Here is a 71,020-nt window from a genome sequence, read left to right on the forward strand (position 1 = left end):
TGTTAATGTTACTTCCATAGTAAAAAAAAACTTCTTTTTTTAAAATTAAAAAAAAAAAAAATCTCGTTTAAAACATGTTCCGTACCTCTAAAGATTAAAATAATAAAAAAAAAATAAATAAATATATATATATATATATAGATTAGGATCCGTATACACATAAAGCTACAACATGTTTTGTCTTATATGGGCAAAAATATTTGGAATGGGCTGATTTTTTGTGAGGATGATCTCTATGGTGAGGAGATCATCCTTGCCAAAAATCAGCCTATCATGAAACTTCTAGCCCATGTTTACAAGTTGAAAACTTTTAGACCGTCCAATTTTTGTAAATCAGTTTTGATGGGGTTAGAAGTTTTGGAATGGGATGATTTTTTGCAAGGATGATCCCCTCACCATAGCGATCATTCTCACAAAACATCAGCCTATTCTGAATCTTTTTAACCATATAAGACAAAAACGTTGTAGCTTTATGAGTAGTTTTATGTGTCTACGGAACCCGACCCTATATATATAGGTATGGAATATGTTTTAAACAAGATGATCAATTTTAAACATGTTTTTTTTTTTTTTTTTAACAAAATAAAAATAACGCATTTTTTGCAGATCTATGATCAATTTCTATGGCCTTACGATAGTTTGTCTTTGGTTAATTGTTTATACATTGATGGGTATACATTATTTATTTTTTTATTTTTTTATTTTTTATTATTATTATTTTTTTTAATCTTTTACTATTTTTGTTAGATAATAATTTTATTCTGATAAACCCTTTCGTAATGGGACTTTTGCTAATTCACACATTAGATTAAACTGGCCTATATAATATTTGGGATCATGGGTGATCACCTCCTCATTTTTCTCAGCTAATGTACTTTAATGATCATCAAAAGCCCATGTACTTGTATATTGATTATAACTTTTGGAATAATCTTGATGACCTATATGTCGAGGGCCTAGATGGTTGGTTCATTTTACTAATTAGGCCGCCAAGAGACCAACTTGGATGATGAGTGGGTGTATCATTGATCTTGTCATCCATCCATTCATTCTTCAATAATAATGACAAAATGATCTTGAGGTGACATGTGTATGGTCGGAGATAATCATATTTACGTTCACTATAGGTGTCATTATGTATTTTTTCAATAAACTCGGGTTATATTAGTCAATCTCTATCATAAGAACCAGGACATTTATTTCTGATTAACCTTTCTTTCTCGCCTTATCGAAAAGTGGATTACTAGTTTAAAAAATCCCCAAGGTGTGTCCACCACTTATTAGTGTGCTAAAAAAAAGTGGGCACCTCCACGTGCTACTTCGACATGAAGAGTTGTATCTACCTCAGACGTACTCTAGCCGTCCAGTACTATTAGGATATGTTCCTATAAGCTTACACGTGGCATTTTCTATGTGATGCCACGTGTAATCTCTCAATTATGCTCGATCCCTCTTAAATGGTTTTAATGTGGAACTTACAATAAGTAAAATAACATAGGTTTACATCACATGAAGTGAAGTGTGTGTTAACGTTTCCCATGTTTCAGTTAAGTCTTGAAGCTCTCCCAACCGTAAAATAAATATGCCATTTGAGTTGGATAAGGCATGCACAGTGTTTAGATAAGTATACTGATGTCCAGACTCGAAAAAAGACACTCAAAATCCATTCAACTGCACATAATCATAGATATTGTATCCCGAGAAAGAAAATCTATGGTTCTGTGCATGTATCATGTCAGTTGAGTGAATTTTGAGCATCTTTTTTTTCGATGGCTCTTTAAATAAAGATAAGGACACAAAATTTTACTTATTTCAATCGTGAGAAGTGGTTTCTAATAAAAATTTATTTTTTCCTCTTATCCCAAGTTTGATGGAGTGCCCCAAGTTTTATGGGTGAGAATTTATTTCAGAGAACTTCTATTAGCACCCCAACTTTTAATTAATACACCCCAATTTCTTAAATTATTTATCACCCCCCCCCAATTAAAGATTAAATCACACTTTTCAAACATTACAAAGGTTTGGCTTAAATTATAATCCTAACATTATAACACTTGTTCAAATAATTTCAGTAGTTGTTTACAATTATAGAAATATAGAAGGGAAAACAAATGTGCGATCTTCTATTAGCACCCCAACTTTTACTTATTCTCATCCATTCACTTATTCTTTTTATTTTTAATTGGTGTGTTTAATAAGTAAAAGATAGAGTGTCAATAACAACTCTCTTTTAGTCGAGGAAGTGAGATTGTGAGATTTTAATCCTTATTTTGATGGATATAGTTAAAAGATCTAAATTGTACACAATAATCTTGTTGAATCATATAATACCAATGTCGTTTTATTTATTTATTTGTGTTTTTCATTGATTTTTCTCACGCCAACTTACTACAGTAACACATAAGATCAATGAGACATGCCACCTACAAATAAAAAAAAAGAGTCGTGATAATCCAACTCCCCCGCTTGGCATACTCAATTGACTCCTTTGATGTGAGGCATGCTAGAATCAAAGATTTTCTTTAATTGGGACACAACTGCACAGATTTGTGGAGATGTGTGGTTTGTATCCTGAGGCATGAAGTCTATGGTTTTGGCACGCCCCACATCAGCAGAGTCGATTGAGTATGCCACGTGGGAGAGTCACATTATCACCAATCTAAAAAAAGATGAGAATGAGAGAGAGAGAGAGAATTCGATTATCAAACATTGACAAGTATGGGCCCGAATGGAGATTGGAGAAAACGTGATGAAAATGCCACTAGCACAAGGACTCAATTCATTTATATTGTGTACAAAATGGTGATGTGTTGTTAGTGTTGTCCACACAATTTTCTTTTGTACGAGGGAGAAGTCTACACAATCTTCCCAGTAGTCTATACATTTGGTAGAGAAAATTGCACCACATCAAACAAATTTCCTTTGGTTTGCGTAAAGCAATATCTTTGATCCAAACTAAACGACGTAATCAGTAGGGCCGATCACATGCTACCCATCAGTCGACAGCTCCATGTGTCGATAGATGTAATAGATCCAACCACTAAACACCATTCGATCCCATCATTGTCAATGTCCTTGTTCATTGAGAATCAAGTTTAGTCGTTATACACCGTTGGATCGCAATCGAGCTTTTTTTAATGTTGTGGGGTCAATCACATATGGGCAGCTTGAAAATCCAAATATTTGTTCTAACTTCTTAATGTTATGAACTTTCAATCCATATTTCTCATGTTTACCTCTTATTCTATCTGATCATCACTCTCCCACTTTTAATTCTTGTGTGTGACCTCAAAATTGTACCTCATATCGAGAGTCGATTTGGTTCCTCCCTCATTTCCAATGAGTTGCAGTTTCCCTTTCCATTGCACACACGAGATAGAGACGAGGGGCTAAATTGACTACCTATCAGATTTTGCCCTCTTGACCTTTTAATTTTTTTTGTTGCACATGATTCACTCATGTGCATTATCATACTGACAGTTACCAAAATAGGTAAATGTGTTAATGTTACTAGATTGAATTTACTTGTATACCTTTTCCCCATTGTTGAAAAAACAAGGTCTTTTGTTTGAGATTTCATAAAAAGGGTATAAAAGTACAATCAAGAATGTGATTTTATAGCTGTACATTTCCTTTAAAGATAAACAGATATTAAAATGGATAAATATATTGATACTTAGTTAAAAAAATGATAGTAATTTCAATAAAATATTTATCTTTTTTGAGTAAAATACCTTACTAAATCACTAAGTGTTATTGAGATGGTTAAGATCATGTCTTAGGAAGCAAGTGCCAAATGCCCTTTCAAAAATGACATTAGTTTTGGAATATATCTCAAAATTTGTAAAATATTTTTGGGTTAGAAAAAAATTTATTTTGGATTACTTTTTTTACTAAATTATCATTCAAAACATACCAATAACATTTGTGAGATGAAACATTGGAGAGATGCATGTCAAATACAATATTTTTCAACTTCATAAGAATTAGAGTTGGACCTGGACTAAAATGACCCTTGAACCCTCTAAGGTAAGTTTTCAATTCGATTTGGTTCTTAGGTTGCCAATTAATATCTTGTAAATATACTTCCAAACAACATATATTTTATTTAAAAACAAGAATTAAATTTTCATTTTACTTAAGTTTTAAGCGATTGGATTTTAAAGACAATAACAATTGGGATTTCGTATATGAAATCCAGGTATAAAAATGGGTACATATAATATTTATACATAATACATTTAATGTATAATGATTTAATTTTAAGGGGGTCGATAGTCAATTTGGTTCGGTTCTATACCATCCTTGAACTGAGAATCGAACTGAATTGGTTTCTTCTGCATTTTCCTAACCCCGAACTGAATCCAAACTTGTACTACTGGACTGGTTTGGTTTGGTTTGGTTTGGTTTGACTCCCAATTTGAACCAGACCAAGTTGCACCCCATACTTGAAGGATATCTTCACACCAAACAAATCTCAAAGACCATCTTGGTCTGGAATGAAACCCAGTATTGTTTCTATTGCTGTAAACAGACTCCAACAAACTTCTATCCAATTGTACCCAAAACACACACACAGCACTCATTGCTAAAGTCATCTTCCCTTTTACCTCTCCTCCCACTAAATTATAACAAAACAAACTGAAAAGATATCACATCGTACCGTGGATCTAATTTGTGGGCCCCTTTAATCATAAACATGAACGGCTGATGTCCCACGTCCATCCCCAAAAAAAGGAGAGAAAAAAAAAAAAAAAAAAGCAAAAGAAAAATCTTTATAAACCAAAGGTCAAGATTCTCATGCAACTTTGTTTCCCTTGTGCGTGTCTGTTCATGTAACTGACCTAGCTTTCCGTCTTGTCATGATGAAAAATGATGGATGGGGTGGCCCACTTCAGTTTTACTACCTCTATTGGATTTCCGCACAATTTTCTGTAGTAGAGTAATTAAGTTGCTTACTGGTGCACAGTTTCCAATTACTCTACTCACCCTTTCGGCATTTCCTCTCCTTGTGGGACCTACTCTTCTACTGTGATCTGATCGGTGATTTTATATCTATCAGTCCTTTAGGATTGGTTACAAAGGAGTTAAAATCAAGTGGGCCCAAGAAACAAGGCATCTAGAATCATCGTTTCTTTTGCTAAGTAAGTAATTCGTTCTTCATCATGAGAAGATTAATCCTGTGTGTATAACAGTAGATTGGCTGCTGTACTGTCTCTGATGTACACGTGTTTAACTATCTGAGGGGTGCTGTTCATGGGCTTGGGTTGTCTATTCAGACGGTTAAATTCACTCTTGTGTATAATAAGGCAATCTTATTCGTATAGTTTTTTTATGAATCGGGCTTGAAATGGGTGGGACCAGGTTCGTGTAAATTTATAACTTTAATGGGTTGATGTGAATGCAAAACTAAATCCATTTATCTAGGGCCTTTTTACCAATACGTTATTAGATTTTCAAAATATTTATCAAAATAACTTTTTAATAATGCTTTAAATGGATATTAATACCTAGATTCAAAAAAAATTTATTTGGATCCGGATGTGTTTCTCGATCCAAACTCAAAATTTTTTTATTAGTTAAAATCATATTTGAACCATTGTGCTTTCACTAAATTTGGATCCTACCCGAACGAATTACTTGATTCAGGTCAGTCAAGTCAAATAGTTTGGTAGATCCACATTTTCTTCTTATACTATATTATTCTATTTTATTATAATAATTCTTCTATTTTATAAGATATATTAAAGTTGTAAAAAAAATTATTTTGAAAAATACAAAATATAATTTTCAAAACAATATATCATTTGGATCTAAGTGGATATAGGTATGAATTCGTATCCAACTCAAATCAAGAGACATCAACCTATATCCGAACTATATTTTTAAATGGGTATACTCTAAGGGTCCAAACCCTTGAAATTGGGATTTGGATTACTTAGATGTCAATCTGACCCATTTATGCCTTACTTTTTAACCACTTTGACGACCAACTTATTTTTCTATTATGATAGTTTTGTTAAATTTTTATAAATAATTTTACTTTAGTCGAAAAAACATAAGAGATTGTTAGAGAGTGAACATCACTCAAAAAAGATTATCTAAAAAGGCTTTTGATATTGATAAATTTGAGGGTCAAACTAAAAATCAATTGACAATGAGTGGAGAGACCTAAGAACTTACAAGGAGAGAGACAAGGCAATGAGTGTCCGATGTGGCTCTAAACTCAATACTAAATCAAGAAGAGACCAGTACACTTATCAGTTAAGGACAAATAAAAATTGTTTATGAAAATAGTTAAAAATCGATTTTGAAATATTTTATTTATCTAAATCCATACCATTGTCAACATCGTCATAAATTCATCTCTGGATCATATATATTGTCACATCGGGTCGTCAACAAATAAGTTGTCATATAATAGACCCAAACCCAATATTTCTGACCATCCAAACGACCTCTATCCTTATGGAATCCATGCTTAAATGAAAATCAGCAAATAAGAATCCAAACCCAATATTTCTTGTTTGGAATGGGTCGGATCTTCCCCTGTGATGTCTACGCACCTGGACTTAGAAACCCAAACCCATGACTCTAAATTGGCCCAGCCAAAAATAACTTATCAAGGACATTCGGTCTAGATGATTTTGATCAAATCAAAAGCTCTCTAAATCAAATCAGACAAGATTGAATTTCTATAAACAAATAGATGTAACAAAGCTACAGTTAAACTTTTCTTCAATAAAACTTTAATTGCAAAAGTTACCTACAGACTATAATTTTTACAGGAAATTATTATTTTTAATTAAAAAAAGGTGAAAGAAAGCAAAGTAGATCTAGAGAAGGTTGTGTTGGATAGACTAAATCCAGGATAAGATTTATTTGTTGTCTGAATTGCCTCAAAATAAGGTTGGATAAGCACTATCTCTTGAAATAATTTCTTCCCTTTTTGGTGAAAGTGCTTCTTATTCATCATCATCAACTCCCTGACATATATATATCCAAACACCCCTCAAATATCTGTGAATTACTGGTGTATACCATGGTGCAGTACATCTTTTTTTCATTCTTTCACCTCTCTTGACTTGGAAGTAGGAACCACACAAACATTTATTTGTAACAAATTCCAACAAATTTTGTCAATAAATCATGAAATGTTATGTTGGCTAAGCTGGTGCTTGTTACAACACAATTCAATTTTTTTTTTTTTTTTTCAAAAGGAATTTTTTTACAAAATGAAATAAAAATCTAAACTATTATTCTAATCTCTCTAAGTTAAGTTAGGTTGTAGAACTCATTTGAACTGTTATATATGTTAGCTCAATGTGTCTCTAATGATAAAATAAACTCAAAATTGAAATAAAGAAATCTAATGCTGCATTTCCTTCAAACATCCAACAATTTATTTCCTTCCAAATACCCTAACACACTGCAAAGAGAGTTAAAGTTTCTTCAAAACAACATACCAAAATAGTCATAACTCGTAAAAGGACTAACAATGCTAAACAATAACAAAAAGTGATTCCAAATTTGAGATAACAAAGGAACAATGGGATAGATAAAAGAATTTTAACTTCTCAAACATTTCAAACAAAGACAGATGTAACAACTTCTATGAGTTGCCAACTCTTTATTTTCAACAAGATTCGTATTCAATAAGCATCATTAATCTCCTATATCATTATCTTTAAAAGAAGAATAATGTCGAAATGACCTCATTTCGCACTTTGTTGACATGAAGGTGTGTAAGAATCATAGATGCTTTTCATCATCGAGATACTAGTGAAAAGTATTTATGATTTTGTGCACACCTCCACATTAAAAAAGTGCATAACAAGGTCAATCTTGAGTCACTCCAATATGAATAGAAACAAATATAAAGAAAATAGCTGTTACACTAAGCATTTTATAAGTTGACCATAAAATATTAATCAATTTTTTGGTTGAATGAGATCAAATTCAAAATAAACCCACCAATCAAAAACCCTCATCATTGATCCTCAATGAATTCCCAAAACTCCCAACACCCACTAATCCACCTAACACAAAAAAAAAAAAAAAAAAATACTAAAAAATAAAAACACAACAGAAGAAGAAGAACCATCACAACCACCCAAAAAATAAAAAATAAAAAATCAGTAGTTTAAACTAAAGGTGAGGACAATACCTGGCATGTCAGTCAAACGAAAGTGGTACCACACCATATAAAAACTCCCCACAACAATGCAAGAAAAGAATAGAAACACAGAGCAAAACATATACACTATAGCGTAGAACAAAAATTTACTTACTTTTACCAAAACTAATATGGTTATCCTGTAAATTTATCAAAAAACAAGGCCAACTAAGAATCACGTCAGCACGACAGTGACCCCCCACTAACGCATAACTCAGATTGGTTTTGAACAAGTGACTCCCCCCGGAAACAACACAAACAAGCCCTAAATGCCAAAACAGCCAAAACCGACAAAAATCAATGGTATTACCGTAATTTACTCAAACATTATGTCTTAAAGTAGAAAATGGAGAATTTCTTGTGATTAATAGGGCGCATTTAGGACACTAGCATCTGAGAGAATCACAAAAGCCGAAGAGAGAAGCAGTGAAGACGACTGCAGCGACACATAATAAACACACAGATAGAGAAAGAATTTGGAGATCGAAGGTGTTCTGCTTTTTTGTATTTTTTTTTTTTTTTTTTAAATTCGTATTTTTCATTATCGATCTTCATGGAGAAAATCATGGCGACTTACCTGATCCGAGCTTGCGGAATAGTGTAGGTTCATTGAACCTATTCTGTAACTTCTAGTGTTTCTTCTCTCTCTCTCTCTCTCTCTATTTGTTTCTCTCTCTTCGGCACTCTCGCCTGATAATGGGTTGCCGAAAGATGATCGCCGGAAATCTGGAACCAGCGAGGAAGAGGAGTGGAGGTTTGAGGACGAAACAAGCAGGAAGAGGTTCGTGCCGTGGTAGTTAGACCGGAATCCGGCAGCCGGAAACTGTACGGTATCCGGCACAGAAGTTTCTTGATTTGTTCTGTTTTGTGTCTTCGTCTGCAATCTACTTGCTTTTTCGTCACTCAGAACGATGAGTTTTTTGCTGAAAGAAGCTCTGAAGCATCTCTGTGGAGAGTATATGTGGTCTTATGCGGTTTTCTGGAAGATCGGATACCGGAATCCAACGTGAGTTCAGCTACATTTACTCGAATTTTTGTTTCAAGTTCTTTTAATTAATTTGTTTTATTTTTAATTTGGTGAGTTAGTGTTTTTGCGAATCTAATTTGTTTTACTTTATATTCTGAGAACTGAGATCGATTCATTTCTCCTTGCTTTATTGATTACTGTTTATCTTTATCCTGCTTTTTTTTTTCCTGCTTTTTTTTTTCCTGCTTTGGAAATCTGTTGTCTTTTTCCTCTTTTGGAATGTTATATTTGTTTTGTTTTGTCTTTAAGATTCTAAGTTAAAAAAAAAAGGGTAGATTTTGATTGCTCTGATAAATCACACCTCACAAACTGATTTTGATTTTAGAAGATTATTTGATTTAGATAATTGGATTACTAAAACTGAGTATATTCTTTCAAGTTTTCATTAATCCAGCTTATAACTTTGATTTTTTATGTTAAAGGACGAAGCTTTACAAGCCTAACTTTCACTTTGATTTTAATTTCGATTTTTCCCTTTATCTTCGACTTAGAATCTGAGGTTATTTACACTTTATGGGAAAATCCCACTTAAGATGATATGATACTCATATTTTCGTTACTTCTCATTGGATTATACGATGATTTGTATAAATCACTCAATTTTGTGGCATTTTTATTCTCATTTTTGAGTTTGGGGAACTGATTAGAATCTTTCAGGCTTTTGGTTTGGGAAGAATATCATTATGAACCTTCCCGGGATTCTGCTATTCGAGGCATTGCTCAAAGTCAATTTCCTCAGGTTGGCTATCAGGCTGAGGACGTTGTTTGTTCGCTCATCAACAAGATGATGATAAATAACGGGGTGCATGTTGTCGGAGAAGGGTATGTATGAGTCCCCTTTTCCATTTCTTCGCGGTTTTTAATTTATCTTTCTCTTGCTTTCAAGACTACTATGACTAGAAATAATCCTAAAAATGGGTACTTATACGTATTTCATTGTTGTGTTTCAGGATAGTTGGACGTGCTGCTTTCACTGGAGATCATCAATGGATTCTTCAAGAGAACAGCACGAGGGAAGGGTATCCATTAGAGGTATATATGCTTTACAGCTTCTAAGTTTGCCTATCATAAATATGTTCGATTTCAAAAGCAACAGAACTGCCCCAGCCAAGCATTGAACATAAGTTGGGCACACAACATTACACACATAAATGCATAAACTATTCGTAGATTAGTTGGTGGCCCACATTTATGTAGGTGAGGTTCATTGAAGGGGTTGAACCTCAAGTTCATCATATGTTTTCTCGTTGTATAGGGGATTATTTTCCTGTATCAAGTTCATTTCTTATGTGGTTCATCGAGGATGTATTGTTGGATCCCAATTCCATTTTTCTTTCAAAAATTATATTTCCTCTGTTCTCCTTTTATTGGTAAGTTGTTGAGCTTTGAATCTTTTATAAAAGCTACTATTACTGAATTTGGTGTCCTTTAACTGAATTTAATGACAAAAATTTCATTAATCCCTTTGTTTTTCTTGGCTCTCTTAGATTCTGGATGAGTTGCGCTACCAATTTTCAGCTGGCATGCAGGTATTAGAGCTTAGCTTCCTTTTTTTTTTTTTTTTTTTTTCTTGGAGTTTTATATTCTGTATTGGGTTTTGTTACTGAGGAAAACCTGTTCGCAGACGATTGCGGTTATTCCAGTGCTTCCGCATGGAGTCGTTCAACTTGGTTCCACACTTGCAGTAAGTTTCTCTGTTGATATTGAATGAACTTCTACCTTGCTGTTATGTATGTTTTATAAAGTTTTTTTTTTTTTTTTTTTACTATGCAGCAGTTATTTTGATTTCACTATCATATTTGTTTTAAAATTTTAACGAGTGTTCGTCACTATACCCGATCTTCCATCCAATCAGTGGGATGTCTCATTGATCCATCTTGACTGTTCAATCATTCAATAATTTCTTGTGTTTGTTGTAGGTTCCTGTTCTTATTGGGTGATCTTATCTATCTATTGATCACATTCTTTTGCATGAAATTATGGAAGCTGACAAAAAGAAATAGTGAAAATTTTCTTTTAGGAACCATCCAAAAGGTGCATTTTATCTGATGGTGTTAGGATCATGTGGTTGATGTGTTACTAGCAACTTTATTCATAATGAACAAGAAGTAGACACCATCCTATAACACATACATAACAGCTGCAACCACATTCTGCTGCGTTTTTTGTTTGTTCATAATGCACAAGATATCCCTTAGTTTACTGCTTCCAAGGCACTCAGAAATTCACTAGGTTGTTCCTGTTTCATCAGATTGCCGAGAATATGGGGTTTTTGCAAGACGTAAAGAGTTTATTTGCACAACTAGGAGGTGTGCCTGGTGCTCTTTTATCCGACAATTACACTAACAACGGTTCCGTCCAGAAGATTGGGGCACCCACCTCACTTGGAGTATCCATCTCCACTGACCCATTCAGTGCAACCTGCAACCAAGAAATTTCCATTTCTCAGGCTTCAGGATGTGTGAGTCAATCATCTTATTCTATGATTATGCAGACTCGGGAGAACATGCAAACTAATGCTTTAGCATTGCAAACAACCCCCAGCCTGTCCACAACTACAGCAAAATCTCTTAGTGACCTCCAGATAAAGGCTCTTCCAGCAGTTAATCCAAACCTTCCTTTCAGAGGACAACTAGAAACTGGCGCAGTTGTAGACCAATTGAGTATGTCCAGTCCAGATCCATGGTTAAACCAGTGGGCTTCTCCATTTAGTTCAAGTTCTAGGTTCAATGAACAACTTGTCCAATCAGGTTCTTCTTGTAACCGCCTGTTATTCATGGAACAACAGATCCTGTCTGGTTCTGGGTTGCAGGAGTCTGTTAATAACGGTTTACCTGCATCAAATTGCACTAATACATCCCAACTAAGATCCAATGGAGGAAAAATCCATAATTCTGTCAAAGATTCTGCTATATTTTCACTGCTCGGTGGAAGTGAATCAACTGATGCACGAAATGATCTTCAAATGCTAACTTCAAATCAATGTGGATCAGCCGTGAGTAGTACATCGTTCCATCCTCTGGAGGGGTTTCAGTTAACTCAATCTAATATGAGTGCAGTTCCTGTATCTGACCATGGCAGTCTGTCAAATAACAACTATGTGCTTCCTGGGGTGCCCCATCGAAGCCATCCCTCCACCGATGACAATCATACCCAAATCAAATGTACTATGGGGCAACAGGTGATACAGAATGATTTATTTCAAGCCCTTAACATCCCATCAGCCCATTCAGATGAGTATATTTCTTCTAGGTGCCATCCCAAGCGTGATTTTCGTAGTGATTGCTGGGTGAATAGTATGAAGCACGATAAAGGAGGTCCAAGGTCCCAAAATGTCATCTGTGACGATGCACATGCGGGACCTCCTTCAGGAGATGACTTGTTTCGTATCTTGGGTTTAGATTATAGAAGCAGACAGCTTTGTGACAGTTGGAAGGATTTGCATATTCATGGGGCAGATGCCAACACGCAGATTGCCAGTACGGATGTTTCTGCATGCATAACTCAGATTGACACAGGTCTTGATTGTTATCCAATGAATGGTGGGATCTCAGGGAGTGGGATTTTCTCTGAAACTGGGTCTGGCCATCTGTTGGATGCAGTGGTTTCAAAGGTTTACACTGGCACTAAGCAGAACTCTGATGATAACGTGTCTTGCAAGACAACGTTAACAAAGATAAGTGACTCAGTTCTTTCTGATTCTCCCACGTTTGGTGCACTGGATCAGAAGCAAGAAAAGTTGTTTGCTCTTCCTTCACCTCTTGCAAAGGCAACGACAACGGGACTCAGCTCTTTTAAATCTGCCTGTACCAAGGATGATGCTGGAGAGTGCTCTCAAATTAATTCCATATATGGCTCTCAAATCAGTTCATTGGGTGAAGATGGTCAGAATATGAATCGTGATAATAGTATTTCAACTGCAAATTCTAGAAGGCCTCATGAAACAGGGAAAACAAATCGCAAAAGGCTTAAACCTGGAGAGAGCCCTAGACCTAGGCCTAAAGATCGACAAATGATCCAAGACCGTGTGAAGGAGTTACGTGAAATTGTACCCAATGGGGCAAAGGTGATAACATTTTTGTTTAGTATTATCCATCTGTTCTTTTTTCTTTTTTCTGAACTTCAAGATTTGCCATTTTCTAATTCTATTATCTTATATCATAACTTGGTTTAACAGTGTAGCATTGATACATTGCTGGAACGGACCATTAAGCACATGCTTTTCTTGCAAAGTGTGACAAAGCATGCAGACATGCTAAAACAAACTGGGGAATCAAAGGTATACTATGCACAATATTTTACATCCATTTCTTTTATTTGGATACGTTTGGTTCATGGAGAATCTTTTTTATATACTTATCAAAAAATATAACATTTTTATATAGAACAAGGCCTCAGAATATAATGAGCTCGCATAGTAAATGTTCCATTACGCATACAACAGCATATAATTTGCACAATTGCGTTAACTTCCTGCATGAAAAATATGATAGACACAAAACAGAACTACCACACACACACACACACACTTAGAACTGGCATGCATATTTTGGATGCCAATTGAGTATGTCCAGTCCAGATCCATGGTTAAACCAGTGGGCTTCTCCATTTAGTTCAAGTTCTAGGTTCAATGAACAACTTGTCCAATCAGGTTCTTCTTGTAACCGCCTGTTATTCATGGAACAACAGATCCTGTCTGGTTCTGGGTTGCAGGAGTCTGTTAATAACGGTTTACCTGCATCAAATTGCACTAATACATCCCAACTAAGATCCAATGGAGGAAAAATCCATAATTCTGTCAAAGATTCTGCTATATTTTCACTGCTCGGTGGAAGTGAATCAACTGATGCACGAAATGATCTTCAAATGCTAACTTCAAATCAATGTGGATCAGCCGTGAGTAGTACATCGTTCCATCCTCTGGAGGGGTTTCAGTTAACTCAATCTAATATGAGTGCAGTTCCTGTATCTGACCATGGCAGTCTGTCAAATAACAACTATGTGCTTCCTGGGGTGCCCCATCGAAGCCATCCCTCCACCGATGACAATCATACCCAAATCAAATGTACTATGGGGCAACAGGTGATACAGAATGATTTTTTCAAGCCCTTAACATCCCATCAGCCCATTCAGATGAGTATATTTCTTCTAGGTGCCATCCCAAGCGTGATTTTCGTAGTGATTGCTGGGTGAATAGTATGAAGCACGATAAAGGAGGTCCAAGGTCCCAAAATGTCATCTGTGACGATGCACATGCGGGACCTCCTTCAGGAGATGACTTGTTTCGTATCTTGGGTTTAGATTATAGAAGCAGACAGCTTTGTGACAGTTGGAAGGATTTGCATATTCATGGGGCAGATGCCAACACGCAGATTGCCAGTACGGATGTTTCTGCATGCATAACTCAGATTGACACAGGTCTTGATTGTTATCCAATGAATGGTGGGATCTCAGGGAGTGGGATTTTCTCTGAAACTGGGTCTGGCCATCTGTTGGATGCAGTGGTTTCAAAGGTTTACACTGGCACTAAGCAGAACTCTGATGATAACGTGTCTTGCAAGACAACGTTAACAAAGATAAGTGACTCAGTTCTTTCTGATTCTCCCACGTTTGGTGCACTGGATCAGAAGCAAGAAAAGTTGTTTGCTCTTCCTTCACCTCTTGCAAAGGCAACGACAACGGGACTCAGCTCTTTTAAATCTGCCTGTACCAAGGATGATGCTGGAGAGTGCTCTCAAATTAATTCCATATATGGCTCTCAAATCAGTTCATTGGGTGAAGATGGTCAGAATATGAATCGTGATAATAGTATTTCAACTGCAAATTCTAGAAGGCCTCATGAAACAGGGAAAACAAATCGCAAAAGGCTTAAACCTGGAGAGAGCCCTAGACCTAGGCCTAAAGATCGACAAATGATCCAAGACCGTGTGAAGGAGTTACGTGAAATTGTACCCAATGGGGCAAAGGTGATAACATTTTTGTTTAGTATTATCCATCTGTTCTTTTTTCTTTTTTCTGAACTTCAAGATTTGCCATTTTCTAATTCTATTATCTTATATCATAACTTGGTTTAACAGTGTAGCATTGATACATTGCTGGAACGGACCATTAAGCACATGCTTTTCTTGCAAAGTGTGACAAAGCATGCAGACATGCTAAAACAAACTGGGGAATCAAAGGTATACTATGCACAATATTTTACATCCATTTCTTTTATTTGGATACGTTTGGTTCATGGAGAATCTTTTTTATATACTTATCAAAAAATATAACATTTTTATATAGAACAAGGCCTCAGAATATAATGAGCTCGCATAGTAAATGTTCCATTACGCATACAACAGCATATAATTTGCACAATTGCGTTAACTTCCTGCATGAAAAATATGATAGACACAAAACAGAACTACCACACACACACACACACACTTAGAACTGGCATGCATATTTTGGTATTATTTAAAGGACTAAGATGACCTTCTAAGATGGCATGTTTTGGTCTTGCATGAACGGATAGATTGTTAATAAGGAGTCTGGCTTGCTATTGAAAGATAATTTTGAGGGTGGGGCTACATGGGCATTTGAAGTAGGTTCTCAAACCATGGTCTGCCCAATCATTGTTGAGGATCTGAATCCCCCTCGTCAAATGCTTGTGGAGGTAATGATTGCTATCCTCCTGTCACTTTGTTTCTGAAGCTCTGTTACTTTTGTCTTAATGGGATTTGAATTCAGTAGATCTTTCTTTTTTGGTTGTCTCTTTCTTTCTTTAGATGCTTTGTGAAGAGCGAGGTTTTTTTCTAGAGATAGCTGATATGGTTAGAGGATTGGGATTGACCATCTTGAAGGGGGAGATGGAAGCTCGTAATGACAAGGTTTGGGTGCGCTTCACAGTGGAGGTAAGACCATTAAATTGTAGCCTTGATCACACTTTATGATTGTATTCTCTTAATTTGGTTCTTTCTCTCAATTCAAAATTGAATTTTCCATTAAGCTCAAAGTTACCCACAAATATTATTGTGTTTTTTACAGGCAAACAGAGACGTGACAAGGATGGAAATATTTTTGTCACTTGTTCACTTGTTAGAACAAGCAGGGAAGAGCAACACAGTAGCATCCAAGAGCATTGATAGTGCCAATATGATAGTGCATAACACTTTCCATCAAGCCTCTGTACCTGTGACTGGTGCATCCAATAGCTTGCGGTGAGCCATCCATCTCTAGTTCTCTTTATCCTGGACATGTTGCGAGTGGGCTTGGTGTTTTTGCCTGCCATGACTAGCATGGATTCCGGTCTCTTGTGTCTTTTTAACTCCGACTAGCATAGATGAACCTGACTGACTGACTGACCCAATTAAGATTTTGATAGTTATGTTTAGTTAGTGCAAAGCTCCTCAAAACTGTGGAATGGGACCTTCATCTACTGTTCCCTAGAAAATTTAGACATTCTTTCAGATGAGCAAGAAGAACAAAAAGGTTTCCAGTCTGGGATTGTTATTATTTTTTTCCATTGTTTTTAGGGGATAAGGTGTAGTGGTAGGGGTGTGGCTTTGTTATTGAACTGTTTGTATTTTAGTGGGGATAAACTTGTGGTGTTACGAATAGTGGTTTGTGTGTTTCATTACTGTCGAAAGTAATGTATGAGAATGAAGGGATGGATGTATAATATTTATGTAGCCCATCTTCACATATGGAATGCTGGATTTTCTGGGAATTTGTGTTTTTTTTTAGTAAGTTTAAAATTCATTAAAAAGAAGATAATACAACGATAGGTTAAGGTGACCAACCAAACAAAAAGATCAACGATCACCCAAGGAGTTCCAACGATAAACGAACTCTTCAAAGAAAACCCTTTTGAAATTGGGATAAAGTTTACATAAAAAAAAAAAAAAAAAAAAATAGCAGTCCTAAAACATTCAACAGTGTCTCTAATAGAAGAATAAGTACCTTTGAATAGCCTCTTCTATCTAACCAAAGTCCCCAGGTCTTACAAAAGGAAGTAAATTTCAAAGGATTTTCTTTTTCCCTGAAAACAAGGTAGAATCCCAACCAGGAAACATAGACAATGATGAGCAACTTTGGGTTGACCTAATACACTCTCTCTCATTTCCAAACAGTTTTTAGCTTCTATGATAAGACGCTTCCTCGGATTCATCCGAAGTTTTATATCACTTGGATGGGCAGTCTTTCCCATGTACTTATTTTTTGACATGGATACAGCTCTAGGTTTTAAGAAACATTTATAACAATGTCTGTCTTGGTCTTTATACTCCACCAAACAATGACATTCACTGGCACTGAACCATTGTCTCTGGCAACACATCTAATGATTTCGTGTTGGGCGGCACTGAATTGAAAGTGTTCATCTCCAAGCTAATGTGTTGTAAGACTTGGAAGCCATTTTAAGCTCCCTTGCTCTAATATCAATTCAGCATTTCGTCTGTGTAATAGTGCAATTAACCACTTTGGAATACATCCATGGAAACAATCAGGAGTTTTCACTATGATATCTAAACATAGTACGATAGTATGTATGACTAATGTCTATTCAAGTTAAATATCAATTTAATCTCTAAGTATGTCATTGGAGTTCCACTTCAACTTTTAAGGGACTTCCACTTACTTGGGAGAACACACACCCCCACATGTCCCCCACTCCCCCCTCTCAACAAAAAAAAAAAAAATTCAAAGACTCAGAATTGGGTTGATTTGGGCACCCATACAACTTATGAAGGCATTTTCATAATTAAAAATGAGTGCTTTGCCTAAGGATGCCATATATATTCCAAGTTCAAAAACTCTAAAAGTTGTATTGTATTTTTGCAATTTTCATTAATAAAGAATTATCATCGCCGCTCGTGGACGTAGGCAATTTTACCGAACAACGTAAATCTCTTTGTATTCTCTGTTTTTTCTGTTTTAATCTTGGTAGTTTATCAATCTTTATCAGTGGAAGTGAGCTTTTCTGCAATAACAAGATTGGTCTTGTTATTATATAAATTCACTAAAAAACTCTACAATTTCCTACAATTCTAGTAACTTGTATTAAATGTCCATAAAGAGAATTTTTTGACTTGTATATAGATGGAAAAATACTAATGTCCAAAATCTCATAGGGATATGACCAACCTTCACAACTTTGAATTTTCAAAAGGAAAATCCTAAAGGAACTTTGTATATCACTACGTTTCACATTGCATTGATATGGTAGTCATAGATATGTTTCCTCTAGATATGAATGAGACACCTTAAAAATGCTGATTTGTCGTTATTCTTTCTTTTAGTCTAAGAAAGCAAGTTCATTTTGGCACTAATGGAAGGGCTTTGTTAACAGGTGCCCAAAAGGCACGTGTTAAGGTGCATTAAATACTCCTTGGATTTTGAGGGTATTTTTGATTTTTTTTTTTTTTAAATGAACTTGCTAGGGCATTTTGATAGGACATTTAAATTTTCAAGGTTTGTTTAATACACTTTAACGTGTACCCTTTGGGCATATGTTAACAAAATCCCTAATAGAATTTTGTGTTTGTTAATACCAAAATTTTCAATGATATATTGATTCTTGTAACCTAATTCTTTTTTCAAGGATGTCATTAAAAATTTTATATTTATTTTAAAAAACAAATCATTTGACAAGTACATTATCATACTACAAGTATCAAAAAATAATTCTTTGGCAATCAAGATTAAGCTAATATAAACACATTTTATTAAAGCTAATATAGATGTAAAAGTATCATTTTTTTTATAATTGGATTTCCCTGAAGTCCTAGGGCACGTGCAATGCCCAGTCTATAAACCATGGTCTTATCCAAGGACTATTCACGTTATTGCACAGTCTATAAACCATGGTCTTATCCAAGGACTATTCACGTTTTTTTATAACTGGGTATCCTTGTAGACAGTGGACCAGGCTTATATCTGGGTTTTGCCCAGTCTATAGACCATGGTTTTGTCCAATGACTAGTCCCGGGGCACACGCAATATCCGCACATCACACACACATCAAGTAAGTGAGGGTGCACCCTCACAGGTGGCCCCTAAGGAATTAATGCTCATACTAGGTATCGAACTCACAACCTACGAGTATTAATTACTTATTAATCCGAAATTGCCATTGAGCCAACCCCTAGGGGTTAGTGCGAAAACATCATTGTTTGAATATCTGGCTTAATCTTTCCGTTACTTTAAACCAAGTCACAATGTTAGGACTGCTTCTCTTACAGCTGTTTCATTTCCTTAACAACCTTTTGAACACAAAACAAAACAAATCAAATGTTTTGAAGGGAATATAGTTTAAAAGAGGAAGAAAAAAGGGGGAAGTGCGTGCAAGTTTCTCCAATCTTATACCATATGACCTTTGAGACTAAGACTACACAAAACCTAAAGCAAGGAATGTTTTGCTAATGGATGTCTTAATCAAATGTAGGGCCCAAAAAATTTAAAAAGTAATTGAGTCTAGTGGCCTAACCAGTTAAGAAACTCTTGACTCAACTCGAGAGTTCAGCAGAACGAGTTAACTTGATGAATCGTGAGTCTACTATATTGGACAAGTCATCGAAATTTTAATTAAGCTATTATTAGACATAAAAATTGTATAGCACTAACAGCGGGCTCTCTCCCATTGTCTGATTAGTATTTCTTCTAATTATCATGAATTGGTAAAAGGAATTTGGGCATACATCATTTTGTAATATTGACCAAGTACTATTTTAAGGACTTGTTTGGAAGGAGAGAGTTGGAAGTGAAATTTTGTAACTCACGGAAGTTGCCATATACGTGCGTGCTTGGACCGCTGAACTTCAAAAAATTATGACTCTCCTCTTGTGAAAATACAAAGGAGAAAAAAGAGAACTACAATCACACACGAAAAACACAAGGAATTACGTGATTCGACAGTGTGCCTATGTTCATGGATCATAACCATTCTTCTTTACTAAGAAATCAAATGAGAACAATACAATGAAATCACTTCTAAGGTTTTAATCCCAAACCTAAGCCTTGAAACTCTTGTAAACCCCTCCCTTTCTCTCTGAAATCCTAAAAGAATAAAATCCCTTGTTATTTTTACAACCTTAGAGATCTATATTTCTAAATCGGGGTTACTAAAACATGTTTATCTCTATAAAAATAGAAAAAATCACTTAAGAAAATATTTTATAATACATTTTTAGTAATGCTAAATGATTTGTAATTTTGAAGGAAAATTACATGAACACCACTAAATATATATATATATATATTATATTTTCGTAAGTGTTTTCTCATGGCCATACATTAATAGTGCCACTCCTTGCATGCCATGATCAAACGAAAAATATTTAGAACTGTTACCAAATCAAAACTATAAAATCCCTACATATTGAATTTGAAAACCCAAATGTTTATATGTAATAAATGGAGTTTTGGGAAATAACGTATAAGTTATATTATTATTATTATTATTATTATTATTATTATGTTACTAGTATTACTCTTGTTTGATACACTTGCAAATCATGAGAATTCACAATGTTTTGAGTTGTGTTAACGGACAGGTAAAGTTTGTGTGAGAATAGAGATATTTCTCAAGACCATTCGTGGGGGTGTGCAAAAAATAGTAGCTACTTGTGGTACAAAGGATGGGTATCAATGCATACCATGGTTCTAAATCTCGTCCGAGATCGAGATGACTCTTCCAATACATCTCAGTATCATCCACCAACAAGATGGATAGACAAGTCAATGTATTGGATAAGATTTTAAAACCCAGGTTCATTTTCCTCATTGTTGAACGAGACGTCTTAAACGTATCGGAAAACTCATCTGAGACAACTCGGTCTCGTTCACGGACGAGACGAGACATCAAAACAAGTTTTAAATCAAGTTTTAAAATCATGATGCGTACTCAATTGCCTATGAATCCGAAATCTATATTAGTCAATTTTTAGTCAGGCATCATGGACCCGACCATTTTTTGGTTTGGTTCTGGGTAGCATTTTTTAAGAGCTGATAGTGGATTTGCTTTACTTGTAAAATAAGGACATTAAATAGTCTAATCAAATATTAATCAATGAGTAGTTAGAAGTAAATGTATTTTAGTTAAAATTAAAATTTAAAGAGAAAGGGGAGTTTTTTTTTTATTTTATACCTTCTCTTTACACAGACGTCCATTTATATATTTTCTGTCTTCTAAATCTCAGTTACAAACAAAGACTTTAGATCTTAATTTTCTAAGGTTTTCCTATCAAAATTTTGATTTGCTTGAAGAATTCATTTTTGGTATAAAGTATAAACTATCAAATGATGAGGAAGTACATGTTAGTTTTTTTTCCATTAAAAAACAAATTGTCCGCCTTATCAGATGCCCCGTGCCCGAGGGCTAACGAGTATTTGTAGTATCAATTATGGTACCAAGGATTTTAAACCGGAAATCAAAACTGATAAGAATTTGGAATCAATGCCTTATTTAGTTTTGGTTTTGTATAAATATAAAACCAAAACGAAACCAAACAAGTTACGCTTGTAGTAGAATTGGAATCGATTGTTTATCCAATTCTATTCGGTCGCATCTATTCATTGTTTCACGCGGCGTCATTTTGTGACACTATTTTTTGTGATTTTATGCTGTAATTTGCAGGCATATATAGTACTGAAGCATCCTATTCTGGACCTCTATTTGAATTTGAGAGAGTGAGGTAATGAAATATGAAAATGAATTGGTACACGAGAACATATTCAACCCAAATGTATATATTCTAAGTGTCTAAACAATCTTTAGAATTTCTTCTTCACTCTAAGAAAATTAAGCACACATTGATTGGTATGTACTATGTAGAGTTTTCACTCTGCAGAGCAGTGTCATCCCAATACCCCATTCATTGGATGATCCTCTAGATTTGTTAGTTGAGAATCCCGAGGAACATATACATATTCCTACTATTGAGAGGAGGGGTGGTATGTAGTACTTTGAATGTGGAAGGCTTTTGGATTTGGACCATAGATATATGAAGTGAAGTGCAGTGCTGCTGCAGAGATGTACAGTTGAAGATGCTAGCTAGCACTATGAAGGTGGGTTTTGGACCATTAAATGTATAAGTGTTGGAAACACAGAAAGAAGAAATGAAGAGTAGATAAGGTTCGGATGAGAGTGGAGGATATGAAAATGTAGAAAGGGAGAGACACCAAGAACTTGCATGTTTTGCTTTGCTTTGCTGTCCATCCACACAGACTATACACTTGTGCAACTAGGCATAATCAGTATGCAAAATTTTGCAAAAAAATGAGTGCTAGTATGGTTGGCATTTCAGAGTACGGAAAAACATTGGTACCAAAATAGAGTGGCTTTAGTTTGGATTCAAAATTTAATGATTAGATCAAATTTTTGGCAAAAAAAAAAATTCTTCAATTTCTTCTGTTTGCCTAATTATTTATTTATGTACAAATGGATGTTTTATAAACTTTAAATTCAATAATAGAGAAGTGTATCTCGATTTGATTAATATCAACCACATATAGGATTGGATTTGTTGGATTGTCCTCAATTTCGTGCTTGGACATTATAGAAATTAGTCTTTATAAACCCTTAATTAGGTTAAGCTAAATCATCCGAATTAAGTCAATGAACTTGTTTCCAACATTCAGATGGCAGAAGAATAAAATTATATTGGTACTTTGGATAGAATATTGTCTGAGCCAAACGTCACATATATCTGGTAATTTGCTATAATAAGTTAGAGAAGAGTTAGAATTATAGACCAATATAGACAAAACGGAGGATTAAATTTACATTTTTTTTTCTATTAAGAATTTTCCTATTCAATGAGAAAAGTGGAAAAAGAAAGTAGATAGAAATTATCCATTCTAATAGTATGGATGAGTCATCATGCCAACTTTCTTCCTTTTCCATGGTGGAAGGAGTTAAGTCATCAACTTGTCACAATATTCCAGTGTAAAGTTAATTTACTTTTAAGATGATAAAATCTCTGTGATCTTGAGAGAGACCTCTATGATCTAATCATTAATGGGGGATTAGTGTCCTTTGCAATATATAGTGATGTAGCAACACTACATTGATTTGGAAACTCAGTCCTTCAGATTTTCAACAAACTCTGCGAGTCATTGAAAAGCTCACATGTTTTATGGTCTTGTAGTCAGTCTTAATTCTTATAAATTTGAATTCCAACTCAGCACATTTAATCATTCTAAGTGAGTTGGCTCGGTCAAGCACTTGCTCAATAACGATTTACTTGAACAATGGGGTGTACATGCATGCCTATCTACAAGATGTATCATTTCTCACTTGTCGTTTTGTTAGATACACATCGCTGTCATCACCAGCTCACAAGGTTTTTTTTTTTTTTTCCTTTAGTGCCAAGTAGACATTGGCTTTAATCGTTAATACGCAACCCATACCCTAATCTAGAAAGTCATCCTCTCTTTCTTGTGCTTAAGTAGATCGAGCTAGTTTGGACATGTAAATTCTTGTGCTTCTCGCATTTATAGAAAAGAATATAGTCATGCATGTATTTTAAGTAATTATGGAATTGATAGTACTTCGCTCGCTGTACGAAATCATTTCTCTTTGTACCTTTCCGTCGAGGGGCTTCTTTTTTTAAAAAATAAAATCAATTGAGACAAATTTGGAATAAAGGAAAATGATTATGTTAGATTCACGATGGATCTAAAAAAATTTACCATCTCCTAACATGAATTATATTTGTACATTTAATCCCAAATTTATGATATAAGGCTTCCATGATGATGATGATGATGGCCTAACGAGTCAACCCATCCATGGGTGAATCAACTCAGTTGAGCACCAAGTGGTACCATGAAGCTTCAAATAGTGGAATACAGATCATTTTTGACACTTTACAGAATTTACTTAGCTAGATATCAGCATCATGAGTTGGGGAATTTTGCCCCATAGTGATAGAAAGCTTTCTTTTAGAGAGAGACCATTAATACTACTGTTCCAAAAAGCTTAAGTAGCTCTTCTATCTTTATTTTTATTTTTTTCTAAATCGTGTGGGAGCCGTTTGTAGGTATATATACAATCAACTGGATCCAAGTAACAGTGGTGCTGTCAGCCACATTGCAACCCTTCATTTCAAAGAAAATCTTTGTATTCTCATATAGTACAAATTAAAAGAGCACCACACATGTTTTGAATAAAATATTATTTTTAGGTCTTCCTACCTACTTATAAATTCAGGTCCATCAGTAGTCCCACCACTACATCCATTTCACTCCCAACCATCTCTTCCATCCTTTCTTCTCTCTCCTTCTATGACATCTTCTCTCAATAATATTGTTTAGAAATAAAAGAGAGAAGCACCTGAACCTCCTCCTCCTCTCTCTCTCTCTCTCTCTCTCTCACACACACACACGCACGCACACCAACTGTTGCCTTGTAGGTTGTCTTTTACATCATTCACAAAAGTCGTCTTTTAAGACATTTGCCCCATCACTGTTGCCTTCGGAGCATTTATGTGGTTGTTTATTACTTTGTATGTGTGTGTGGATTCCGTTGACTTACTTAAGGGGTCATTACTATCAAGTACCGTACGGTTAGCACAGCATGCAAAGAACACGACCACGACAAGTGACTAATTCTTTTTAAGCTTGGTTTCTTTGATACCCTTTTATCTGGACTATTAGTTCAAGTAAGATTGCTTTAATTCATTAATTACCTCTCCAAGTAATGGACATTGAGTCAGAAAGCCATGAGAAGGTTGGATTTTTCACTAAAGGGTGGCAGTGGGTTAAGTCCTTGTTTGAAGGATTGAAGAATAAAGTTGTAGGTGTTACCAACAAGACGATAAAGCTTGCACAAGATGACCCAAGGAGGGTTATTCATTCTATCAAGATGGGATTAGCTCTCTCCTTGGTTTCTCTTGTCTACTACTTCAGACCCCTCTATGATGGTTTTGGTGTCTCAACTATGTGGGCTGTGTTAACTGTGGTTGTCGTCTTGGAATTCACTGTTGGTAAGCTATATATCTTATATATATATGATGCAACTAATCGCTAATGAAATATATAACTTCACATGTTTGTAACTTGTAAGGCTCATACATTAGCTTGTTTTTCAAATAATTTTTTTCTGTCAAACTTAAGGAAATTTTAGGATCACCCCTCTGAGAAATAAGATTAATTAGCAAAACCCCAAACTCTTTGGCTATCAATAAAAAAGACCAATATTCCCTCCCAAAAAAATTTATGGCATAAGATATATACTGCCTAAAATGCAATCCTTTTAGAGTGAAATGAGTCGACAAAGTTGACTAATAGTCAAAGGGGTAATTGGCTCTTTCCTTCCCAAGGTCTAATAAGTAGTAATTTGAATGCACTAAAATTCAAAGAGTAATAAGCATAACTTACTTAAATGTGTTTTTTTCTTCTTCAGGGGCAACCTTGGGTAAAGGTTTAAATAGAGCAATTGCAACATTTATAGCTGGTGCTCTAGGTGTTGGAGCTCATCACTTGGCAAATCTTGCTGGACAGACAGGAGAACCCATGCTCTTAGGTTTCTTTGTTTTCCTAATAGGTAAATTGATTTTATATTTATATATAATAAAAAATAAAAAACTCTTCAATTAGCTACAACTTTAAGTTTATTTTTATTTATTTTTTTCTTAACTATTAATTTTTTTTACTTATATGTTCAAATTTGTTGGGTGGGTGTATTGCAGCGGCAGCAGCATCGTTCTCCCGATTCTTTCCTGGGATCAAAGCAAGATACGATTATGGGGTGTTAATATTCATATTAACTTTTTGTTTGGTTTCTGTATCGGGTTATCGAGTCGAAAAGATATTAGAGCTGGCTCACCAGAGACTATTAACGATTATAATTGGTAGTTCTGCATGTGTGTTTATTTCTATTTTCATCTGCCCTGTATGGGCTGGTGAGGAACTCCACAAGCTTGTTGCACTCAACATGGAAAATCTTGCAGACTTCTTGGAAGGTACATTCCTCTTTCTATAATAAGAAGTACACACCAACAACAACATAAATCAACGAACTTATCTTTCCTTTCTAATTGTATTTCTTGCATGTAAGCCTTAAGACTTACTAAGAACACTATTCTTACAGGATTTGGAGGAGCATATTTTGAAAATGAGGAGAGTGATTTAGTTTCTAAGGATGACAAGTCATTTCTTCAACGATATAAAAGTGTTCTCAATTCAAAGACAACTGAAGAATTATTGGTGAGCAAAAGCTAGCTCAGTCTCTCTCTCTCTGACTCTCTCTCTCACACACACACGCACACACTCATATATATGGGTCCCGTTCGCCACCCTTAGTTTTACCACACACTTTAACAAACGCGTTTTGTCTTACATGGGTTAGAAGTTTCAGAATGAGCTGATTTTTGGTGAGGATGATCTCTATGGTGAGGAGATCATCCTCACCAAAAATCAGCTCATTCCAAAACTTCTAACCCCATCAAAATTGATTTACAAAAAATGGACGGTCCACGATTTTTCAACGTGTAAACATGGGGCTAAACATTTCGGAATGGGCTGATTTTTGGGGAGGATGATCTTCTAATCATAGAGATCATCCTCACCAAAAATCAACTCATTCCAAAACTTCTAACCCATGTAGGACAAAAAACGTTTGTTAAAGTGTGTGGTAAAACTTAGGGTGCTGAACATTTCCCCATATATATATATATATATATATATATATATATATAGATAGATAGATAGAAAATTAACACTTATAATGGGTGACAAGATCACTATCTTTGTACAAAAAATTACATGAAGACCACTGATTTGTTTTACTCGCAAAAGTAGAGAAAATCATAAAAATACATTTGATTCGGTACTAAAAATATATTTTATGAACTAGGGGCCTCATGATAACTCTTAAAAATGGAAGAAAATCACCAACTCTTAAACTAATTTTATGGATCCGAAATCCATATAATAACAGTTTTAAAACTGTTATTTTCTTCCCTTTTTTTATGAATGAGAATTGAGAAGTAGTTCCATTAATTATCAATGTAAACGCAAAATTACTTATTATAAATAAAATAAAAAATTGGGAAAAGTTACTCAAATTTTACAAAATTAATACCCAATGCAATTATTCATGTTTATTTACGTGATGTTTTATTACATTGCAGTTTAATTTTGCGAAATGGGAACCATGTCACGGCCCTTTCAGGTTCCATCATCCATGGAAACAATATCTGAAAATTGGAGGATTAACGCGACAATGTGCATATCAACTTGAAACTCTCAACGGCTACATCAACTCTGAGATCCAGGTATGCATTGAGTCACTTTTCTCATCCTCCATTAACCGTAACCTTATAATATCTCTTACACATATTGAATTTGAATCGAGGAACATGGAACAAATTGGTTTTTGTATTTTAATATAATCTAATCCAACTCGGTACATTTACGAGTTGATCCATCGAGTTCTGATTCAAATCCTGGCTCTTTAATTGCCTACCCAACCTGACCAACTTATGTTAGTTATTATGCAGGCACCCCCAGAGTTCAAAAAGAAAATTCAAGGGACATGCACAAAGATGAGCTCAGAATCCGGCAAGGCCTTAAGGGAATTAGCCTCAGGAATCAGAACAATGACACATCCATCTGATGCTGACATCCACTTGTCGAACTTAAAAACCGCTGCCAACGACTTGAAAACCACTCTGAAAACCGCCTTACCGATAAATACTGACCTATTAAATGTCATACAAGTTGCCACAGTTGCTTCTACACTAATAGAGATGATTGCACTCATAGAGAAAATTGTGGAATCCGTTAACGAGCTTGCCCAGCAATTGAAATTCAAAAGCCTAGATACGATTGTAATACCAGAGACACCAAAACTGGTACATCGAGTAACCATAAAACCGGGATCTGATGCTGATGTTCCTCATGTGGTTATTACAGTATTTGGAGCAGCTAAAGCCCTTAATGGAGATGTGATGAATTCTCAATAAGCAAAGAGAAGGATTGGGAGTGTGAGCATTTGTTAAGACTAACTTGTAACAATATATAAACAAATACTCATCTTGCTTTGTTAAGTGTTGGGCAATAAGAGCTTAATCTGACCATGTTGTGATCAGAAGATTTGAAGCATTATTTTTCTTTGAAAAACAATAAAAATAATGAAATCTCATTTGCTTGCTTTGTGTAATAAAGCAGCTTGTCTTCTGTCACATTGAACAGTTTCCTCCATTTAGTTCACTTTTATCAGCTTTAAGGACTCTTGAGAGAGAGAGAGTTTGTACTTGTGCACCACATTCCCAAAGCGAGAGAGAGAGAGATTGTTTGTACTTAATGCACCACATTCCCAAAGCAGCATTTACCTGTTTGGTAAAGTACCGATTGATCATGGTTTTTAAACTCGTCCGAGACCGAGACGTATCGTCCGAGTTAACTCGGTATCGCAGCCTAACGATACCAACTCACAATGAATCATGAGACAACCGCGTATCGTGAGATATGCGAGTCGTCTCGGACGATATTTTCGCAAAATTCGTCCGAGACGAACGAGATATCCGAGATATTATAGATTTTACATTAACTCGCGAGACAAACGAGTTGTATCGGACGAGATTTTCAAAATCTCGTCCGAGTTAACTGAGACAACCGAGTTTTGCGAAAAAAAAGTTAAAAATGAAATTTTCTATTTTATTTTTACAAGCAATAGCTATTGAGTGATATTATTACTTTCTTGTGATAAATACTTAAATGTATTTTTGATAATTTGTTTTATTTTTTTCTTTAGAAGCTTTTTGATGAAAATTTCATTAGAAATTTATACTAATCTTTAGGAAACATGTGTTTTATTTAATGGGTAACGTTCAATGACTAACTTTTTGGCAAAACATTTTTCAAAACATAAGTTAGAAGTTTTGGAATGGGCTGATTTTTGGTGAGGATGATCTCTATGGTGAGGAGATCATCCTCACAAAAAATCAGCCCATTCTAAAACTTCTAACCCATGTTTACAAGTTGAAAAATCGTGGACCGTCTATTTTTGTAAACTATTTTTTATGGGGTTAGAAGTTTTGGAATGGGCTTTTTTTTGGTGATGATAATCTCCTCACCGTATAGATCATCTTCACCAAAAATCAGCCCATTCCAAAACTTCTAACTCATGTTTTGAAAAATGTTTTGCCAAAAAGTTAGTCATTGAACAGGACCCTTATTTAATTACCTTGAATTTGATTGATAGGTATATTATGAATTTTTTTTTAATTTTATATTTTTTGGGGGGTTCATTTTTTAATAGGAATCAATTCTGAATTTTTCCTGAATTTTTCAGATTTTTTAAATGGTTAAAAACCATTGTTTTAATGTTGAACGAGACGACTCGACGAGACGAGACGCATCATCCGAGTCAAATCGGTATCAGAGGTGAACGAGACGAGACCAAATACCGAGTTTAAAAACCATGCGATTGATTGGATGTATATATTTACTTATTTGAAACAAAAACGCATTTCCTTTCTAACAGTACTAACGGTCTTTAAGTTCAAATCGACTAGTACAATAGCAATCCGACACCAGTAAAGATTAATAAAAACAAGGCCGGCTAAGATGACCAATCAAGCGAGAACCAATACACAAGAACCTATTCAATAGCAATTCGACACATCCTATCCCAATTAATTATCAACAAAATCCTTAAAGAAAATCCCTCTAAACTCCTTGAACTCTTTGGACCAACAAAATACAAGAGTACTCAAAATATCCAAAGTCGTTTCCTCACAATTCTTTCCTCTTCCACTGAAGGTGCAGTTATTGCATTTTTTCCATTTTTCCCAATAAATTGGAAATGGAGTGATGCTCTACAGCAACCTCTTCACCCTCTAGAATTATGGAAAACTCATATCCAAAAAACAAAATTCAAAAACAATTTTTTTGAGCTTATCAAAGTTTTGGAAATGGACAACTATCCAACTTGAACTCCCAAATATAAAGTTAAAATTTAACAATGAAAAATAATTATTTTTTTCAAAGTTCAAAGAATTTTTTCCTCTACAAATCCTTTAGCATTCGATCATGTTTTTTTATGCCACAAGGTAAGCTCAACAACCCTTAGTAAGAGTTGAAATCTTACTAAGTTAGTAAGGTTAGTTGGACTCTATTTGAAATCCTAATTCCTCTATTTGGTGTCACCATCTCGAAATCCTCAAATGAGTTACAATAATACATAGAAAAACACTTTGGTGACCAAGTTAATTAGTCTCCAATGAGATTTCTTTTGCTCATAGGAAAGAGATTTCAAAGACCAATCGCATGATGCCTAGTTTTGTAAATCGGGGATGCCTTCAATTCACGTGGGTTCATATCATTGGTCGACCTAAAATTTGACCAAAATTTTTTTTCACTAAAGTTCCATGATTGCCTATTTACTTGGTAACACAAGAAAAAAACATGATTGGATACCACACGATTCATGGAATTTGAAAAAACTTAAAAAGAAAAACAAAACGACATCGTTGGATTTGCATCTTTAATTTGGAAGTTCAATGACCATCTATTTTGGATTGATGAGGTTTTAAAAAGAAAAAAAAAATTGAGCTGTAAATTTGCCAATATGGAAATTATGTGGTCCTAAAAAGTCTTAGTAAGGTTATGAGTTCATTCCATCTTCGTAAATATGGTGTGATGGCTGAAATGGAATCTAATCAACTTGAAAATGCGGAACACCTCAGCAACGTTTGAACTTTTCGCATTTGGGGACTTAAATTTTGGAGTGACTGAGACTTTCCCTTCTTTTAACTCACTCTAGTCATGAGTAGGTATCCATCTTCGTGGAAATTAAATCCCTCTCTCATTTCCTTTTGATATACCACGCGGAACCTACAATGGTACACCAACATCATTATTATTTGGTTGGATCGAACTATATCGACTGACATGTATTAGTGTTGGCTGAGACTGATATGAAATATAACCTCAAAATATTAATATTTCAGAAAGTATGCATGAGAATATTTCGGAATGTTTCAGTCCATTGGTATGGATTTTCTCATGATTGAAACAAGATTTTAGACCTTAATCGATCACAAACACCTTACCTGTTTGAACAATCCCATCATCTCTTAGTGCGGAGAATCCCTGTATCATTGAATTTTCATAGAACCACCAACCATCATGATTCTAATCAGTCTTTGGTTCGCTCTTCACCATAAGGTTCTATAGAATATAGTGGTCACTTAGGAATATTGTTACAAAATTTAAAAATAATAATAATAAGAAGAAGAAAATATGGAAGATGACTTGTTCAACAAACCTCTTGTGTCAATTTGAGATGGAAAATGTCCTAAATCGAAATGACTCTATTTCTCATTATCTCAAGATTAAAATACAAGTATCATATATAGAGTAATTTTATAAACAATAAATCCTAGTTCAACTCCAATCCAAATTCATCATAATTCAATCATAATATCATCAATTAATCTTACTACTATATATTGTGAGCTATCATATATATTATTATACTTCCTTCTATTGGTTTATGATCAAATTTTATTATTTATTGTGCAGGTAGCAAGCTACATGTAGGACTTAAAATTGGATGGATTTTCTATGAAATCCAGCAAGTGCACCGAATCCGAATTAGCGGGTTTGGTCCCATCAAGTATATCCGAATTAAAAAATAGTTCGGATATGGGTTGATGTCCCTTGATCCGAGTTGAATTCGGGTATGATACGGTTACATTCCTATATCCATCAAGATTCGAATGATATATTATTTTGTAAGTTGTATTTTTATATATTTCAAGTTATTTTCTATCAACCAACAATAGTTAGGTATAATGATTAAGACTTCTTTTCAAAATGAAGTCGTCTTGAGTTCAAGTTGCTATTTAACCATATTTTAGCAATTTTATTTGAAATAACCTTGAATGATTTGACATTATCCGACCCAATTCAAATCAATTGATTTGATCGGATCTGGATATAAATTTGATGAAAATAAAATGGTTTAGACATGATTTTAGCTATTAGGATCTGAGTTGGATCCAAAACCTGATATGAATCTAAATAAAAAATTCAGATATGAGTATGGACATACTCATATCTAAACCGTTTACTACCTATTTTAAGCCATAACTACATCCCACTCATGTTTTTTAATCAATTTTCTCTCTCTCTCTAAAAAAAAATTATTTAAAGAGTCGTGATGAATGCACATGGTCTTGGTACGTTGTTGGGTACGTGGCTGACATGGTGAGGGCATAAAACCATAGATAGTTTTCATCGGGATACACAAGAAAATGATATGCGGTTCTATGCCTTTGCCACATCAGCCACATACCAAGGCCGTGTGCATTCATCATTATTCTTATTTAAATCTGAAGTGAGGGACTGCTTTGATTAGAATCAGTAGAATACACCCATAACCATACTTCAAAAGTTTTGTTTGACTTGAAAAAGCTTATTCCCTACCTTCCATATATACAAACAAATACACATTTAAGCTAGTTGGGTACCTTTGACTCCAAATAGAAACTTGGCTGTAAGTTAGATTTCAAGGAATAATATATCCATTCTCTATCAATGTTGACATTTTATATTTCTTTCCCTATTTTAATTATAGAAACATTAGGGAACCGATTTTATATTGGAGATGGGGGCATCATCAAAAATTAGAAATTAACTATTTTATTATTAGAAATTAAAAAAACGAATATCCTAGTACTAATGGGACCTCAAAATCCTTGACCAAGACTGACCCGCCTAATGGTCGGTCTGGGATGGACCCAATAAGAAACACCTGCGTCCAAGTAAGTCTGGCCCGTAAATTTTCTTATATGTTATAAATATAAAGATTAAAATATCATAAGTAAGATTATAATATAGATTATCGTGCAGGGTCAAGTCAGCGACAAACCCATATCCCAAGCTCGAACATGGGCCTATACATTGGCCTAGTACCACTACCTAAACCCGACCATTATGGGCCAAAACCCAGCCCATATTGTCTTGTTCACTAAAGATACCAAGATGACCCAGGTGAGTCATCGAGATCTTGGACCATTTTTTAAACCATGGATGCATATTAGAATTCCTTGGAGTGAAGTCATCCTAGGTCCAAACAGTTGGAATTGTGACGCACATTCCTAAGGACTAGATCTAAAGGCTTATAATTTGGGGAATTAGAAAGAAAGAAAAAAATCAGTTTTTGAGGTTTGTTAAAATATGATTCCTTATTTTGGATATTTTTGTTAACCCCTTATTTAAATGATGCAATTAGTGAAACAAACAATATTCTATTAGTTTATTAGCATTATCCCTTTGACGTGTTAAAAGTTAATCAAACGTCCCAAAACTCCTCATTCTTTTCTCGACAATTTGTTAAAATCAAGAGATAAGTGCTGATTTTTTAACTCAATTTGGCAGGGGATTCAAAATTCACCCACGTGGCATGGGCAAAGAATCGTAAATTCCGTCTCTCGAGATATACAACCACCTGCCATCTGCAATTGAGTATCCTGAGCGAAAGAATCTACTAATCTTTGCACATGACACGTCTCAGTAAGTTTTTTATTCAAGCTGTCAGGTGAGTTCAAAAATCATTAGTGGAATCAAAAATAGCAATTGAGAGAAAGACTTGCATGCGAAAGACAACCCACAGTTGCCATACTTCTATCTCATCCCCCACTCGCAAATAATAAGTTTCAAAAACTTCTCTTTCCTTTCTCTCTCTAAAAGAAAAAGGGTGATACAATTAGATACAGTTCTCCACGTCCCGTTAAATATTGGAGATATATATCCTTCACATTTTTTTATTTTTTATTTTGACAACATATCCATTTGACCATGGTCATCTATGAGAGACCAACAACAAATTATTTGTATACCCTCATACTCAAACCTCTTTGCCAAAAAGCCTTTCATCCTTGCGTTGGGGGATTTTAGTGAGACAAAAGATCATCACTTTGTTCTTCCCATAACTGATTACTTACTCAGTGTAAGAAGAGAATATATGAATGAATTTTTCAAGAAGATAACGAGGAGTGGAGGAGAAGTGCGACGGGGGGCCTTGCAAGAATTGCCAAACAAATCAAAATTTTCATCTTGAAGATTGAAGATGCTGCATTTATTGGAGAACTACAAGGCTTTAGGCAAGTGGTGGGAGACGGGGTATTTCAGACCATTTTTGTCAATCTTTTGTAGAAGACCATGGATGAAAAGAGGGATGAGGATGTGGGTGTGGGTTAAAACGCAGTCAAATATTCACCAAAGCCCGAATGGCTTAAATTACCTGAAAAAGATGTCACTTTTCTCTCAATCCTCTTTCTTCCACTTCTTGGTGAATTGAGTATTTGAGTTTCAATTGGTTGGCACAACTCTTAAGACTCTAAAAGAGCACTACACAATCTTTCTTCAATGTTAAAAAATAGATTGCCATTATCTGTTAAACTTTAATATTTATCTTCCAAATAATTGATGTTTTCCACAGTTTACAGAATAAGTAATTAAAGGTGTGAAGCTCACTTCTTTGACAAAGCTCAAATATTCTTCACCATAAAAAGAGAACTACCATGAAATTTAATTAATTAATACAGGAAAATCAGAGGTAAAGAGTATGAAACGAATAGTTCTTATAGTTAGTCTTGTGGGGAGAATTCGCATTTGCTTTTCAGTTAGTCTTATATAGTATGGTACATACAAGAAAGGAAGCAACAAAAATTTGTATTCATCTACAGAAAGAGCTGTATTTGGAGATGGAACTAGGAATCGTCATCATAAGTATAGAGCAACACACAAACAACAAACTCAGTATAAAATAAATATATTACACAAAGGACTACTGATACAGAATGGTACATTTACTTACCATCCATATACAGGATTCTCTACCTGAGGCGGCAAGAGGTGTAAGTCCTCGCAGTGCTGCTTGTTATAGTCTCGGGTTCCAGGTATTGCACCTGTACACAACCTCAGAATCTCATTCCCCGTAAGACAGTAGTGAGTAAATGCCAACCCCCCATCTACCATATCAGTCAAGCTAGGCATTGAAACTGATTTCGTAATCGTCCTATTTGTTTTGCTTGATTCTGCTCTATCTCCACTGTTATTCAAGACCCTGTCTAGACTAGAATACTCCATAAATCTCTGAGTAGCGGCCTCCCACGAGAGATTATATCTCTGCTCGAGAGTAAGAGGCTGAGGCTCGTTAGAAATTGCTTCTTTCACTTTGGCCACAAACTCTTCCGATGAATTGTATGTCAAGCAGTTGGGGAACGACCTGAAGAACTCATTTGATGGGTGGTCCGCACATACCACAAATTTTCCCATGGCAAGAGCTTCAGCAGTTGCCGTGCAGAGAACGTCACTGACACTAGGGTTTATGAAGACTTTGTAACTGCCAGCATTGACAAAAAAATAGGAATGATTTGTGCAATTCAAAGATATTCAATTAGAGGGATGAGAAAAAAAAAAGGTGTGTGTCCGTGTGTGTGTGTGTGTGTTAAATCCTAAAATCATTCGTACCCATGAAGTGAAGCATCTGCATGGTCTCTCCCTCGGAGGAAGTTGACATTCAGGTCTAGCTTCTTGGCAGCAGACTGGACTTCAGGTGCATCCTCTCCATTCCCAAACACATCCAACTTAAAACCTTCTAGGTCATTCTTGTGCTTCCCTAACAAATCGATCAATTCCCTGTACCCTTTTGCCCAAACCATCTTGCCCAAGAAATATGCTCCCTTAGAGAAAGATTGCTGTCCATGCTCCCTTTCTTGTGCTACTTTCTCCCCAACCTTCAGAAATTTGGGACTGACCCCATGAACATTGCATACGACAGATCTCGCTAGATCCTGGGTTGCTGCAGAAAGGCGAAGTACCTGCATAATGACTACCCTTAGGTCAATTCAAAGTCTAGAGAAACTGCACATTTAATAAAAATTAATACTTAAATATGACTTTTGGTAGGATAAAAAAGCAAACAGTATTTTCCCAATAAATCCCTATTTATGACTCAAAAAAAAAAATGTAACAGGTGATGACAGTATCGAACACAATAGACGATACCTTGTGACAGTATGCTCTGGTGACCCAATTGTTTATGTGTTTCACGAGAAAAGCTTGGAGAGCCCCATTCCTCTCCCTCTTGATATACTCTAAGTAATTTGTGTGGACAATGCCGACAACATGGTTAAACTTATCAGTCCAACGTCTACCATGATGGTACCAGTTCAGGTGCTCAGGTTCTTCCAGTATTGCGATGTCAGCTTCCTTGGAAGAAATAAACTGTGAAGTGTCCCCGGCAGGAATAATACTCCGCCTTTCCTTGGAGAACTACAAAACAAGGAGAGCAAACATATTGCACACACGGAAAAGTTTGTATAATCAGCAAGAAAGTGCTGAAAAATAAGCATCAGAGTGCTACCTTGCCCGGATAAAAGGAGATTTTGAAATCTGCTTTGAAGTCGAGCCTTTCCTCCAGCCACTTCCGTATATAAACTTCCTGCTCCTCTGGTGAATTGAATGTGATCTTGTTGGGATAAACTAGCACCTGGTCTGATTTACAAATCCATGGTACCAACAGTGTTACATTTTGCTTTGCAGACTTGGCTAGATATGCTGCCCGAAACAACGGATTTACGGCAGTGCCAGTCATCCAAGGAAGACTAGCAGTAGTGACTATTGCGACATGTCTTTTTCTATCTGTTGATTCATGCTTTGCAGAGTCAGTCCAAAGGCCACCTTCGTAACAGTGTCCAGTACTACGGAGGACACTAGCTATCCTTATATCCAGTTCATCATTAACATTTTCATTTTCAACAGAAGTTATTTCCCCAGATGATGAGGAACGTAAGAGTAGTTGGTCCTTACGTTTGCTGCAAAAAGTTTCCACCATCTTGTCACATATATCTGCAACCATTGTCACACAGCATTAGAAGCATTCACAATGCACAACTAATATGAGATACATAAACAGCAATGCCTAAGAGATTAGAACAACCCTGATCATTTCATGCTACACGAAAAAATAGTTGGTTTAAGAAAAACTGAAAGAATTTGTTACCTCGTTTAATGCCAAGTTGATCAAATAAGGATCCTGACTGCTTAACCAGATATGCCAAAAGTTCAGGTAGATCCAGTGGTGGTACTTCCTACATCAAATATCAAAAGGAATAATGTCACTTTATTATTTTTAGTTTTGTTTTTATTTTTTATTTTTTGTTGTTTTTGCCAGTACTTCAGTACTTGTAGTTCAATACGACTTATCAAAACTTTCCTTCTAGGTATAATTCATTTCAAAGCAGATGAGACAGTAGTGGGACCACCTAAGCAGGTTTCTAACTTGGTTCACTTCAAAAGCATACCTTATACCCATAGCAAGCTGGCCTGGAAATGATGTTAGGCCCGTTATACCGATGGGTTGGTCCCACCCAATGTATCCTTATGCTAAGGGTACAAAAGGTTTGGCAAGGCATGCAATACTCGTTTGTCATCAATAAGTAAGAGTTGAAACCATGATGGTTGATTTCATAACAAGTCTTAAACAGATGAAAGAAAAGATGACACTACAAAGAGCTAACAAGGTTAGAGGCCCAACCTTTGATTCATGAGGCTCCATGCACATGGCTTTCTGCAAAAAGAAGTAAATAGTATAAAAAAAATAAGTTATATTTCCTTATTCTTCTAGGTTTGCATTATAGCATAAATACTGTGAAGATAGATGTCACTAACAATAAGAGAGTAATTATTATTAAAAACAGGAAAGCTATAACTAACACAAACGAAGTGAAGAGGCACTAAGTCTTGAACTATGACCAAAATAAATTAAAATTTGAATAAAAATCAGCATAACACAGACAGGTAGATGTGAAGCTGTCAAACATTGACATTCATACCACTTAATTCATAGGTTGAGATACATACATTTAAATACGTTAGTACATGATAAGAATTTTATAAAGAAAGATTGTAAATCATATAATTAATATATCAGTGTAATAAAAGGTAACAGGCGAGTGAAAGGGGTTCTCTGAGCGACCTGGTGACCAGATTTATTTTACAGAGTAAATTCATACTAATAAAATAAATTCAAATCACTCAAAATTTCATAGATATTAATATAGTTTTCTTCAAATAGTATATATATACTATTTGATTGTACATGGCTGTCAACAGAAATCCCAAACACAAAAGCAGATAACAACGCAGTTGCACTTGCAAGCGAGAAGAAAAGAACAGTGATGAAAATATAATGTTGCTCCCGCCAAAACAAAGCTCTCAACTTGCCTCTTAGTTTGCCTTCTCCATACAAAAGAAACAAGAGAATATAATTGAGGCAAAAAAGATAGGGGTTTTTTCTTCAAAGGGAAAGAAAGACTATTATCTTTTAGTATTGTATCAACTATTAAGTTATTAAAAAAGCTAACTTAAAAGGCTAAGATATGTTTTAGGTCCTAAGGTCCTTGAACAAGGAAGTGATGGCCCAGACATTGCCTAGGGAAAGCCGTGACTACACAACATACTTAAAAAGCCATCTGAAAACAAAATATTGAAAAAAATGATGTAATTTTCTAAATAAGTGTGTAGCATAACCCGTATGGCGTTATACAAGGTGAGTCTTCAAAAAATAGTGTCCTTACATAAATTAAGTCAATTGACTAGAAGGGTTCTTAAAATGATGCAAACATACGTGTAAGTTTACTATTTTTGAATTGAAGGTAAATCGGTTTACATGGATTTTCATTTTTATGATAGAAAAGCAAAACAAAACAAAAAAAGTTAACTAAATTATTTGTTGGTTAGCAAAAGGTTGTCTAGAAAATTTTCTACCCCAGTATCAATTGGTTTCACTTTCGAAGAGTATCACTGGCACAATGACTATAAAGTTTTATATGGCCAAATAATTAAAGCAACATCCCTAGTCAGAATGAAACTTATCGTCTACTACAACTATCAACTATAAGATAATACAACAATCATCAACTATTAGAATGAGACTTATCTTATAGTTGATAGTTGTAGTATATGATAAATCCCCTTCTAACTAAGAATGTTGCTCTAACCTATTTGGTCGTATAAAAGTTATGATCATTGTACTATGTAAGAATACTTTTGGAAGGTGAAGCAAATTGATACTCGGATAGAAAATTTTCTAGACCAACCTTTTGCTAAACAACAAATAATTTAGTTCATTTCTTGTTTGTTTGTTTTGCTTTCTTTGATAGAAATAGGAAATCCATGTAAATCGATTTACCTTTAATGGTGATAATATTGAACTTAAGTATATTTCTGCAGGTAGCCCTTCATTTTAAGTTAACATTCAAATCGATTGACTTTTAACCTATGTAAGATCACTATTTTTTGAAGACTCAACTCATATACACCATACAGGTTATATCGTACACTTATTCAGAAAAATATTATTTTATTCAATATTTTGTTTTCAGATGGCTTTTAAGTATGTTGTGCAGACATATAGTCACAAATTTCCCTAGGCAATGTCTAGGCCATTACTTTCTTGGTCAAGAACCTTAGCACCTAAAACATCTCTTAGCTTCTTAGGCATGCTAGCTAAGGTATGTTACAGCCTGCATCAGTCTAACTATTAAACATTTTGGTATTTCTTAATCTCTCAAGTAGCATACCCAAATGTAATTTAATCATACAATGAAGAACTTGGCCAAACTCCTGTTTGGTTCCAAACTACCAAAAGACAAGAAAACTTGTTGGGTTTGTGATATAAAATCACTTCTTTTATCTGTTTAAATATTGTCCAGTTTTTGAGTGGTGATTTGGGTAAAAATAAGTTTGCTTTAAAATATAAGAAAGAGATAGAAGGAGGTGAGTATGGTTTAACCTAATAATCCCTCCAACCAAATTTAAAAAAATAAATAAATAATAAATAAAAGAAAACATACCAGTCTTGATTTTACTTTCTCCAGAAACGCGCTGTTCTTAAAATTGCCAAAAATCTCTGAAGACGAACTTTTACGCTCGAATTCCCTCAATCTCGTTTTCAAGACCCTAATTGGCTCCCATTCCTTATAAATTCCCTTGTCCTCGCCTTCCCAATCCCATCGAAACTCCTTCAACCTAACCCTCCTCCTGCTCCGTGGCCTTTCCCTGTCATCAAATTCAATAATTGCATCCGTATCCTCCACCTCGGAAGCAATAACATTTTTTATCGCAGAGAGGTCGATTCGAATTCTCGCTTTAGGGCTCCATTTTTCCAAGACTTTACGACTAAAATCAGGAGACGAGTATACTCGACGAAACTCAGAAATCTTTGGCTGCAATCTCTTGACGAAATCGATCTCATTCGGTGAAGAAGACCGTATGGCAGGAACAGAGAAGGTAGAAGCCGAGTGGAGGAAATTTTCAAGCTCTCGATCGAATGAGGTCGCGAGATTCTTGAACGAGTTTGCCCTATCTTTCAACAATTGCAAATCTGCATCTGCAGAGTCTCTCACCTCTCTCCAACCTTTCGAGATGAACGAAAACGCCTTCTCTGCTGTTACAACTGAGTTCGCAGAGGATGATGGACGAGCTTCTGCACCCAGATTGATCATGGCGAATGGAAAATTTACAGAATTAGGGTTTTCTGGGTTTAATTTTTTACTCTCTCTCTCTCTCTCTTCTCTTCTCTTCTCTTTTATTCCTTCAAAGATGAGCGAATGAAGAGGGAGAGCTGAACGCGGTAAGGAAAGACGATAGAAATGGAGGGATAGAGAAGTATGAAAAGAAACAAAGCAGGATTTAACGGTTGGGATTCTCAAACCACACGTTACACCAAAGTCCATACACGTAGGATACGAAAGAAAGATGAAGAAGTGCTGACGTGGAAAGAGAGTCACATGGGTCTGCCACGTAGCTTAATTTAATTGGGTAAATTACATTTCCGCTATTGTTAAGAATCTTCTAGGGAGAAGACCAGAATATGCTGGATTCTGCTCTTGGGTACGTTGTGCGTGTAGACAAACCTTGGGACCAGAATATGATGGAAGTTGTGGAAGGGCGATGATAGCCGTTCAATCCAGAAAAGTGGGACCCACAATTCCTACCATATTAGGACTTATGTTTTTTTATGATAATTTGTTCATATTTACTCAAGAAATATAGTGAAAACAAGAGAAAAATTATTACAATTTGAAATCAAGGAAGACAATCATACACTTAACAAACTTTATTGCAATTTACTAATTTATTTTTATGTGTTAGTAACGGTGCTGTAAATCTTTAACAAGAGAAAATTATCATAGTATAAAATTATGCTCCAAAGATGACTAGGTTTATTAATTTCATTATTATTTGGTGGCATAAATTATAAGTCCTATCTATGTCAAAAGGCAATTCCATTTTAAGTGTTAGTTATGTGTTAGAAGAATCTAAAAAAAAAAAAATTATACTATTATGATCTAAAATAGTGTCTCGTTCTGATAATAAAGGTAAGGTATCTATATTTTCCTTTTTGTTAGAGTTTAAAACACTTAAGACTCTTAACCTAGTCATGCACGTAATCCAATTTGTTTGAATTCCTATAAAAATATGTCACGTAGACAACTAACATTATTATAGGAATGGGATATTGTGTTGGATGGTGGAGGAGGGAAATCCTCCACCAACACCTCAATACATGTCACTTAAGTCACAAAATTTTCTTGAATTGTGATTAAGGTGGTGTGTGTTGATTCAACTCATTTCTGGAGCATACATTTTTTTCTGGTTCTCACTTTTAATTTGTATTAAGATCATGTAGTTTGTCTTCTTTAAAACCATCAACTCACCTAGCTAGACTCCCCAATTTTTAAACCACATGTTTTGGATTAGTTTAAGTTTTCCAGATTACGCACCAGACAAGCTATATAGACCCATTTCTTAAAGGAAGCCAACTGGACGATTCACAATGACTTGATCCCACTTTTTTTTTGTCTCTTCTTGGCACTTTCATGCATCTTTTGTCTTGATTCCTTCAATAGATCTCATGACTTCATCATACGTACGTGGGATGACTTTTACGTAGTCTCCTATTCTACCAACAAGTCTTCTAATTCCTCTTTTTAATAGAAAATGTTTATCTTTACTGTTATAATGAGAGAAGGCGAAGTACTAGAAGTGGATCTACATCAAATTTTGGATTTCAAAAATATCCCCATCTTAATATTTAAATTTAATATAATCAATGTTATTTTGATAATAATAATAAATAAATAAAAATCAAAAAAATTATAATCACACATCTCTAAAATCGTGTTGGTTATATTTAAAAAATTACAAAAATATCTTTTTAACTATGTAAACTTCAAAATTATCATTTAATTAATATTTTAAATTATAAGTAAACCCTTTAAATGTGTTTGTGTTTGCATATGCCACCTAATTTTTAATAAAAAATTATTTTTAACTAACTAACTTATCTTAAAATTTTATTTTTAAAATCTTAATAAAATAATTTTGGGTAAATAAATTATGGCATTGCTCTTCTTTTTTCTTTTTTTTTCTTTTTTCTTTTTCCTTTTACTTGGCAAGCAAGTTTGTTGTCTAGTAGTCAAGGTAAAGGTGGGTTCAACGAGATTTCGACTTAGGTCGTGGACTCAACATTTCACATGCCTTTATCAATTTAGTTAAGTTGGTATTTTTAAATTAAAGCCTTGTTTTATATGTCTGCAGATCATCCTAAATTTATGAAGTTTGGCATTAAAATTTTTGCACTATAATTCTACTATGTCTTGTAATCTTTTGTTTTGGATGAAATTATCTTCAGGTTTTATAAAGAAATTTGGTGGAAACAAGGGGAGAAATTGTAACAATTTGAAATCGAGGAAGACAACCAAGCACCTAACAAAACTAGTCCAAGTTACAAGTTTGTTTTATGTTCAGTTATAGTGCAATAATACCTTAACAAGAGAAAATTAAACTAGTAAAAAATAAAAATACCCCAATAGACAGCTGGGTTTATTAATTTTATTCTTGTTGGGTGTCATAAATTATAAGTCATTTCTTTCTGGTTCCCACAGCTGTAAGATTGTGATGTTTGTCCTCTTCAAAACAAACAACTCACCTAGACTTCTCAATCCCACATAGTTTGGATTAGTTTAAGTTATCCAGACAAACTAACCAGACCCATCTCTTCAAAGCTAAACTACCCAACAACTGGACGGTTCACAATGGTCTGGTCCCACCTTTGTTGTCTCTTCTTGCCACCTTCATTCAATTCAAGCCTCCATTATTCGATCTTACTTTGGGTTGATTATTCTACTGGAGGGGATCCTAGAGTTTGCCAAGTGGACTTTTTCTTTGATTTTAAACCACTAATACAAATTCAATAGTGTTCCATAGGGAGGACAATGGTTTTAAAACTCCGCCCATATCAATTCAAGCCCAAAGTTGCATTTCGATTTGTAATCCAATTTAGGCAGATATTGGTCTAACCTCCATTTTAGTTGTTCATCTCATTGACTTGTTCGAGTCCAAGTTGTCTTGTTTCAGATAGTCGGGTCGACCAATTTTGATATTTTCATATTCTCTAAATGATATTTAGGAAGAAAATAACTGTTATTTGTATAAAATAAAATGGTGTGATTAAGGATCTATCAATCTAATTTTTAATATTCATAAAAATAAAAATAAATCTAATTCATAATGGTATAAATTATAATAATTATAAGAGTTTAAATGATATGATTTGTCAAGTAGTATACTCAATTCACTCCCTAACGTGTGGGCAAGTTCAAGAATCGTAGATCTTTACATCTCAGGATACACAGCTCCCTCAGGATACACTTTTTAAGAGGAAGTGCAATCGTGTAACCCATGATCGAGTATGCCACCTAACAAGTCTTCCCATCACCCCTGTGGTATTAAAAAAAATGATCCCATGTCACAAATTGTAAAGCATGAAACGCTATGAATTTAAAAGAAAAATACTTTTCAATGTTGAATTTTAATTTATATTTTATTGCACCGCCTTTCTCCATTTTCAATATCTTTGACAAATTGAAGCATAGTTAGTTTTTTAATTTTTTTTTTTTTATAAAATTTAAAAAGATGTTAGTCTGCTAAATATGGTAATTCACGTGGTAATATGTTAGGGAGAATTTTACTTTTTATTGATTTTTTTTTTTTTTTTCAATCAGTTATGATGAAAAAAAAACACTTTCCTTACTAAGATTTTAAGTCTTACTAAAGACCATTTTACTCAAAAATGGATGATCACATTAGATTTTATGAAAAAATTCAAATAAAAACAAAAATAAAATTGAATTTGATCTAAATGTGAAAAAAAAAAGATGGTTATCGAATTTCCATCTGACTCTCAAATTTAAATTTAAAATTAAAATTTAACAATGAAAAATATTTTTTTTTCTAGACTTTTATCCTCTACAGCCGCGAAGGATCATGTTTTTAGATTTCACAAGTTGAGCCCAAGTAACCTTAGTAAGGATTTGATCCTTACTAACATAGTAAGGCTAGTTGGCCTCAGCGAAAAATCACTCGTACCTCAAACTTCAAACCAAATGGCAGAAAGCGAGAAGTAGGTTCAGTGTACACGCTAACGCTTCAACTATGAACTCCTCTTCATCAATGGCAGTCTAAAACCTTACGCTTCAATTTCTTCACCTCCATGGATTCTCCATCATCTGAAAGCATCGATGTCTTCTGGCATGATGGCATGCTCAAGCACGACACTGGAACTGGCGTCTTCGACACATTGATCGATCCAGGTTTTCTCGAGATCTTAGAAAAGCATCCAGAAAACTCAGATAGAGTGAAAAACATGCTCTCCATCCTCAAAAAGGGTCCTATCTCTCCTTACATCTCTTGGAAATCAGGAAGACCTGCTCTCATCTCTGAATTACTCTCATTTCATACCCAAGGTGCGCAAATTTCCATGATTTCGATCCCCCTTTTTTTTCCTTTATTCCACACTTCGATTCATTAAAACCCGAGGTAGTTCAAACGGAACGAAAGATTTTTTAATATTTTTGTTCAAATTTTCGTATTTCCTTGTTTTGGATGAAGCTAAGTACGGAAACTTAGGTCAATCCATGATTTTGTTCCTCTTTTTTTTGTTCGAATCTTTTATTTATTCTATACTTTAATTCGTTAAAACCCTAGTAGTTCGAGCAAAACAAAACATTTTCAATATTTTAGTTCAAATTACTCTTATTTCCTTGATTTAGATGGACCTAAATAAGAAAACCTAGGTCAATCCATGATTGCGAATATTTTATATATTCCACAGTTTAATTCATTAAAACAATAATTGCTCAAGTAAAGCAAAAGATTTTCAATATTTTAGTTCAAATTATTCATATTTCTTCGATTTGGAGCTAAATAGGAAAAAAAAATTAGGTCAATTGTTCAAGTCTGATTATCAATATTCATGTATTAAATTTCAGAGTACATAGCTGAACTTATTCGAGCGGATAAAGCTGGTGGGAAGCAGTTTTGCGCCGGAACTATCTTAAACCCCGGCTCTTGGGATGCTTCCCTGCTTGCCGCGGGCACGACACTATCAGCTATCAAGCACATACTTGATGGGCATGGAAAGATTGCTTATGCATTGGTACGACCTCCTGGTCACCATGCTCAGCCCACTCAGGCGGATGGGTATTGCTTCCTTAACAATGCTGGTCTAGCAACACAATTCGCTTTAGATTCTGGTTGTGAACGAGTTGTGGTTATCGACATTGATGTTCATTATGGGAATGGAACAGCAGAAGGGTTCTTCCTCTCGGATAATGTCCTTACAATCTCTCTTCATATGAATCATGGTTCATGGGGTTCATCTCATCCGCAGAGTGGCTCGATTGATGAACTCGGTGAAGGGAAAGGGTTCGGGTTTAATCTGAATATTCCCCTGCCGAATGGAACAGGAGATCGGGGGTACTTGTATGCCATGAATGAATTAGTTGCTCCAGCTGTTCATAAATTCAAGCCCGCTATGGTGGTTTTGGTTGTTGGCCAAGATTCTAGTGCTGTAAGTCAATCTTAGTGCTTATTTATCAAGAGTATTCATGCTATAGTATGTGATTTGAATTCTCAAACTCAAGCATAAGAAGTCAAAAGTTCAAAAGAGTCTTTTATAAAGTATAGGACAATTCAAACTCCACATGTGTTCCTTTTTTTATTTATCCAATATTAAGCAGTTTTATACTCCCAAGAAATAGTCAAAGTAAGGGAAATAACCAATAGGATGCAAACAACTAATTAAAGAAACCAATTCGGAATAAAAATGGAATATCATAGAAATAGATCAGAAGCTAAAACATATGACGACTCTATATGCTAAAGATGGCCTTTGAATAGTTCGGAAGTTGCTCCAAAATTTTGTGTCTGCCAAAAGTTTCCCCTAATCTATGCTTCAAATCTGGCAATGAAGGAACTTGATGATTGCATGTTTATATAGCTTCACAGGTTTATTCTTAGCATATTTAGAAAAGTAGAAATAACTGTGGGGATGACACCCATCTAAAACCGAGTTCATTTAAGGATGTTGGAATATAGATTTGACTTCACCCAGCCAAGCCAATGGATAAGAAATTCTGAGTGAAACACTCTTGGACCAGTCTGGGAAATCTATGCTTTAGAGAGAGCTTAAGAGTTCCAATTTTCAACCTTGAATAAATCGTGGGAAAAATCTTTTATAATCCACTGTAATTGCTCTATAATCAACCCAAACTATCTCCAAGGCTTTTGGCTTTCATGTACTTGCTGTTATCTATGGAGCAGAATATATGTGAACTTTGTTTATTCTTGTGTGCTCTCTGTAGAGAGTTGCAGTGTCAATTTTGAGGAAAGTTGCTTTGTTTCATTAGTCTTCTTAATGTCTTCCCACTGTTACTAAAGCATTCTCACTCCAACTAGGTGAAATGGGTGTTACATGCATGCATAGCATATCATTACTTTTTTGTTTCTTCTTCGATCAGTTAAATTAGTCAGCTAGTGATGCCAAAATTAAGGGCTCCATTATTGACATTATCTAGCATTTCTTATCAGTTTGATCCAAATGGAAGGCAATGCTTGACGATGGAGGGTTATCGAGAGATTGGACGTATAGTGCGTACTCTAGCTGATAAGCACAGTGTTGGTCGTCTCCTCATTGTCCAGGAAGGTGGATACCATCTTACATACTCGGCTTACTGTCTTCATGCGACTCTCGAAGGTGCTCTTAAGCTTCCACTTCCTCTATTATTGGACCCCATTGCCTATTACCCTGAAGACGAAGCCTTGGCTGTTAAAGGTGTCGATTCCATCAAGCAATACTGGAAAGACACTGTTCCATTCTTTGGGCAAGATTAATTAGCTTAAGAGGTATCCTCTCTTGCTCTCTTTTTATTCAATATGATGTTGCTTTTCTGTCAGAAAAAGGGTACTTTGATTATGTATGACTATTATTCTAAATTTCAAATGCTGAAGTTGTTCGATTGCTTATATAACTGTTATTCTCAAATCCTGAAGCCGTTCAAGGGTAAACTGATTTATGAATTTGTACTGCAAACTTATAATCATCTATAAGAAACATTTTGGAGTGACATGGCACATAGTTGGGAGTGGGACCCATCATGCAATGGGTCCCCCACCGACATCTGCAAGGTCTAGAGTCAATCTGATCTGATGACTACTATATGATCTATAGTAATACGGCCAGACCGATTGATTCGTTTTATATTACAAAGGAATATAAATGACTCAGCTGTTGCAATTGATGGTCATATTGACTTGGAGGTTGGAGTGTCTCTTTGGATAGACTCATCTTTTGGTGTTCAAGCATGACTTACTCATTGCCCGTGGATCAATTTACAAGCAGTGATGACAGTTACAGGCGACTACAGTACTACAGCAAGGTGGTCCACTGGTTTAAATGATCTAGATCAATCAAATTGGTGCATTCAAGGGTAAATATTAGAAAACAAATATAGGAGTTTATCCTATTTGAGAGCAGATCCACTTTCACTCAATTTTATCAACAGTTAAGGGAGTGCCACATCATCAAGACGGTTACATTCAATCGTTTAAATATAGGAGTTCAGTGACCCTCCATTTTCAAACACTTGATTAGATAAAATTGAAAGGAAAAAAAAAATTGAGATTTTTGTTTTTCAGATGATAAAACCATGAGTGTTATTTTCCTTCAATGTTATGTTCTATGGATTGTAGAACAACTACAGAGAGCTACAAGAAAATTGGCTACAGAGTGTCTGCTCCCTATTTTTTAAGAATACATTTGACTAGGCATGGAAAATGAGTGGGAAGGCAATTTTTATGAAAATTTAAATCTAAAAATCCACTCTTGGGTAGAGTTCATTTTTTCCACCTCAAAAGTATCCGAATTTTGTTAAATCAGTTGAAATCCAAACCCATAAGATGTTTCACCGGAGAATCAAAAAAACAAAAAATGCATATTATGCGTGTTGCGAAATTGCAGTAATGACTGACTTTAGGGGTGATTGTTGTCATTTTTTGCCACATTATTCCGAATATGACCTTTCAATATTTTTACTTAAAGGCTCCATTGGTCACCTGTTTTCTAAGAGAGAGAGATAATAACGCAAAAGTGACCTCAAGATCGGACCTCATGTGGCACACCCTGACAATGTGAAAGTGGATAGGAATCATAAATGCTTTTTCATTCCTATCCACTTTCACCTCAAGATATGTCATATGAGATCTAATTTTAAGGTCACTCCAGCAAGACTGCACCAGAAAATCATGTTAACTTACAACATTTGTTGTGTTAATAGTATATATCATCACTTCATTTTAAAAAATGATTGATGCGCTATTAAGTAAAGGTTCTCTTTGTTTATGGTTTGATTTGGGGGCCACGAGAAGCGCTCGCTTATTTTGAGCCACGACCCACAAGAGGAGTTGAATAACGTTACCAACTCCTCCATGTCTTTCTTTTTGACATGTGGCACACAATTCAGGCCCACACTAATTATTGAACATTTCCACTCTATTTTGTGGTCTGTGTACGGTGTACCTACAAATCAGACCGTTTATATGTTGGATTTGGGAATTTTTGACTTTGATGGGTAAGTTATTGAAATCGTGGAGTAGAGTATCTTTATCATCTCTCTTATATTGTTCGGTTGCCTCCGCGTTAATAAAGCGTATGACACGAATACGATTCACAGACAAAGGCAGTTATCAAAATCATAACGAGACGTGATAAATGGACGCGGTTATTAGTACATGGCAAGGCACAGAACCATAGATCTTTTTCTGGGGATACGCAAGGAAAAAGACATAAGGTTCCCTCACTTTCCACGTCATCCGCGTACTGAATACGTCGGTTATCATTAGTCCATCCTAATCCTTCCTTCTTGTGATAGGGGAATATCCTCATTTCCACTATCTATTATTTAGATTCGTCGCAACTATTTTCAGATTTTATCCCTCCAAACAAACGATTCCAATTTTCACAGAAAGAGAAGATAGAAGAGAGATGGGATTGCTGTCAAACAGGTTTGTATTTCTTTTGAATCCTTTCATGGCAATTCTGCGATTAAAATTAGGGTTTTTAAAAAAATAATAATAATTTCTCATTGACAAACCGACAAAACATATGAAACAGGATCGACAAAAAGAGCTTGAAACCAGGAGATCACATATATTCATGGAGGACTGCTTATATCTATGCGCATCATGGTTTGTCTTTTTTATTTCTTCTATTTTTGTTGAATTTTATATCCCTTTATTTATTATTTTGTTGTTTTAGTTTATTTCTCTTAAATTTTAGATGTAAAATGGTCTATGGTGTTGTTTATCATCGGACGTGCTATTTAGGGTTTATTTTCTTTTGATCATTGGAGATCATGTAGTTAATTCGTCTTTTGTTTAGGGTTTGTTTGAATTGAGCTTTAAAAAAAGTTCTTCATGATTTTGGGGTTTTGAAGTTATTAAAATTGAGATTAGATTCTTTTTGCGTTTCAATTTTGATTTTAGAATAATAAAAAAAAATTTAGAACCCATTCAGTTTAATCTTTTTTGCACAACAACGATGGGCCCAATTGTGATGGAATGTTATTTGGGGTTGGCAGACAGTATGATAACTTCATCGTGATGTACCCTGAATCCAAATCCTTCTTTTGATTTAGCTCTTTCTCTAGTGGGCATTCTCAGACCGACACACATTTTTATAGAACCTAGGGTAGGGTTGGCTACTAAGTGGTTAGGGGTTGTGGTGATACATGGACACATACAAGAGACTTGGAATTTAATAGGTCGTAAGAGAGATTCAAGCTGACTTTATCAAAAAAATTGTAGCTTTTTTCATGGATGACATAAGGCTAGAAGATAATTTTTCTCGAAGAAGAGAGCAGATGGTACTGATTGGAATTCATGTTTCAGACAGTTTTCGACCCTATGTTTGGTCTTTGGAATTAAACTAGACAGTTTTGAGCATCTCAGCATGAGACAATAAGAGACCATTTTATACTTTTCTATGGCTAATAATGCTGTATTACCTTCTAAAGATTGAAATAGTTTTTTTTTTTTTTTTTTTTTTACAGTTGTAAGTCAAAAGTGTCAGAAAAAAGAAATATATCTCATTTCACAAGTAGATGTTTATGATTGAATTTTCAATGTTACTATGATAGGGGAATTTACAAAGAACATAGATAATGGAGGTGGAAATATGAGGAATTTCAAAATGCAGGTGATAGAATCAGTGTGGCCATACATATAGAAACTCCCAAAATAAAAGTTCGTTGCAGAAACACACCTCAATCGATCCTATACTTGCACATATCTTGTACTTGGGGTCAGGGAGGGAGCCAAGATTATCCATCAGTGGGGGCTAAATACTAACAATGGTTGATTGATAATCTTGAGTCATTATATACCAATGTTGGACTCATCACTGTTTAGATCGTAAAATAATGAATTCAAGTACATCCTTCAAAGAATAACTTCATTCGCTTACCACAGGAATCTATGTTGGGGACAATAAAGTCCTCCATTTCACTCGAGGACGAGGCCAAGAAGTGGGTACAGGAACAGTTTTGGATCTCCTCCTAGTAAGCTCTGGACCGACACGATCTCGAGTTCCCTGCACTACTTGCACCCTACGAGAAGGAGGTCATGGGGTCGAATCTTCTTGCCTTGACTGCTTCCTTGCTGGTGGGATTTTGTACCGTTTTGAGTACTCTGTCACCCCTGCTTTATTTATTGCAAAAGCACGTGGTGGAACATGCACCCTTGCTGTCTCAGACCCAGATGAGATTGTGGTTAATCGAGCCACATACTTGCTTAACAATGGCTTTGGGTGCTACAATGTTTTCAAGAACAACTGCGAAGATTTCGCCATTTATTGCAAGACAGGTCTGCTTGTAGTTGATCAAGGAACGATTGGTCAGAGTGGACAAGCAATATCAATAATTGGAGGCCCTCTTGCAGCTGTTTTATCGACACCCTTGTGCCTAGTTACCACTAATGTGTATGGGATGGCAGCAACAGCCGTTGGGGTCTATTGTGCCAGTCGATATGCTGCAGATATTGGCATGAGGAAAGACGTCGTGAAGGTTGAAGTTGAGGATCTGACCACCAGACTGGCAACAGGTAGACTTCGGGTTATTGAAACGGGCATTGCAGCAGTAACACTTCCAGTCCAGCAGTAATACTTCCCATTATGGCTTTTTAGGCTTCCTTACTTGCTCTCTGTCTGTCTTGCCCTTGGTTTAATGATTTGTTGGAAAACTGTGGCTCTCCCAACATTTGGAAATCTTTTGGTCATGGAATTGTTTGGTGTGGGTATATGTTATGTAAGGGTCAATCTTGTTCTTTGCTCTAACTATGGATCATTACTAGACTATGTAATTGTCTTTATTCATATGTCGATGTTCTCAATGCAACCAATTTATTTTCCTTTATGATTCTTAATGCAATTATTACCTCAAAACCAACTTTAAAAACAATTTATCCGTGTGGGAAGGCATCAACTACAGATGAATTCCCAATAAAGTCCTTCCAAGCCAGGGTTTCTTGCTCAAGCAAAAGTTTAAAAAATGATTACTTGATGAAACTCCATTGTGAACTTGGAAAGCATAGTCATCATCATTAGATAACACTCGACTTTGCCTCCTCTCTAGAAACCAGAAATTGGAAATCTCATTCTTGACTATGTAATGGGGAAAACACTTTCTCTTCATCCAATGGAAACTTTTACCATTTAACTCATCTTGATCCAACAAATAATTCAATGCTTTTGAGGTTCAGGTTTTCTCTCCAGCCTTGAGTATTGCACATTATTATTATAGGCTTCTGTTACACACACATCAACTGAGATATCCGGAAAGAGTCGCGATCCGGAATGGTGTCTCATTCCTGTAACAACATTAGATGTCTGTGTCACATTTTTATTGGAGTTCAAACACATTGGGCTGCATGCACGGCTTGGTTAGGAGCCCTAGGTGTTTTGAACAACAACAAAAATGTGCCATGTCAACACCTTACCTTTATTACAGGGTATGGGACACCATTCTGGATCATAACTCATCAGGAAAATCCTAAATCTATATTGTACCTATGAACAATAGTACAAACTAATATAGCTTCCTCCAGTCATGAACCCCACATAACACATACATGACACACCTCTCTCATTTAATTGCATAGCAAAAGTGGTAGCCAAAAAGTATGAAATGAGCACATTTATTTGGCCAACAACGGGAACTACTGTTCCAGCTTTAAACCTTCCTTGGTGATGCAGAGTATGGGCTAAAATAGTTCTAGGTAACAGGCCCACAAAATACTTTCTCAGCATATAAAATAAAGGAAATATCCGCCCAAGTGAAAACTTACTCATGTTAAAAAAATGTTTGCTAACAAGCACAACAGAACAAAAATTAAACATGTAACCAAGTCAGATCCTTGAATAAGATGGAACATTCGGTACTAATTGCATTTAGTGAGACATGAGGTCATCAGATGTGACTGAAGCGAAGATAGATCATAACTCTTCTTTGCATGTGATTGCTGGAGGAAATGACCATGATTAGCAGTTAGTGACCTCTCAGACAAGCAGAACTGCATTTATACAACCATCATTCTCCGGATTATTTGTAACTTGCGCATATTTCCCTGCAACCGACAATAAAATAAAAAAATAAAAAAATAAAAAAAATAAACAAACAAATAAATAAATGATTGATTCTGGAGAAGATACAAATACTATTTGCCAAACAACAAAAACTGCAAGAAGACACTCACCCCATACAACCTTCCCAGCAGGTGTAACCAGACCAAGTTCACTAACATTCACCTGTATTTTCCAGTTAGAAATTCCATTACAAATAAGCCCAGGAACAGCTTTCTGAATAAGGATCAAATAGAGATATTAAAGGCACTAGAATTACCTCAATGATGGTACCCTTAGTGATGACTCCCAGAGAAGTGTACATTTGACCATTGGGATTTTTCTTGACCCCAATAATTTCAAGATTAAAAGTACATTTCAGTTCAGGGTGGGTGACATGGGCCTTGGTGAACCGCAACCCTGATGGGCGAATGAAGCGCTCATACTTGGGAGGTTTTCTTGTAAATCCTGGTCCCACAAAAGTGGCTTTTGTCACCATCCTCTTCCATTGCTTCGCTGCAAAAAATAAAAAAGACAATCAGAAAAACTATTGCTGGAGAAAATTGCACTCATGCCTCAGTAATATAATCACGATGAAAGACAATAAAATTTTCCAACACAAGGGAAACAACAATACATGCTTGTTTTAGGATTCTCATGCACAATTATTAGATTGCAATCAATTTTATAAGTGATACAATTACTAGTTCATCATTTTGCTCCCAAACCAAAAAAGAGGTGGTTCCAACTTTAAAAGAGATGATCCCGTCAGATTGATATTTAAGGAATGTTTTCTGAGCTAGTCCTGCATAGATATCTTAAATCTATCATTTTTACTTGTACAGTGAGCAAAACTGCAAAAGAGGGCTCCTACATATTGACATAACTGAGACCAAACCATGGATACCGCTCCAACTTCTCGAACTAATGTGGAGTCTTGCCGAAGTGCAGTACAGGAAGATGGGTGACCTACACACAGTTGCTTGTAGTCTATAATTCCCAGATAATTCAATTTGTATAACCAGAAACTTCAAAATGGATGGCATACCCTTGTTGGATTCTTACATTTTAAGCAAGGTGTAAAATGCCGTATCCATTGACAGTTTCGATTAATGAAAAAATCAAAACAACATCGACCGATACATTTGACACAAACTCATAAATTTTGATACATACCCAATACATTTCCGAAACATTCAATGTTTTGTATTGGTATTGGTATCGATATCGGCCAAAACATTCCAATATTTTAAACCATGATTTTTAAGTTCTATATCAGTTCTACAACCTTCCCATATTTGGTATCATAGGATGGGATCATAATCAGCATGGAATCACAGAACTCTATTCAAAATGGTTTTGTTTTTTTTTTCTTTTATTCTCTTTGTTTTTTCCTTAGGCAACCCAAGCCAATGTTTATCATTGGATGGAAATGGTTCACATAAATGATCTCATTAGCTAAAACTATAATGAAGAATATGTTTGGAAGTTACTCATTTACAAAATCCTGTATTTGTATGTCAGCAACAATATATAAGCACAATCAGAAATGTGTAGGATACTTAGTTACTTACTTTTCCGTTTTCCAGTTCTGATTACCCTAAACATCTCATCTTCAGCCACAGGCCTCACCTGCGAAAGAAAAATATCTCCATTGCTATAAGTTTATCCGTGTAAGTCCATCAGAAAAGTGCAAAAAAAAAGGATATTTAAAACATGATCACAAAATGCATGAATGACTAACATAAACTTAATTAATTCCAGGCAGATATAAATATTAAAAGGACGGTGGGCTTTTTGGGGATCCGAAACTAATTTTAAATAAATAAAGCAGAGAGGAACATGACTTCAAAGGCACTACACCGTGCAAATGATTAAAAACAAAAAAACAAAAAACAAGTTACCTTGGGCAGAGGAACCTCCCATTTACCAGCTTTCTCTTTCCTCTTTTGCTTGATGGTGTTGCTAAGAACCTGCATATAAACAAATAATGTCAAGTTGATAAACAGTATGCATTGAAAATAACATCAGTTTGTAATAAGATATTCAAGTGTCAATGTAATGAGAATACAAGATAACTGTACTTTTTTAGGATTTTTACCATGTCAATATAATGAGAATACGAGATACCAGTTTAATTAGTGTCAAATTACCTTTGCACGTGCTGTTGTTTCACGATCCAGAAGATAAGCAGGAACAGCTCCATCGTGAACCTCATCATCCACCTTGCGTCTACTTGAGGATTCTTCATGCATAGCCAACCTGTTCATATAGTACCACAATAATCAACAGAAAAATCATCGACCCATTTGTTTTTGGAACAGCATACAACAATCTACACTGAACTATCTGAAAAATATGCTTGATGCATAAGATGAATTTAACAAAAAAAAATAGCACATTACAACCAATAGGAAGATAAGAACCCTTCCATCATACCACCATCATCGAATTCTTATTCCAACAATTTGGGGTCGCTTAAACGTATCACTTTCCTCCATTCAATTTTGACCAGAGCCGCGCCTTCTATTATTGAAAGTGTATTGATACCTGCTCTCACCATCTCAATCCATGTTTTTTTGGGCCTTCTTGTCGAGCTTTTAGAACATTCAACTCATATAATCCTTCTAATTGGGCTATAATCAACTTCTGTAGGATGTATCCAAACCATCCCAATCAACTTTATCTTAGTTTATCGCCTATTGGAGCTACTCATACAATCTTTCAATTACAATCATTTTCAATACTATCATTCCTAGTCTTTCTACTCATCCATCTCAACATCCTCAACTCTATTATGCTCAACTGATTAACATGATACTCATTGACTGCCCAGCATTCAGCTCTATAAAGCATACATGGTCTTACTGTCTTCCCAAAAAAAATTTCCTTTTAATTTGATTGTACATGCCAATTACACAGTCCCCCAAAATCCCACCTTCATGTAAACCATCTATATCTTATTTCTATGGGTAACATGTTCCTCAATCTGTCCATCCTAATGTATACTAACTCTAAGATAGAAAAAATGGTCACTTTGAGAAAATTTCTAGACCATCAATTTTTACTGAACATTACATTTCATTGGTGTCAATATTAAATTTACACTCCATGCTTATTCTAGATCTCTTGGAATCCAACACCCATCTCCATAATTCTAATTTTGCCTCGAGAACCCTTCCATCATATATATTGAGAACCCTTTCATCATATATTGACGTATGGAATATGGGCTACAGAGATACAATCAGATCATATCACCTTGACCTACATGAAATCACATATGACAGCCTTTTTCATGATTAACTTTAGACGAAATCATGCAACCCATTTTTTGGTCCTCCTTTTCTACTTCCTAAAATCTCAGAACCTTATTGTGCGCCAATTCTCCATTTAAACATCAAGTGAGATCCTCAAACTTTTGTTCTACAACTAGAATGAAAGAAGAAACTACTAACAAGAGAATAGTTTAACAAGAAAACAAATAAATAATAAACATAAGGGCCAAAGTGGACTCACGTTTTCTTCATCAAGGCCTTCTCAGCATAACGTTTCTTAGCAAACATCTTACCCTTAATACCCAAAGCCTATTTCAAAAAAAAAAACATCGAAATTTAACCAAAATCTCTAATATGGAACACTAATAAGCAATTAAAAAATCAAATTTTTTTAATGAAGTTGTGAAAATCTAAGATGGGGATACCTTCTGAGCGAAAGCAGATCGCTTGTGAACTTCACGAGCTTCCTTCTTGCGCTTCCGCTCGAAGTGGTCATGGCGATAGCCATGACGCTTTCGGTGAAGCTCGATATAATCTCCCTGCGGCTGCAACAAAACAACAACAAAAATAAATGACAAAAGACGATCAATCGAAGAAGAATCAGGAAATGATCCATAATCGAGGATAAAATCTACAACAAATCAAATAAATTTCAAGAGATTAATGGCGAACCATGGCGATGAATGGAGGGTCTCTTGTTTTGACACAAGAGAAGAAGAGAAACCCTAACGTTTTGGGTTTTAGGCTTTTAACTCCACACACAATGGAGCTTGCGTGCACAAGGGTAGAATCGTAATTTCGACAATTCGATCAGCTTGACTGTTGATCCATATGAAATTATGGGAGTCGAATCGACGGGTAGAAATCATCCATCAAACAGATATTTTTTATGTTCAAATCTAAGAAGTTAAGGAGAGGCCAACCATTTTAATGTCATCAAATGAGTCCCTCAAGATGATCAAAATTTATTATCTATAACAAAATTAACCTTAAGACTGCTCAAAATCATAGGTTTTGCTTTGAATTTTAAAACCCAATTAAATATCACCACCTAGACACCTTATCTATTTATAAAAACGAGACACCACTCTCGATCCTAACTTTGTAAAGGAAAGGATAAATAAGGGGAGCTAAGAAAAAACTAAGTGTGTTTTTTATAACACTTCTCAAATTTAAATGGAGGTGATCCACTTTTAAAATTCAATTTTTAGAAAATTTTATTTCTTTTCATTTCATTTCAAATTTCAAAAACTTTGAAATTGTGTTCATAAACTTATGCTAGCACCTATTAATGGTACGTAATCGCATTAACATAAAACTTCCATTCCTTGCGAACCAAAAAGAAGTAAAGAATGCGATTACTTGTATGGTTAAATATGATTCAATGGAATTGAGTTTTTGGTATAAAAATATACATATTTCAGAATCATATATAGTTGAGGTATGTTCAAATAGATCAAATATTTCAGCTTTCGTGTCCTTTCAATGGATTAACCTTTAACCAGATCAATTGGGGTCTGGGCTTCTCAGATGATAAAGTACACATTGATGCCTCTCAAGGTATTGAGTGTGGGTTATTTTTAAGAAAAATTATTTAAATGACCCTAGTGGAGTGATTTGTTTCTAATTAGTCCCCATGCGTTAGGGTTTCATTTAATAGCCCACTTAGTAAAACTTATATTTATAGTCAGCCCATGAACCATGCTCCCCCTATCTCTTACGATTGAAATGTTGAAATGGTCCTAAGCATTCAAACTCACCATTTTCGTCCAAAAATATTGGATTTCTGGCATCCTAGTCGAGTTTTAGAGACTATTCCAATAGAAAAGATTTGAAAATGAAGAATAAATTATTTTCAATTGTTTTTTTCAAGCATATTTTAGATGTATGTAATAATAATAAAAAAGTTAAGATTTCTTTCAATTTTTTGTTTCATTTTTAAATGAAAATAGATATAGGATGATTTTTTTCTCGTTTGAAAGGATCTACACAAGTGGTTATATCAAGTTTTTAGTTGATTTTTCCATGTATTTTAGTTGGAAAAATGAAAATGGGTAGGTTTTACCACCATCGAGCTCATCACTTCTTATTTTTGGGTACAATATTTTTATTTTCAAATTTGACAAAAAAAAATTTTAAATTGTCGAACTCAACAATAAAAATTGGTGAGCTCGACAATAACAAGTGGTGAACTCTATGTTGCATAAAAAAAATTTGAATCTCAATTTCGTTCTTTATTTTTTGTTATAAATTGTCGAAATAAATAAAAAATTCATCTAAAGGTTCGTAATTAGAAATACATAATTTCCATTCGTCATTCAGGATAAAAAATCATCGGAAATGAATGAAATCGTCGTTGTAAAACCTAAATATGTGAAGAAGATGAAAAAATAGGTAGTTTGGATATTTCAAAAATATTATAAGCTAAGATGAGGTTAAGGGACCATTAATACGTTAAAAAGTTCACTGAAGAGACTATCAAACAACCGCCTAAAACTCGGGGACTAATTAAAAAAAAATCCTTCTACCAAGGTCCTTTGAATAATTTTTCCTTATTTTTATATATAAGATGGGAACAAAGTTTCAACTTTCAACCAAGCAATCTTGGACGTAAATCTAAGCCCATTGGTTAATGAAGATTTTGGCCATATGCTAAGTAGGCCCTCTAATGATAAACTTGATCCATATATTTTAATCTGTCGATATCAGAATAAATCTTTTTCAAGAAAATTTTCATCTTTTATTACTTAAAAGGATCAAACTTGAAACCATGGTTGATGAAAATTGGGGAAACAAACAGTCATCCAATGATCTGTGTTGTGAGCAAGCTTAAGATTGTTATTAAAGCTTCTTACATCGATTTCCATAACATTTTCTTTTAAAATAAAATCACACCAACTCCCACATCATTTGTGTATTTTTTTTTTTTTTAATTTTCTCGATTTTTTTTACAAAATTCTTTCAAATTTATCCAATTTGAAGTCCCACCAAATAATTACCAAATCTAGGGGGCATTTGATTTGGATTGTAGAACCTGATTCTCGTTCATAATCAGATTTTAGAATCCAAAACATTGTTTGATTCGGATATCTCGACAGATTTTTAGTAGTTTAACTTTCAAAAAAAAAAAAAAAAATGCTTAAGCTAGTAGGATGTTCGACACAGTTATAAAATCTTTCCATTCATTAAGATATGAAAATCACTTCAATGTGATGTGGTATCTTTTATTGAATCGATTTTAATTGAATTTCTTTAAAGAATACAAGATCCATTTTTACTTGATAAGAAAATAGAGCATTCCATTAATTGTAACAGGTATTTGATTCTTACTCTATAATGTCTTCTCTATTGCAAGATGCTTTGATAATTTTGCAATGACGAGATGTGCGCATCATCTTAACGGCTACGATGAATAATGAAAACGTTGAGGATGAGCACCTCGATGAAGTTGGAGAGATCTAAAAGGACTCACCGTGTGTAACGTTGAGCCCGTCAATTTTATAGGCAAAATTGAATGATAAATACTAAGAAATTAAAGGATATTTACAGTTGAACATTTAATGTGAATTATTATTTCAAAATGCTAATGTTAATTGTACATTCCATTAGAGACTACCAAATCTTGACACATTTGTGTTAGTTAATTTCTTTTTCAATTTTTATATGATAAAGGGTTGCAACTTGTAGATCATTTTGATTTCAAAGGAGGCATATGTACTTGAACATTTTTTTATTTTTTATATTTATCATATTATTTTAGAAAAAATATTATTTGCCAAATTTTTTTTATAAAGTCAATTTTCATATACCGTGTTACCAAACAAGATTCTGATTTTGGATTGTAAAATCAGTTTAACTAAATCAAATTCTAGATTCTGAAAAATAATTTTTATAGTTGGATAATCCATGATTAGAATCAACGATCGAGTTGTACAATCCAAACAAAATGCCCCCTAAACTTTGTTACTACGGCCAAAGGCAAATGGATGTTTGAACTAAGGTTTTAAATCTCGTCCAAAAACGAGACGATTCGTTTGATACGTCTCAGTATCGTCCTCTAACGAGACGGATGGACAAGTCAAACGTATTGGACGAAATTTAAAATCCTGGTTCAGTTGTCTCATTGTTAAACGAGATGACTCAAACGTATCAGAAAACTTGGTCTCGTTCATAGATGAAACGAACGTCAAAACGAGTTTTAAAACCATGACTTGGACCTAAACTACAATGACCTTGATAAGTAAGATCTATGATTTTTTTAGAATCTCCTAGCACTATTATGATGATCACTTGACAATTATTAATGAATTCAACATTTACATAAAAGAAAACCATGATTATGGGACGACCATTGTTAGCATTTAAACCCCCATTAACTAAAAATCTTGCCTCGACCTTGCTTATTAAAAAATAATGTATCAAGGGTCAGTATCCAAAAGAATGTATAACGTCAAGTGGCATGCAAAGAAGACCTGGAGTTATATTGAAACTCAACTGATGAGAGTACTTGAATAGCACCATAGAGTACAATAAAGAGTGGTGTAGCCGACCATTAATACAGATGGTAGTCCCTGATTGGTCGAGATATGATTGGTCCACGCATTGAAAACTCAACCCATTGGTCGAGATACGATTGGTCCACGCATTGAAAAACTTACCCATTCAATAAGCAGAAAATAGCTCGAGATATGATTGGTCCACGCATTGAAAACCCAACCCATACAACAAACAGAAAATAGCTCCAGATACGAATGGTCCAAACTTTTGACAAAAAGTAAAAGCAAAATCAAAATCAAAATTGACCATGAAACATGGACCAATTATGTTTTTCTTTCTAGATTTCACGATCTCCATCAATCAATCTGTCTGTTAATGGAGTCAATTACTTTTAATAACCTTTTTTTTTAAACAAGTTGTCGCTCTCGTTGTCTATCATGTAGGAATCGCCCATCAAAGTAAGATTGGAGGGAATGATATTGGAGAGTTCGAATCGATCTTTTTCTTGGAGGGGCATAAACGACATTATCCAATGTTTAGGTATACATATTTTATTATTAGAATCAAAATCCTTGTATGTAATGTACTCATGGTTTTGATGAACAGAATTTGAGTTGAAACATGGATAACCATAGTTTTATCCTAATTTGATTCCATCAAAATCTTACTAGATTGATCTGATTGGATCCTTATTTGTTTTAGTTGGACACGTTTGCTATTATTACTTAAAAAAATTAAAAATATGTTATTAGTTTACTTGTGAAAAAAAAATCAAGTTTTATAACATATTGTATTTTTGTTTGCTTTCTCCATCTTAAGATGTGAAAAGATTTTTTTTCACCAGCTTATTATTATTGTATCATTATTTTTGTGATTCTCATCATGTAGAATAGGAACAGTGCTTACGTGGTAAGATTTGATGGCGTTTGAAAAACATTGGACTCCTAAATAAGTCATGCACATAGTTCTATGTGTTTTAAATCCAAACAAAATGTTACACGTAGGCAATGTTTGTTGCTATAGGAACAAGACACTCTTCGGATAGCAACTCATTTAAAATCAATAAATTATCATTTGATAGTCAAAATTTTGTCTAATATGACTAAAAAGTTGCATAATGGGTTGGTTTTTTGTAAGGATGATCTATATGGTATATAGATCATCCTAATAAAAACTTAGTCCATTCTGAAATTTCTAATCCCGTGAAAAGTGATTTACAAATTAACGATAATAAATGGGGATTAATGATTCTTTACCTTATAAATTGGGGTTAAAAATTTCAGTTCATTTCGAAATTTTTAGTCCATATAGGACAAAACACTTTGTCCCTACTTTTGATTATGTTTTTAGATCTTGAACCTGACCTATAAATATATATAGATGTCTTAAATTAATATAAATCCAATAGAATAATGTAATGGGCAGGGCCTCCCTTAAAAAAGGAAGAGGTCTGGAATTTAAACCCTTAACCACTCAAAAGAAATTTTCCCTAGTCCATGAGGATAATTTTTTTTTTTTTTTTAATGTGTACAATAGAACTCTTCTTCCAAATCTTATCTCAAATAGAAAGTATTTCAAAATTTTACTCTTAAAATGCAAAAAATAAAAATAAAAAAATCAGTGCTTCACCTAGTTCAACGATTGAGTTTACGATTCAAGAAAAATGAACAATTAATTTAAATAATCTAGTTTGATTTGAATAGACCAACTTTCTTATAATTGAACACCGATTTTGTTTGATTCTTAAACACTGTTTGTATATATAGATAGATAGATAGAGAGAGAGAGAGAGAGAGAGAGAGAGAGAGGAGGGGAGGGGAGGGGTCATGTTCAACACCCTACTATGTGTCATACGTGTTTTGTCCTACATGGGTTAGAGATTTTGTAATAGACTGATTTTTTATGAGGATGATATCTAACAAAAAAAATTAGTTAGATTCCAAAATTCAAACTCACCAAAAATCAGTTAATTCCAGAACTTCTAACCCCATCAAAAGTGATTTATAAAAAATGGATGTTCCACGAATTTTCAATTTGTAAAGATGGGGTTAAAAGTTTTCCGATAACTTAAAAAAAACTGACATTTTAAATTGAGTATTTAAGGGACGGTGGAGTTTGAAGAAATTTTAGTAGAAAGCAAATTTATTTTAAGAACCGACCCAGTACCCCTCATTATAATATTAAAAACGACTCTTAAGCTTCCATAATCTGTTCTATTTTATCTGTAGCGTATAATCTGACCAAAGAATCACAGAATTAGTGGATAATAATATATAATATTTTGAGATAAACAACATGTTAAAGCAAAGAAAAGAGGGTCTCAACTTTGACTCTTTGGACTTAAGTCTCCTTTACGAAGTGTGTGTTTGAAGCTTAGTTTTAAAACTCGACTCCCATGTCCATTATCGACTTAAGTCAACGAATCACAAGTGAAATTGGACGAGTCAAATAAAATAATATTAAATGTAAAAAATTTTAACAATAATTTTTGTATTATAAAATAAATAATAATATTTATTTATTTTCACTACATAAATATTAAATACAGTCATATAATTCTATTTGGGTTTCTTTTGTGCAAATAGTATTTCTTGGGTTGACTTGGTGAATTAATTCCACCGAGTTTAGGGGTCCAAATCAACACAAAATTCAATCAAGTTCAGTTGACGAAATATAAAACCATGGTTTGAAGTTATGTAAGTTTGCATATAATGCAATTTTTCAAATTTTGGGGTCCTCAACTCTCGACTGGTTGGATTTTGGAGCAAAGTTAATGGCAAGGTTGCAAGAGGATGACGTTCGGTGATGGCAAGGTCTAAAATTGCATCTCAAGGAGAAATTTTGTTTTAGAGGAAAATTTTGTGATTGTTTTGATAAATTAGAGAGAAAATTATATATTTTGAAGAAAAATAAAATATGTTTGCAAAATTAAATATTCCACCTATCTTGATTGAAACATTTTGAGACGATATGAAACTTTGAACCATGGTGATATTGGTTTGTGTAACCAAATTTATTCCTACTAAACTGAACCACAAACCAGTATGTAGAATTGTTCGTAATGGATTAGTGAAACACAACGAATCACATACTAAACCTTGTGAACCAATCATTGCAATTCATATAATTTTGACATTGAGTTCGATGAATCAAATAGTGAAGATACACTATGTATATTTTTGAAAATTTTAATTATGCATCTTCTTCATATACAATGAAATAGACAAACTTGGAATCATTTTTTCTTTCTTAGCTCTTTTTTTTTTTTTTAACATTATAGTTATATTTGTATCTTGTACATGCAAGAACTGAGAAATGAGTTATCTCTACACACCTTTAAGATCAGGTTCATTCGAGTGTGACAGACGCCCTAAATTACGAACCCAAATGAAACCCATGACCTGATAACACATGTTGAGAATAATATTGAGGCAAAGACAAAAAGAATAAAAAGGAAAAGGAATAATATTCATGTGGTGCAACTTTAAAGGTTAAAGATGGGAATTTAAGCGAATCAAACGGATTTGCTTTTCAAAAGGAGTCGAGATTGTACGCACCCAGGGTGGAGGGGAAGTAGATCATCTGTAGCACACGGTTCCTATAGTAACCCCATAGCACACTTTAAACGATTGGAAAAATTCCACATCAACGATAAAATAGGATCTCACACACTTAAAATCTAGGGAGTCCAGTAATAGCCGTTCATCTTTAAAGACAAATCTGCATATAAAAAAAACTTGTTTTTAGATTTATTATTATTATTTTTTTAATGCTATTGTTCTTATTTTTGTTTGTTTATTTCGAGATATGATCGTCCATGTAGATTTACATGTGACGATGTCAAAATTTGGAATGTAATTCGAATTTTTAAAAGTGTTTTACGTGTTATCTTATTAAAATAAGTCGAAGTGTATTTTAGTTCAAACTGTTTAATACACATGTGCTTAATTTGCTTGGTTTAATGATAACGTGTAACGTGAGATGATTTGATTTCTAGTACAAAAGATCCAATACTAAAGTGGGAAAAAATGCAAAATGCATTTTCAATTTAATCCTAAACAAAGAATGATTCATAAAGATTTACTTGTTTAGGGAGTGGGATTGGTATAGGCACTTGGGAGTTGAGACATATACGATATACAAGCTAAGAATGCCTATTAGGTGGTTCTTTCCGAAGTAGAATGACTAAAGTAGTTGGTGGCAGCTAGTTTAGTTGGCAAAGTTTGTAGGTGATGACACTAAAGACCTAAGTTCAAGTCCCACCAACATCGAATTACTGAACTCATTAAAAACAAACTTATCAATTATAAGAGGAAAAAAAAATGACCAAAGTAAATAATTTAAGGGTTGAGATCAGTTGATTCTCACACACATGATCCTAATTGTGTAAAGATAAAATCTAACAGCTAAGATTTATACGTATATTCATAATACAAATCTTGAAAATGCTTATCTTAAAGATAAATATCAACCGTTATATTTTATATTTAGATGGTTGTAATCAAGTACTTTTTATGTGAGTCATTCTTCTTAAGTCATGGGATCTTAATCATAAGTCGAAGATCATAATTTTACAAATAGTATAGTTAAAATTTTTACTATAAAAAATTTTAAAAAGTCTTTGCGGGTCTTATACTTTAGGGGTGGCATATACGTAGTTTATAGTGGCAAGAACAATAGGTGTTAGGACATGTAAATGGGGTGGGAGAAGTCGCGAATGAGTTATTCTACCTCTGTAGTCCCGTAAATTTCGCACGAATCATGCTTTCGTGTGTGTGCTACTAAAGTCACGCCAGTGGTTTGGAGCCAGACTTGTGTGTCAAGAATGAACATCAAAATTTATATATAGAACATTACAACTGTACGTTCTGACACCTCTTCATCAATATAGACCATCCAATGTCTGATTACCTCTTAGAAAGTTGTATGGATTATAGATTTGCAAAGAAGTATTTGAACATTTTGATCATTTAACTTTTGGGTATAAATATAATCTAAAAATTTGGACTGATTCATAGGCGGGACAGATGGAAGCCAGATCATTATGTCTGTATAAAAACTCTGATACAAACATCATTGGAAATGCCAAGTCATGGGCCCACTAACCGTATGATTAGTCGATAGAATGTATATATGGTCAACAAAACAGTGGTTCATATAATCATGGTAATATGACACGTGGCGTAATGTTGAGGTATGAACATAAACAAATGCATCCTTAAAGAAAAAAAGAAAAAAAAATTCCATGAATTGGCGAGAAACAAATATTGTCTTTTCTTAGTAGACTTACTATTTTAAATATAATTTTACATATTTAAAAAGTTTTATTCCTAAAGAATTTCCAGAGAATCGAAGTTTCTTTTATGGAAAATCAGAGAGAACTTTTCCAGAATAAATAATCAACGCAGCTCGTAAAAGCCACCCATATTCTAATTTGCCGACAAAGTATTTCATTATTATTATTATTTTAAAAATAATTTTATTTCATAAAAAAGTTAAAAAAAAAAAAAAACAATAATAATAAAAAGGAATAAAAAGACGATGAGAATAATGGAGGACAGTATTTTAGGGTTAGTCCGTCGGATAAGATCTCTTTGAGGAGTTGCAGGATTCACAAAATTCTCTTTTATTTCAGTCCCAAACCCTGATTTCCCATCTGGGTTACTGAGAATTTCTCCAAAAGATCTGCCATTTCTGGTTAAAAATTGGTCTCTCATTCTTTAATTCGGTAAGTACTGTTCGACACTCACTGCATTGTCCATAGTGATATTATTTATGCTTTTTTGTGATCTGGGTTTTGTTTTTCTTATCATTTGATTGAAAATTTGAGATGGGTTTTTTTTTTTAACAAGTAGCCATTAGTGATCAAATGGAACTTCTGTAGTTCATTATTTCTGTATTTTTTTTTCTTATGTTCTAAATTTTCTTATATTCAGTTGTTATTTGGATTATTGTAGTGTTAATGCAGAAGGGTTATGAGTATTTTGAAGAAGTTATAACATGGGTGAAGATCAGAGGAAGCTAGTATTTTTCATATTGGTTTTGTGTTTTGTGTCAGTGGTTTTTAGTGCCACAAATCCTAATGACTTTAGAATTCTAAATGAGTTCAGAAAAGGGTTGGAGAATCCTGAGCTTTTAAAATGGCCTGAGAGTGGAGATGATCCATGTGGTCCTCCTGCATGGCCTTATGTGTACTGTGCTGGTGACAGAGTTACACAGCTTCAGTCTAAGGATTTGGGGTTGAAGGGACCTCTCCCTCAGGACTTCAATCAGCTATCAGAGCTTCAAAATTTGGGGCTTCAGAGGAACAATCTCAATGGGAAATTACCGACGTTCAAGGGTTTGTCCAAATTACAGTATGCTTTCTTGGGTTGGAATAAATTCGAGATGATTCCTTCCGATTTCTTCGATGGCCTTGACGTTTTAGGGACCATGTCTTTGGATGAAAATCCATTGAACAAGACTGCGGGTTGGTCTATTCCTACTGAATTAAAGAATTCTGTTCAGCTGACCACTCTGTCTTTGATGGGTTGTAATCTAATCGGCACAATACCGGATTTCTTAGGTTCCATGCCATCATTGGTAGAGTTGAAACTGTCTTACAACAGACTCTCGGGAGGGATTCCAGTGACTTTTAAGGAGTCTGAGTTGCAAACGCTTTGGTTGAATAATCAGGAAGGGAGTGGACTGTCTGGTCCAATAAACGTAATTGCTTCGATGGCCTCTCTGACAGATTTATGGCTACATGGAAACCAGTTCACGGGCACGATTCCAGAAAATATTGGAGCATTGTCTTCTCTGAAGGATCTTAATCTTAACAAAAACCAACTCGTGGGTCCGATTCCTGATAGCTTGGCAAATATGGAATTACAGAAATTGGATTTGAGCAATAACCATCTCATGGGTTCAATCCCAAAGTTCAAATTTGTTAATGTCACTTATGCTAATAATGCTTTTTGCCAATCTCTTCCAGAGGTTCCATGCGCTCCTGAGGTTACAGCACTTTTAGATTTCCTCGGTGGTGTCGGTTACCCATTAAGAGTTGCTTCATCATGGCAAGGTAATGATCCATGTCAGGTGTCATGGGCAGGATTGAATTGCAATCCAAATCAGAAAGTTTCTGTTATAAATTTGCCTAATTATGAGCTTAATGGTACACTAAGTCCTTCAATCGGGAAGCTTGATTCTCTGAATCAGATTATACTTCGAGCAAACAATATCACAGGTCCAATCCCCACCAATTTTACGGACTTGAAATCTCTGAAAGTGTTGGATCTAAGTGGAAACAATATCGAACCTCCGTTACCAGAATTCAGTAGTAGTGTTAAGGTTCTTATTGATGGAAATCCTCTCCTGATTGGTAATCAGTCAGTGCCATCTCCATCACCGGATAAAACCCCACCATCAGAGACTCCACCTAGAAACCCATCTTTCCCAGGTGGAGGCTCAAATACTAATCGTGGTAATTCCAGCCAAGATCAAGCCAAACCAAAGAGTTCCAAAAGGTCTAAACTAATTGTGATCGTAGCTCCGCTGGCATGCTTTACACTTTTGGTTCTTCTGGTGGTCCCACTTTCTATATATTGCTACAAGAAGAGGAGAAACACTTTCCAGGCCCCGAGCTCCATTGTGGTTTACCCTAGAGACCCATCTGATCCAGAAAATATGGTTAAAATTGTAGTCTCGAATAACACCAATGGAAGCATATCTACCGTCACAGGTAGTAGTTCTCAGAGTAGATACAGTAGTGGGGTAGGTGAATCTCATGTGATCGAGTCAGGGAACCTAATTATATCGGTTCAGGTTCTCCGTAACGTGACCAATAATTTTGCTTCGGAAAATGAGCTCGGGCGTGGTGGTTTTGGTGTCGTCTACAAGGGGGAATTGGCCGATGGGACAAAAATAGCAGTTAAGCGAATGGAGGCTGGTGTTATTAGCAACAAAGCCTTAGATGAATTTCAAGCTGAAATAGCCGTCCTGTCAAAGGTCCGACACCGTCACCTGGTATCTCTCTTGGGGTATTCCATTGAAGGCAACGAGAGGCTTTTGGTTTACGAGTACATGCCTCAAGGGGCACTGAGCAAGCATCTGTTTCATTGGGAGAGTCTGAAATTAGAGCCTCTATCTTGGAAAAAGAGGCTCAACATTGCATTGGATGTGGCTAGAGGGATGGAGTATCTTCATAGTTTGGCCCACCAAAGCTTCATACACAGAGATCTAAAATCTTCAAATATCCTCATCGGTGATGATTTCCGAGCAAAGGTTTCTGATTTCGGATTAGTGAAACTTGCCCCCGATGGAGCGAAATCTGTGGTGACCAGGCTTGCCGGGACTTTTGGATACTTGGCGCCGGAATATGCTGGTAAGCAATTCTCATCTAAAATCTTTTCCTTTTAGCACATGCAAATTTTATTATATTATGAATAATTCTTAGTACTATTATTTTCTAAATTTTTTGAAAGAGATGCATACATTCATTTATATCTCAAATAGTAAGAAAAAATTATCAGGTTTCCAGGAAACCAGTTCACGGTTTCTCATTGTGGCATATTAGGTGACAATATACTACTTAGTATCACAAGATAGCGTGTCGTTGCTGTAGACTTTGGTGAGTTATTCTTGCAGTCTAAACATTAAATCAACGGACCTCAATTAGGAAATCACTTAACCTGCAAATCAACTTGTTTTGATGATTGAAACTATTTCAAATGTGGGTCTTTTTTTTTTTTTTGGCTTAGGCTGAAACAATTTCCATGTAAAAGGTCATCCAACTATGTTACTAATCATAATGTCCATGACCAATTGATTCAGTCACGGGGAAAATTACGACTAAAGCAGATGTCTTTAGTTATGGAGTAGTATTGATGGAGCTGTTGACCGGACTGATGGCACTAGATGAGGACCGCTCCGAGGAGAGCCGATACCTTGCCGCATGGTTCTGGCACATCAAGTCAAATAAAGAGAAGCTAATGGCTGCTATTGATCCTGCTCTTGACGTGAATGAAGAGACGTTTGAGAGTATCTCCACCATAGCTGAACTGGCTGGGCATTGCACTGCAAGGGAGCCCAATCAACGTCCTGATATGGGCCATGCGGTGAACGTGTTGGGTCCATTGGTTGAGAAGTGGAAACCATTTGATGATGAAACAGAGGAATATTCTGGCATTGATTACAGTCTACCCCTAACACAGATGGTCAAAGGCTGGCAGGAAGCTGAAGGTAAGGATTGCAGTCATACAGGTCTCGATGACAGCAAGGGAAGCATTCCAGCAAGGCCCACCGGATTTGCCGACTCCTTCACTTCTGCCGATGGTCGGTGATTAAGGTAGTTTAATGCTTTTTTCGGTCCTTTATGGTTATTGATCTCTCCTATCGCTTTTGTTTCGTAAGCTCTTTGTCTAGAAGTTGTAGATAATAATTTCATTATACTGCTTCGATGGTTTAATTGCATCAGATCAGTGGGTAACTATGGTTTGGGGGCTAGAGATTTCAGGTGCTTAAGAGATCTCAATTGTGTTGCTGGGGATTTTTTTTTTTACTTTTTCTTTTTCTATGAGATTTATCTGGTGTTATTGTGATTAGTGAAAACTATACATGAGAACTTATTAGATGTTCCTTTTATATACACCTAAATGTTATTTTCCATGTTTAACTTATCCGCGGCCTTTTGGATTGGTTAAGAATTTTTTTTTTTGAATAACGATTTTCTGACGCCCCCCCTCTGGCATACACCTCATCACAGAATCGTAGATCATTTGCCTCGGGATACACAGAATCATAAATATTTTCTTGTATAGAGAATTTAGTATCTTGAGATTATTGTTCAACTCTTTCAGTTTAGTTACAAATGATGAGTCTTCCCCTTTATGTAGACTTGGAGATGACACATTGTATAAACTCTGTTTGCTCCTCGTATTGTATACAAATACTTGATACAATATCAAGACTCTAGCGACATCCAACTTCCGAAAAATATAGTGGAAAAGAAAAAAACTTAGTTGCACGACATACTTGTGACA

At 34.9% G+C, this 71,020-nt stretch overlaps 7 protein-coding genes across 8 annotated transcripts; 5 read left to right on the forward strand and 2 right to left on the reverse strand.

Moving 5' to 3' along the window:
• The first annotated feature begins 8,562 nt into the window (after positions 1-8,562).
• LOC147385446 (transcription factor LHW-like) lies at positions 8,563-16,914 on the forward strand. The gene is made up of 10 exons (XM_086422589.1): positions 8,563-9,182; positions 9,861-10,025; positions 10,154-10,235; positions 10,691-10,732; positions 10,828-10,887; positions 11,455-13,269; positions 13,381-13,482; positions 15,721-15,861; positions 15,974-16,099; positions 16,233-16,914. Exons 1-10 carry the CDS (start codon positions 9,088-9,090, stop codon positions 16,407-16,409), a joined length of 2,805 nt encoding a protein of 934 aa, XP_086278715.1. The 5' UTR covers positions 8,563-9,087; the 3' UTR covers positions 16,410-16,914.
• Positions 16,915-24,255: 7,341 nt separating this feature from the next.
• On the forward strand, positions 24,256-28,374 carry LOC147385447 (aluminum-activated malate transporter 8-like). Its single transcript, XM_086424451.1, has 6 exons — positions 24,256-25,171; positions 25,591-25,731; positions 25,877-26,149; positions 26,278-26,393; positions 27,320-27,463; positions 27,689-28,374. Exons 1-6 carry the CDS (start codon positions 24,886-24,888, stop codon positions 28,151-28,153), a joined length of 1,425 nt encoding a protein of 474 aa, XP_086280577.1. The 5' UTR covers positions 24,256-24,885; the 3' UTR covers positions 28,154-28,374.
• Positions 28,375-34,857: 6,483 nt separating this feature from the next.
• Positions 34,858-40,872, reverse strand: DGD1 (UDP-Glycosyltransferase superfamily protein). The gene is made up of 7 exons (XM_086422688.1): positions 40,064-40,872; positions 37,744-37,776; positions 37,210-37,297; positions 36,571-37,055; positions 36,213-36,479; positions 35,676-36,025; positions 34,858-35,547 (listed from the first exon to the last, which is right to left on the reverse strand). The coding sequence occupies exons 1-7, from the start codon at positions 40,712-40,714 to the stop codon at positions 35,016-35,018; spliced, it is 2,406 nt and encodes an 801-aa protein (XP_086278814.1). The 5' UTR covers positions 40,715-40,872; the 3' UTR covers positions 34,858-35,015.
• A 3,739-nt stretch (positions 40,873-44,611) lies between these two features.
• On the forward strand, positions 44,612-47,584 carry HDA08 (histone deacetylase 8). Its single transcript, XM_086424481.1, has 3 exons — positions 44,612-45,019; positions 45,545-46,125; positions 47,145-47,584. The coding sequence occupies exons 1-3, from the start codon at positions 44,767-44,769 to the stop codon at positions 47,445-47,447; spliced, it is 1,137 nt and encodes a 378-aa protein (XP_086280607.1). The 5' UTR covers positions 44,612-44,766; the 3' UTR covers positions 47,448-47,584.
• A 1,810-nt stretch (positions 47,585-49,394) lies between these two features.
• On the forward strand, positions 49,395-52,021 carry LOC147385450 (NC domain-containing protein-like protein). Its single transcript, XM_086424483.1, has 3 exons — positions 49,395-49,616; positions 49,726-49,799; positions 51,081-52,021. The coding sequence occupies exons 1-3, from the start codon at positions 49,597-49,599 to the stop codon at positions 51,767-51,769; spliced, it is 783 nt and encodes a 260-aa protein (XP_086280609.1). The 5' UTR covers positions 49,395-49,596; the 3' UTR covers positions 51,770-52,021.
• A 908-nt stretch (positions 52,022-52,929) lies between these two features.
• LOC147385451 (Ribosomal protein S8e family protein) lies at positions 52,930-57,327 on the reverse strand. The gene is made up of 9 exons (XM_086424482.1): positions 57,177-57,327; positions 56,930-57,049; positions 56,746-56,813; positions 55,380-55,488; positions 55,131-55,199; positions 54,801-54,858; positions 53,507-53,742; positions 53,361-53,412; positions 52,930-53,231 (listed from the first exon to the last, which is right to left on the reverse strand). The coding sequence occupies exons 1-9, from the start codon at positions 57,177-57,179 to the stop codon at positions 53,164-53,166; spliced, it is 783 nt and encodes a 260-aa protein (XP_086280608.1). The 5' UTR covers positions 57,180-57,327; the 3' UTR covers positions 52,930-53,163.
• Positions 57,328-66,532: 9,205 nt separating this feature from the next.
• On the forward strand, positions 66,533-70,626 carry LOC147385452 (receptor protein kinase TMK1-like). Of its 2 annotated transcripts, none has more exons than XM_086422978.1 (3): positions 66,533-66,729; positions 66,959-69,363; positions 69,813-70,626. In XM_086422978.1, the coding sequence occupies exons 2-3, from the start codon at positions 67,002-67,004 to the stop codon at positions 70,319-70,321; spliced, it is 2,871 nt and encodes a 956-aa protein (XP_086279104.1). In that variant the 5' UTR covers positions 66,533-66,729; positions 66,959-67,001; the 3' UTR covers positions 70,322-70,626. The 2 variants fall into 2 exon arrangements, with proteins under 2 accessions (XP_086279104.1, XP_086279105.1); XM_086422979.1 differs by having other exon boundaries at positions 66,970-69,363.
• The last annotated feature ends 394 nt before the right edge of the window (positions 70,627-71,020 follow it).

This window comes from Akebia trifoliata, chromosome 14 (assembly GCF_017979445.1).
Source record: "Akebia trifoliata isolate Shusen 1 chromosome 14, ASM1797944v1, whole genome shotgun sequence".
NCBI lineage: Eukaryota > Viridiplantae > Streptophyta > Magnoliopsida > Ranunculales > Lardizabalaceae > Akebia > Akebia trifoliata.

What these genes read in the sequence shown, in the direction of transcription:
- HDA08 (XM_086424481.1), top strand. Translation starts at nt 44,767, where the DNA reads ATGGATTCTCCATCATCTGAAAGCATCGATGTCTTCTGGCATGATGGC. An exon ending in ACTCTCATTTCATACCCAAG is followed by an intron (nt 45,020 to 45,544) that starts GTGCGCAAATTT and finishes ATTAAATTTCAG; the next exon opens with AGTACATAGCTGAACTTATT. An exon ending in TTGGCCAAGATTCTAGTGCT is followed by an intron (nt 46,126 to 47,144) that starts GTAAGTCAATCT and finishes ATTTCTTATCAG; the next exon opens with TTTGATCCAAATGGAAGGCA.
- LOC147385446 (XM_086422589.1), top strand. Translation starts at nt 9,088, where the DNA reads ATGAGTTTTTTGCTGAAAGAAGCTCTGAAGCATCTCTGTGGAGAGTAT. An exon ending in GGGAAGGGTATCCATTAGAG is followed by an intron (nt 10,236 to 10,690) that starts GTATATATGCTT and finishes TGGCTCTCTTAG; the next exon opens with ATTCTGGATGAGTTGCGCTA. An exon ending in AACAAACTGGGGAATCAAAG is followed by an intron (nt 13,483 to 15,720) that starts GTATACTATGCA and finishes ATGAACGGATAG; the next exon opens with ATTGTTAATAAGGAGTCTGG.
- LOC147385451 (XM_086424482.1), bottom strand. An exon ending in GATCTGCTTTCGCTCAGAAG is followed by an intron (nt 56,814 to 56,929) that starts GTATCCCCATCT and finishes TTTTTGAAATAG; the next exon opens with GCTTTGGGTATTAAGGGTAA. An exon ending in AAGGCCTTGATGAAGAAAAC is followed by an intron (nt 55,489 to 56,745) that starts GTGAGTCCACTT and finishes CTATATGAACAG; the next exon opens with GTTGGCTATGCATGAAGAAT.
- LOC147385450 (XM_086424483.1), top strand. Translation starts at nt 49,597, where the DNA reads ATGGGATTGCTGTCAAACAG. An exon ending in ATGGGATTGCTGTCAAACAG is followed by an intron (nt 49,617 to 49,725) that starts GTTTGTATTTCT and finishes CATATGAAACAG; the next exon opens with GATCGACAAAAAGAGCTTGA. An exon ending in TTATATCTATGCGCATCATG is followed by an intron (nt 49,800 to 51,080) that starts GTTTGTCTTTTT and finishes CGCTTACCACAG; the next exon opens with GAATCTATGTTGGGGACAAT.
- LOC147385452 (XM_086422978.1), top strand. Translation starts at nt 67,002, where the DNA reads ATGGGTGAAGATCAGAGGAAGCTAGTATTTTTCATATTGGTTTTGTGT. An exon ending in CTTGGCGCCGGAATATGCTG is followed by an intron (nt 69,364 to 69,812) that starts GTAAGCAATTCT and finishes CAATTGATTCAG; the next exon opens with TCACGGGGAAAATTACGACT.
- LOC147385447 (XM_086424451.1), top strand. Translation starts at nt 24,886, where the DNA reads ATGGACATTGAGTCAGAAAGCCATGAGAAGGTTGGATTTTTCACTAAA. An exon ending in TTTCTTTGTTTTCCTAATAG is followed by an intron (nt 25,732 to 25,876) that starts GTAAATTGATTT and finishes GGTGTATTGCAG; the next exon opens with CGGCAGCAGCATCGTTCTCC. An exon ending in TCTTGCAGACTTCTTGGAAG is followed by an intron (nt 26,150 to 26,277) that starts GTACATTCCTCT and finishes CTATTCTTACAG; the next exon opens with GATTTGGAGGAGCATATTTT.
- DGD1 (XM_086422688.1), bottom strand. Translation starts at nt 40,714, where the DNA reads ATGATCAATCTGGGTGCAGAAGCTCGTCCATCATCCTCTGCGAACTCA. An exon ending in TCTCCTTTTATCCGGGCAAG is followed by an intron (nt 36,480 to 36,570) that starts GTAGCACTCTGA and finishes CTTGTTTTGTAG; the next exon opens with TTCTCCAAGGAAAGGCGGAG. An exon ending in CCAGAGCATACTGTCACAAG is followed by an intron (nt 36,026 to 36,212) that starts GTATCGTCTATT and finishes GTCATTATGCAG; the next exon opens with GTACTTCGCCTTTCTGCAGC.